Source organism: Panicum virgatum, chromosome 3N (assembly GCF_016808335.1).
Source record: "Panicum virgatum strain AP13 chromosome 3N, P.virgatum_v5, whole genome shotgun sequence".
Taxonomy (NCBI): domain Eukaryota; kingdom Viridiplantae; phylum Streptophyta; class Magnoliopsida; order Poales; family Poaceae; genus Panicum; species Panicum virgatum.
Window position 1 is genome coordinate 50187206 of NC_053147.1, and position 71785 is coordinate 50258990.

At 45.6% G+C, this 71785-nt stretch overlaps 3 protein-coding genes and 1 pseudogene across 4 annotated transcripts; all 4 read left to right on the forward strand.

The window, feature by feature from the left end:
* Positions 1–4402: 4402 nt before the first annotated feature.
* LOC120667858 (FACT complex subunit SPT16-like) lies at positions 4403–6019 on the forward strand. Its single transcript, XM_039947850.1, has 2 exons — positions 4403–5269; positions 5375–6019. Exons 1-2 carry the CDS (start codon positions 4403–4405, stop codon positions 6017–6019), a joined length of 1512 nt encoding a protein of 503 aa, XP_039803784.1.
* LOC120666113 (FACT complex subunit SPT16-like) lies at positions 5987–18224 on the forward strand. The gene is made up of 2 exons (XM_039945903.1): positions 5987–6367; positions 17073–18224. Exons 1-2 carry the CDS (start codon positions 6020–6022, stop codon positions 17970–17972), a joined length of 1248 nt encoding a protein of 415 aa, XP_039801837.1. The 5' UTR covers positions 5987–6019; the 3' UTR covers positions 17973–18224.
* Positions 18225–25985: 7761 nt separating this feature from the next.
* LOC120666114 lies at positions 25986–31480 on the forward strand. 2 transcript variants are annotated; one of them, XM_039945904.1, is made up of 7 exons: positions 25986–26184; positions 26258–26340; positions 26490–26774; positions 27920–28006; positions 28120–29574; positions 29995–30184; positions 30500–31480. In XM_039945904.1, exons 4-7 carry the CDS (start codon positions 27992–27994, stop codon positions 31105–31107), a joined length of 2268 nt encoding a protein of 755 aa, XP_039801838.1. In that variant the 5' UTR covers positions 25986–26184; positions 26258–26340; positions 26490–26774; positions 27920–27991; the 3' UTR covers positions 31108–31480. The 2 variants fall into 2 exon arrangements, with proteins under 2 accessions (XP_039801838.1, XP_039801839.1); XM_039945905.1 differs by having other exon boundaries at positions 26530–26774; positions 30500–31471.
* Positions 31481–45462: 13982 nt separating this feature from the next.
* Positions 45463–50533, forward strand: LOC120666115 (annotated as a pseudogene).
* Positions 50534–71785: the final 21252 nt, after the last annotated feature.

A 71785-nucleotide genomic window follows, 5' to 3' on the forward strand; every position in this document is an offset into this window, starting at 1 on the left:
CCTCCTCCTTGGCAATAGCCTCCTCTCGCAGCTCCAGGGCTTTCTCCCGTCCCGCCGCCGCGAGCTCCCGGTCGAACACCTTCCGGAGCCCTTTCCTGTAGGACTCAAGGTCGGCCTCAAGCTCGGACTGGGCGGTGGCAACATGGGAGGCCTCGACCTTCATGTGCTCCTCCAGGCGGATGTGCCAGTCACCAAGGCACTGACGCTCGCTCTCTATAGCTGTCCACTCCCGCCAGAATGCTGCCTCAATGGTAGAGGTCGCCTCTTCTATCGTCCGTCGGACCCGGACCATCACCCGGGGGAGGGGAACCGCATCCTCCTCTGGGGGACCCTGCAAGAGCCACCTACCAGAGACCACCTCCAGCTCTTCCTCTGCTGCAGGTTGGGAGTTGGGGGTGGGGGTATCTGGCATAGACGTTAGGCCCTCGGGTACCGAGGTGCTCGCTGTTGCTGCGTCCGCTGCCGCTGTGCTCGCCGTCGCCAAGCCCGGTGTCGGCGCGTCTGCCGCCGTAGCCGGGGCCTTGGGGGCCACCGCGTCGGGCGTTGCTGCGCCTGGCACTGGTGCATCCCCCGCCGCCGCGTTGGGCGCCATCGGGTTAGCGGAGGTTGCTGCACCCGAGGTTCCCACATCCGCCGTCACTTCCGCCGTTGCCGCCGAGACACCGGTCGCCTGGACCCCCGCTGACGAGCCAGTGGCGGCGGAAGAGCTGCTTGGGCGAAAGACCCTGGCGAACGAAGAGAAGAAGCTCTTCAGCAAAAGGCGAAGCACCGGGAATAAAAGGAGAGAACAGAAGAACACTTACCCCGAACCGCCGGGCTTCCAGCATCCACGGAGGCTGGGCGACCATTGCTGCCCTGGTGGCGGTGGTGGTGGAGGTTGTTGCTGTTGTTGCTGCTGCTGCCGCCGAGGAGAGGCACGATCCGTCGGCGGTGGTGGCAGCACAGCTACTCCAGGGGTCCCGCGCGAGCCGGGGGCCCGGGAGCTACCCTGGCCTGCGTCCTTAGCGGCCCTCTGATGCTTTGCGGCGGGCTCCTCGGTGGCCCTGTCACAATGGTGCAACCTGCGCCGGCTCGCCCCCTCCAGCGATGCGCCGGAGCTATTTCGGGCCTGGCTGGGACCTCTCGCGGTGGAGCTACCAGCCACGGCCTGCTTGCCTTTGGCAGAAGGGCCAGACCCCGCGGCACTCTGCACAGCCTGTTCCTCGGACGCACCGGGGATCCGGATCCCTCAGTCCGGTCGCCCCCAGTTTGGCACGGTGCTAGCCCACCGTCGTTGAGGGTCGGCAAAGTGGCCAGCACCGCAGTCCTCAGGCTTGAGTCCTCGCAGAGAGGAATGACACCCTGAGGAAGGATCAGGTGCTCCGGGACGAAGATCTCCCCCGTCACCGCCCGCACCACGACCTCTAGGCCTTCCTGGGTCAGATCGCGTTACTCCCCGCGGTGGGTCTTGCTGCAGTCTTGGGGCCCAGTGAAGCTCCAGGCAGGACGCGGCCGCCGCTTCAGAGGGGCGATCCGGCGCTTCAGGTAGTCCCCGAGCACGTGTAGCGAGGTGAGGCTGCCCTCCGCCAGTGTCTTGATCTTGTTTAGCACGGGGTCAAACGCCGGCGGCAGGGACGGCTTGGCCCTCCAGGACTGGCGGTCGGAGGCGGGTCCCTCGTTCGGCATGGCGAGGCGCTAGTTAGCTTCGGTTGTGGCGATCACCCACTCCTTGCGCCAATCCTCCCACTTTCCGCCAGTAAGCCTGGGGATGTAGGGCGTCCGCAGATCGCTCCTTGTCCGGAAGTAGTACGCCCCCACTTCATCTTTGCTCTTCCCGGACTTCACCAGGACGAAGAAGTGGTGGAAGAGAATGATGCAGGGCCTCACCCCCACGAACATCTCGCATAGGTGGACGAAGATCGACGTCAGGAGGATGGAGTGGGGCATGAGATGCTGGAGCTGGAGGCCGAAATCCTCCAGCAGCAGCAGGAAGAACGAAGAAATCGGCAGCCCCACGCCGGTGGAAATGTGCGAAATAAATAACACAAATTCCCCGGCGCGCAGATCGCCGATGGGAACCGAGCCTGCTCAAATTCCCTAGGCGGTCTCCTGTGGACTCCACCCAAATAGGCGGCGCACCACGTTCAGTTCCGCCTCGGTTTGGAAACGACAGGGACGAACGAGGGACGCCATCTTGCTGTGGAGGTGAGGAACAATCTGCGCAGAAGAGCAAGGGGCGAGCAGGCTCGAAGGCAAAGGGGCGCAAAGGTTTGGAAGGAAGAAGGCGAATGCGGAAAAGTAACCGCGGCATGCGGTTCGGTCTTTTATGAAGCCTGATTCATTCGGCGCGCCCCGGAACCGTCGTTGGAAGCCAAGCGACGCTCACGCCTGGTGTTAGCCGCCCAGTCCATGACAAGGGGGCCCAGGCCTGCCTGTCAGGAGAGGCGGGTAACAAGCGAAGGTGTGAAAAGGCGGGATTCGAACCATCACGCGCGCAGAGCGAGGCGGAAGCCGAACTGACGCGCCTGTGCGAGCGCTGACAGAGTCAGACCTTTCGGGAACCGCGCTGGCGGAAAATAATTCATTTTACCCCGGCGGCAGTAGTGCCGAGCGACGTACGCGTGACTAGGCGCACCACTGTGCGTGGGGGCCTTGAGTCAGTGAGCCGTTGCGACGTGATGGGCCAGTAGGGAACCCGATGGATGGTCAAAGCCGGACAAGACTCCTGCAGCGCGCACAGTCTAACGCTGGAGGCTTCAAGTTATGTAGAGCTAGATCATAGTAGTGGCCCCACCTGCGGGTTCGTAGCCTTTCCCGAGGTGGGCCCGGGTGCCACTGTCGGTACCCTGTAGCAGGGATACCCACTCCTACTGCAGCAAGGCAGGACTCGCGTAGTCATCCATAACAACGCCCTAAGGGGCGGAGCAGCCGGGCCCCAGGGGTCCGGTTCTTACCTCACCAGGCCAACGGCCCCGGACCCGTTCCCCGCTCTGGGAACGGGTCCGGTGATGCCACGTGTCCCTGAGGAGGGGAAGCTCCGCACCAACAGCCGAGGGCGCGGACCCCCATATGGGTCCGGGACCTCCCCGCGTCCGTCCGAACCTCCCACGCGCGTAGAACAAATATACCGCCGGGGCGGGGTCCGGGGGCGCCACGTGTCCCGCAGGCGCAGGCGCGGGCGCGAGTTTTCCGCTGGAAGACTCGCCCATCCACCGCATTCAATGCGGGTGGTTGAGGCGTGCTCTGCCGCCGCGGCACTTGGGGTAGCTTTTGTCAGGCCTCACTGTAGACCGCATATTACCGAGGTACACAGTGCAGCCGCATGCGCCGCATCCACACAGAGCCCGTCTGCCGCATTAAATGGATACGACGGCACGGCACCCTTTCATCATACTGCCTATGCCGCAAGCTACACGGCCCGTTCAGCTACGCGGCAGGCTACGGCAAGCTACGCCGCAAGCTACGCCCTGGCGCCGTTTCGACAAGACAGGACATGGTTATGCTGGACGGAAGATTCCCAGGGGCAAAGCAAGGAAATCCATGAATAAGGTCTCCGTTGCATGCAACGCCATAATGTCTGTACAGTATGTTATTTTATACTACATCACTGGGCCCATCTGTCGGGGACCCAACGGCTATGTACACTCCTCTCTTGAGATATAAAATGGAGGAGTACGTAAGGCCAAGCCAAGCCAGACACAACACAAGCTCGGATTCACTCCGAACAATCTCGTTCTCAACCTCTTGAGAGCACAAGCAATACAACACACAGTGGACGTAGGATATTACGCACCGGCGGCCCGAACCACTCTAAACCTGCTGTGTTCATCGTGTTCTTGCATCTAGATTGGACTAATCCTAGCTACCCCGCGAGTACTCACCCTCTGGGTTTAGGCGGGTGCACTACGCCACCCGGCTGTGGGTTTGCACACCACGACAATTATAGTATTAATTATCTGACAACAAGATAGAAATTTCTGCTAACAGCTTTCATTACTTTTAGTAGTCTACCTCGTATCACATTAGACTTGCTTGTTCATATTCTCTGAGGTTTCTAACCCTTTGCTCTTTTGTCACTCCATGCCTATATCAGCGCTTTGGCAATTATGGAAATTCTTGAAGCACTGGATCGGACGACCCCTGTTAGTGGATCTTCAACTGTAGTCAGTCCAGAAAACTTCATCAAATGTTTGAAGAAGTTTTACAGCCATTGGAAGGAGGATGTCCATGGTCTTTGGGGCTCTGCAAGGGCAATTGTTGTTGCTACTCCTCCCTATTCTGATGATATTCGGTATAGGAATCATTAGCCCTGAGCATGTGTTTTTTTGGCCGTGACTTTGCAGACACTATAATGGTGTTCTTGAGCAGCCAGATTCATTTTTTGAGTGGACAAGATGGTTGTGATTTGCTTCAGCATTTGAAGATGCCTGTTTGTAAGGCAGTTGGTATTGATATTGTGCTGCATAATATAGAAAAGGCTGGCAATGGCTCTCTCTCAATGGATCAGATCTTAAATTCAGTATGTGCACAACATGAATCCAATAGTTTTGTTATTGGGCACATAGCAAGAGAGAAGCCTGAAGGCAAGGTTCTTGAAGAATGGTATCAAAAGCTGCATGGATCTAGGTTAAAGCTTTATGATGTTTCTTGTGGCATATCTGAGCTTCTTTCTGTGAAAGATGCCTCTGAGATTATGTATGTGAAAAAGGCTGCATATTTAACTGCTTCAGTCATGAAGAAGTATGTAGTTCCAAAGTTGGAGAATATTGTCATGGACGAAAAGAAGGTTCCACATTCTAAGCTGATGGATCTGACAGAGAAAACAATACTTTCCCCGACAAAGATAAATGTGAAGCTCAAGGCTGGAAATGTGGACATTTGTTACCCTCCTATTTTCCAAAGTGGAGGCAAGTACGACCTTAGGCCTGGTGCTTTAAGCAATGATGATGATCTGCATTATGATTCTGGAAGCCTTATTGTGTGTGCGATGGGGGCTAAGTACAGTGGTTACTGCTCCAATGTCGCAAGAACCTTCCTGATTGATTGTTCTATGGAAAAATGCAATGCGCACAAGGTCCTCCTCAAGGCGCATGATGCTGCTATTGCTGCTTTGGCACCTGGTGGCAAGGCAAGAATGAGTTACCAAGCTGCAGTTGATGTGGTCAGAAGGGAAGCTCCTGATCTTCTCCCCTTTCTTACCAAGTCAGGTGGAACAGGAATTGGCATTGAGTTCCGTGAAACTTGGCTCTCCTTGAATGAGAAAAATGATCTGACACTGAGGGAAGGTATGGTTTTTAATGTTTCCCTTGGTTTCCAGAACTTCCTGGCTAAGAGTAGTGATGAGAAGATCAAGGAAATCTCTCTATGATTGGCGGACACTGTTTTGATTTGTAAGGAAAGGACAGAAGTATTGACAGCTTTTGTCTCCAAAGACGAGGATGATGCCTTCTACTCATTTGATGAGGAAAAGATAGGATCACCTTCTTCCAAACCAGCACCAAAAACAGAGCGAATGGCCCGGCTGAATGTGAAGCCAGTGCTAAACGAAGATATGATGCTCTCGCTGAAAGACAATTTGCGATCAAGTAGCCGGACGCCCAAGGAGGATCTTAGGCGACAACTTCAGTCAGAAATTTTACGCAAGAAAACTAATAAGACAGCAATGAGAAGTGATGGTACCAACCATAATCTGTTGGAGGGACATGGCCAGTTCAGAGCTATGGGTGAACTAGTTGCATACAAGAGTGCAAGTGACTTTCCCCGTGTTGATCGGCTGGAGATACAGGTGGACAAGCAGAATGAGGCTATCCTATTACCAATATATGGATTTATGGTCCCCTTCCATGTGTGTACTGTGAAAAAAGCAGAAATTCGTGGGGACAGTAAGAGAAGTGTTTATGTTTCCATTACATTTAATGTCCCAAACACTGTTTCCAGTCTCAAAGATTCAGGCTTGCAGGCAAATATAAGGTTTCTTTTCTTGAAAGCAGTCACCTTCTTTTCAAGGGACAGAAGGCATGCTGAAGAGGTGGTTCAATGAATGAAGATTCTTCAAAAAGGAGTCTTGGAAAGAGCCAAAAGAGCAAGTTTGGTCAGCCAAGAAAAGCTTCAAGTACATGATGGCCTGACAAGGGATAGGATTCAGTTGCTTGATTTGTGGATACGGCCAGCACTTTCTGGCCGTGGAAGGAAGGTCTCTGGAACACTGGTAGCCCATGTCAATGGTTTTCAGTATACCGTTTCTAAATCTGAAAAGGTTGATATTATGTTTGGCAATATAAAACATGCCTTCTTTCAGCCAGCTGAGCGAGACATGATCACACTTCTTCACTTCCATTTATACAATGAAATAATGGTGGGCAAGAAGAAGACTAGAGATGTTCAGTTCTACGTTGAAGGACCGAAGCCGGCGACCAGAGGGGGGTGAATGAGAGCCGATCAAAATTTCTTCGAAATTCGATTCGTCGGCCTATGTCCCAAAATCGCCCAAGCCCTCAAGCGTTCTGACCAAAGTTTGGAGTAGCTACAGAAAAGCTAACCCAACACAAAAGTCCTCGAACGAGCGAGTGAAACCACGAAGCAAATAGGAAGCAAATTGGAAAAACTACAGAACTGATCTGTCTGGACCGGTCTGACCGGTGCACTGGACCGGTCTGACCGGTCGAGTCTGTTCAAAATCCAGCAGACCGGTCTGACCGGTCTTGCCTACCGGTCTGACCGGTGGCACCGAGAAAACCCCGAAAAACATAGAATCAAACGGTGAATCTCGACCAAACGACCACGAAAATCGATGAAACTTGGGGGATTGCTTCGCCCCTACCCCGTGAACATATCCCCAAAAGATCTCGTCCCAAAGATCAACGAATCTTGAGAATTATGGGGGAGATCAAAAGGGATTGGGGTTTTTTCAAGAACTCAAGAAAATGAATTCTAACAGGCCAGTGAATCCAGAGGGTTTAGGACAGGTCTAGAAGCACGGAAATCACCGCAAAGAACTCGTGGACTCCTCGCAATCAAGTGCACCAAAAACGAAATCGAAATTTCATCAAACAAGGCACAAAACGAGGAGATGGATTGATTCAAACCGCCCAGAGGGCACGAGGAGGTTAGGGCCTCCTTTACCAATCAAATCCACAAGAGTTCTCACACAAACAACATTCAAATCTACCCTAAAGAGATGAACAGGGGGAGAGAGACACAGGGGCGGCGGCCTGGAGAAACAGAGAATTCACGGACGAGTTACAAAAGCCGCACTTAAACCTAACACAAGTGAAAGGGTATTTATACCCGCGGGACCGGTCAGACCGGTACGCAGGACCGGTCAGACCGGTTGGTTAGACCGGTCAGACTGGTGCCAGGGACCGGTCAGTCCGGTTGGCCTGCAGCACCCCCTGTACACGATCTCATCCGACGGCCGAGGTTCTTTCTTCGAAACGAAGTCTTCTCCGCGATGCCACCATCTTGATGAAGATCCAGTCTGCGGTTTTGGAGGGTCCGCGAAACCCGGGTATGTGGCCGGTTTTGAGAAAACCGTCAAAACCTCACGCGCGAGAAGATTCCCGCCTCCGCACCGTGGCCCTAGACGCCGTTCCCGCCTCGGCCTTCTGACGGCCCTAGACGCCGCCCGACGCCCGTCACCTCCTCGCCCGCAGCGAGGCCCTAGACGCTGTCGACGCCCGTCGCCTACGTCAGTCCCGAGACCGACGCCCGTCACCTCCACAACTCGGCGTCTTCAACCGCCGTCCGCCTCCTTGGTTTTGTGGCGCAAACCAAGAAACCTTGCGCTGCTTGCACCCTCAATCCAGGAGTGGACGCCACAGCTGCCGCCCGGTCTGAGCTCCGGTCCCAGCTGCCCTTCACCGCCGTCCACCGCACGGTCCATCGGTCACAGCACCTCCACGGCAGCTCCCCGTCAACACTCGACGCCCGTGTACCTGCAATCCAAAGACCAAGCGCACGATCACACCGCACGGTTGACAATTCACTCATCACAAGCAGGATAGAGTACTCTCGTTCCTCAATCTCCCCCTTGATGAGTGCATTGTCAACACACCACAAATGAACCAAGAGAAGTGAAACCAAAGAAGAACAAAGAAGCACGAAAGAGAAGAACTCAAGCAAGTGACGAAAAGCTCAGAAAGGCAAGAACAGTCCCTTACTCAAGCAAAGATCGATTCCCTAAGACAAGGGCAACGGCTCGATGCAATCGATCAAAAGCCAAAAACATGACTCCTCAAAGACAGAGGTAACACTCGACGCAGTCATGCAAGATGCGGAGGGAAAACGAAGAAAACCAGGAGCCAAAACCAAAGCAGAAACTCCACAAGCAAAGTTTTTCCCTCTCACATGTGCAACTCTCCCAAAATGATGCACTCTCAAAGCCCGGTGCACAACAAGTTTTTCAAAAAATCAAACAAGTCTCCCCTTGTTCGATCACTTCTCAAAATTCTCCCCCTTATTGGCACATGCACACATCAAGCCTAAATAGACCTAAAGCTCCCCCTGAATCTGAGACTCCCCCTGAACAGATGTTATGCAATGAATACAATGCAGAAGGTGTAGGTGAAAGCATTTAGGAATACAAAGATATGAGCAACATCTAGCCTCAAGCACGTGTGCATCCATAAACCAGACCTGCATCTAGCTCAACAGGGTATATCAAATCAGTCTAGAGCTAGACAAGTTCAGTTTAGGAGAAATAAAAGCATCACCCATGATCTAGCACTAACAAGTAGGGAATGGAAAGCAGTGCTACTCAAACTCATACAGGTGAGCCAAACCAGCCAAAACAAGTTGTCAACCGTCATTTTTCAATCAATTTTATATCAAGCAATTCTTAATGCCAGGGGTTGAAAGCTTGTCATGCTTCACTTAGCAACGAGGCCAAGCCTATGCCAAAAGACAATCAGAAGCTTAAAGCACTCGTTTCAGTCATACACAGCCTTGCCCGGGTTCTCACAAGTGCAAAGTGAGCCGTCCCGAAAGCTCGATCAGTGCGACAAGCAATCCCACCTGGATCTTTTCAATCCATTTCAAGAGCAGTTCAAGCAATTTTATCAGATTTAGATCATTTCTAGTATGAATTGCTGAACGAAAAGGCACACTAGCATGAATAAGATAGCAAAGCACATCAACACGCCCTAACATGCTAGTAGCCAAGACAGGGTGATCATGTTTTCAGATTTTCAAATCAAAATAGCTTAACTCAGATGATGTCATATACACAATGGAGCAAGCTATACATGATCAAGTTTATCAACTCACACTAGCAGGAACTAGAAGATCATAGCAATGTATACAAGAATGCTAGTGCAAGAGAGACAATGCAAAATGCAAACATGTACAATGCATATGCACAATGCAACTACCAAATCTAGAAAACAAAGAGAAGCAAATAAAATCTACAAAGCTAACCAAAGAAAAGTCAGCAATCAAAAGGGGTAACAAACCCCAAGCTCCCCTCGCAAGCGAGCAAAGGTGTCCTGCTCTAGCGGTTTGGTGAGGATATCTGCGATTTGCCTCTCTGAAGGGACATGGATCAGGTCTATGTGTCCTCTCTCATGGTTATCTCGCAGGAAATGGAATCGGATGTCTATGTGCTTGGTTCTGGAGTGTAGGACAGGGTTATTTGCAATGCTAATGGCTGACATGTTGTCTACAAAGATGGGAACCCTACCGAAACTCAAGTCATAATCCTGCAAGGTTTGTTTCATCCAACGTATCTGGAAGCAGCATCTAGCAGCGGCAACATACTCAGCTTCTGTGGAAGAAAGCGCTACGCTAGCCTGCTTGCGAGAGGACCAAGACACCAAAGATGTACCGAGAAATTAACAAGTGCCGGATGTCGACTTGCGATCCAACCGACACCCACCGAAATCGGCATCAGAGAAGCCCACCAAAACCAGAGAAGAATCCGCAGAATACCAGAGACCAAATTCAGGGGTGAATTTTAAATACCTGAAGATGCGTTTCACCACCTGCCTGTGGGAGGTGCGCGGCGAAGCCTGATACCGCGCGCAGAGGCAGACGCCGAACTGGATGTCCGGTCGCGTCGCCGTCAGGTACAGGAGAGAGCCGATCATGCTCCTGTACTCCTTCTGGTCCACCGCCTCGCCGTCCAAGTCCTCATCAAGCGCCGTCGATGTGATGATCGGAGTTGGCTGAGGAGACAAGTCGCTCATGTTGAACTTCCGCAGCAAGTCTCTAGTGTACTTGGCTTGATGGACAAAAGTGCCCTGAGGAGTTTGCTTAATCTGCAGCCCGAGGAAGAACTGCAACTCACCCATCATGCTCATCTCGAACTCCCTGGACATCTGCTCAGAAAACTTGGAGACAAGAGCGTGAGAAGAGCCACCAAAGATAATATCATCCACGTATATCTGAACCAAAAGGAAATCAGTACCAGATCGCATGAGGAATAAAGTTTTATCAACACATCCCATTTTAAAGCCCTGAGCCAGCAAAAAGGTTTTCAATCTATCATACCAAGCTCTAGGTGCCTGTTTCAAACCGTAAAGAGCTTTCTGAAGTTTATAAACACGGTTTGGAAACTTGGGATTTTCGAAACCAGGGGGTTGCTTCACATAAACCTCTTCTTCGATAAAACTATTCAAGAAGGCAGATTTAACATCCATTTGGAAAACCTTAAAACCTTTGGAAGCAGCAAATGCAAGAAAGATTCGAATAGCTTCCAAACGAGCAACAGGGGCAAAAGTTTCCTCAAAATCAATACCCTCTTTTTGGCAAAACCCCTGGGCAACAAGACGAGCCTTGTTTCGAACAACCAAACCATCCTCACCCTGCTTGTTTTTGAAAACCCACTTCGTTCCGATGGGATTACAAGCAGGTGGAGGCTCGACTAAAACCCAGACTTGGTTTCTTTCAAAATTTTCAAGTTCCTCATGCAAGGCATTGACCCAATTAGAATCAGAAAGAGCGTGTCCAATATCTTTGGGCTCAAAGAAGGCAACAAATGCTGAATGAGCAAAGCCAGCGATACTTGTTACCTTGGACCTGGTGACTCGCTCGTTGAGATCACCTAGCATTTGTTGAGGTGGATATTGACGCTGAATGTGTCGCGGTGCTTCCCGTGTCGAAGTCGCTTCCTCATCAACCAAAGCTGGTGCCTCCTCAGGTGCAGCTGGTGTAGCCTGAGTCACCTCCTCGAACAGCCCCCGGGAAGTAGACGTAGTCGGGTCGGGGCCGTCGTCATCGTCCGAGCTCGTAGCAGAGATAGCTGGGTCCACAGCACGCGTGGTAGCCTCAGCCTCGCCATATGCAGCTTCTTCCTCCTCATCTTCAAAGATGGAGGTGCCGAGCTCATCATCTCCTGCAACTTCAAAGATAGAAGAATTGCACGGTGCAGTCTCGTCGAAAGTGACTTCACAAGTCTCTCTGACGATGTTAGTATCAATAATCAGCACACGGTACGCTCTAGAGTGAGAAGCATAACCGAGAAAAACACCGTCAGATGAGCGAGACTCAAATTTATCAAGATTTCCATCTTTCAGCACAAAGCACCGGTAACCGAAAACTCTGAGATGGTCAACACGGGGCTGGCGTCCAAACCGCAACTCATAAGAAGTCCTGTGCATGAAAGCATGCAAGAAAATGCGGTTGGACACATAACAAGCGGTGTTAACCGCCTCAGCCCAGTATTTGCGAGGAGTCCTATGCTCATCGAGCATCGTCCTCGCCATCTCAACCAGCGTCCGATTCTTCCGCTCAACAACTCCATTCTGCTGTGGAGTGTAGGGAGAAGAATACTGGTGTTCAAGCCCTTGATCACTGCAAAAGGCATCAAAATGAGCATTTTTGAATTTTGTGCCATTATCACTGTGAATCGCTCGCATGGCCTGGGGTAGCTCGTTTTTCAACCTCAAGATCAAGTCTCGAACAAACTCAAAAGCCTCATCCTTGGTTCTCATGAAAAAGACCCAAGAATAGCGAGAAAAGTCGTCCACAATCACAAGAACGAACCACTTCCCACCAACAGACATCACCCGAGAAGGACCTACCGTGTCCATGTGTAGCAATTCTCCAGGGTGAGAGGTCATCACCTGATTAACAGGCGGATGAGAAGCGGCAATCATCTTCCCATGGCGACATGGATGGCAAACAAGGTCCTTTTCAAACTTCAATTTGGGCAATCCTCGGATCAGGCCAAGTGAACTCAGTCTCGACAACAAATCGAAGCTCAAATGTCCAAGTCTCCTATGCCACTTCCACAAATCAGAAGAAGGACCAGCCATCAAGCAATGAGAAGGGCCAAAAGGAGTTCCAGAGAAGTCAACCAAGAAAACTCGATCGCGAGGTGTAATCCGGCAAACCAAATCTCCTCTGGAATCCAAAACACGCGAACAGCCCTCCTTGAAGCGAACCTCAAACCCCTCATCAAGAAGTTCCGAGACAAAGAGCAAATTAAAACCAAGATTCGAAACCAAAACAACTTCTCTCAGGGTAAAGCGATCTGAAACTCGAACAGCGCCAAGTCCATGTACCTTTCCTCTTCCATTATCCCCGAACACAATGTACTCCTTTGAGCGCATCGAGGTGAGGCTGGAGAACCATTTGTCATTTCCGGTCATGTGGCGCGAACAACCGGAGTCCATGATCCACCTGTTCTCCAAGCCTCCGACCTGCACATCAGTAGTGAGACAAAGGGTGAGCAAATGTCTCAACACTGGGGTTAGCAAAGTGAGAAGCAAACCAGTGTCGAGCCATTTGCTCTACAGAAGGGTTAGCAAAACCAGACAAAGCATATCCCTCGTCCCGTCTACCGCGTGACTGACGAACACCACCGCGAGGAAAGCGTGGAGCCTCAAAACCTCCTCCAACGCCTCGGTCTCATGGTCCATAGCCGTACTGAAAATGACCAGGAGCACGGCCAGCAAAGCGACCACTTGCTGGAGCACGGTAACCACCACCGTCTCCCTGACCTCCACCTACACGGCGCGCCCTAGCATCTCGCCTATCACCACGCCGAGGAGGACCATGCACCCGAGCAGAGTACATGTCCGCGTTCCGTCTCTCCTGCTCTCTCCTCACAGCCCGCTTCCTCCTGAAGCAAAACTACTCCAAGTGACCTTCCCTATCACAAAACTCGCAGTGGTACCTCACCTCACGCTTGGGAGGTGGAGGCCTAGCCTGCGGACGGGGAGGAGCAGCCCTCTTCTTCTGGACAACCTGGGCTGCGGCAGCAAGGAGCGTGTTGAGGGAATTCCTCAGCTCATTGGGCTTTGGAACCCAAACCTGCTTCTGCGGAGGTGCTTTCGGTGGTTCTTTAAGCACACCATCCGCGGGGTCAGCAAGCGAAGGCTGCGTGCTCGTGCTAGCAGTGTTTCCAGCAGCCTTGCCAATCTTACCATACAACCTGTCAAAGTCTGACTTCGTGTATGTGTAACCGACCCCAAACCCATCACCACGCTTGAACTGCTTAATCATCATGCCCAACTGCGGCTCACTGCTAGAAACCCAACTCAGAATCGCCCTAAGATAGGTATTCTCATTCTCCAGGTTGGCTTTCTCTACCGCAAGATTATCCAAATTAGAGATCAAGCCAGGGCAAACGGAGCAGTCAATAGGTGGGCTAGACTCTACGACCTTAGTCTTTCCAAAAGACTTGATCAAAGCGTTCTTCTCCTCTAGCTCCGACCTAAGCGTGGGACAAAGCTTACAAGCGCCAAGCAAAGCATGCCTAGATCTAAGCTCCTCTAGTTCACAAACAACAGTAGCAAACTTGGACTGTAAAGAAGCTAGATCAGACTTGAAGATAGGACACTCATCGCATTCAAGCACATCACTAACAATAGGAGCATCCTTAACCAGTTCTAGTTCATGCTTGGCCTTAGCGAGCTCATGAGACACGTCACCAAGCGAAATCTTAGCAACATCTAAGTTCGCCACGTTCTCATCATGCTTGGCACGGAGAGCAACAAGATCGTTCATGTGAGATATGCAGCCAGCGCACTCATCCTCACTAGATTTCTCCCTAGCACAAGCCAGCTCAGCCCTAAGCTTTCTACGCTCTCTAGCTGCTTCCTTAAGCAGCCTCTTCTGGTTGTCGAGAGCGCCGTACAACTCCCTAACCTCTGTATCAAGCAGGTCGATCGTGGAGTTTACCTCTGAATCTCTCTCGGATCCAGGAGAATAGCCGGAGTGCGTCGGTGTAGCATGTCCACCCGAAGACGCACGAGCACCATCGGCTTCGCCCGCCATGGTGCAGAAGCTCTTGCACCGACCGGCCGCCAAGCAAAGGCCGATGAAGCCGGTGGCTTCCTTGTCCCGCTTCTTTTTCTTCTTGTCGTCGTCGTCGGAGGTCGGTGAAGAAGAGCGGTCGGTGTCGGAGCTCTTGTCGAGGTCGCTGAGCTGCGCCAGGAAGGCCTTCTCCCGCTTCTTGGCCTTGTACTGGAAGCGCTTCTTGAGCGACTCCTTGTTGAAGCGTCCTCCCCGGTCACGACTGCGGTGCTTGTGGCGCCGACGCTCCTTGTTGGAGCCTCCCTCGTCGCGGTCGCGGTGGCGGTAGTAGTCGAAGGAGTTGTTCTGGCCACCGCCGGACTTCTTGGGGCAATCGGCGATGAAGTGGTTCAGATCGCCGCAGTTGTAGCACCCGGGGTTCTTCTTCCTCTGCCTGTTGTGGTAGATGCGCTGAAACTTGCTGATGAGGAGGCACAAGTCGTCGTCGCCCAGCATCTCGAGCTGCTCATCCGAAACAGAAGGCAAAGAGGCAAGAGAAAAGTCAAGAGCAGAGTTAGCGTTAGAGCTCGATTCACCTAGGCCAGTCACAAGAGCGACGCCCTTGGAAGGAGGGGCACCATTGAGCTTGGCTCGTGTCTGCTTATCCACCTCCGTGGCCTTGAGCTTACTGAAAAGCTCGTTCACCGTCAGAGTCTCATAGCCAGCAGACTCAATGATGGTGTTCACCTTGAGATCCCACACAGAGCGATCAAGTGCGTAAAGCAACTTGAGGGCCTTCTCGTGCTCTGTGTACTCAAGTGCACCAGCAGATCTGTTCGCATTGACCTTGTTCACAATCGACTGAAAACGACTGAACATCAGGTCAATGCTCTCACCCGGCTCCTGTGTGAAGTTCTCATACTCACGCCGGTGAGTCTCGAACAGTCTAGCCTTCACCTGAGGTGTACCATCGTGATAGTTCTCAAGGCACGTCCAAATTTTGTGGGCTTCCTGAAAACCCTGGACGCGTGAGAACTCCGCACGAGAAACGCCAGCGAACAAGACATTGACGGCCTTGGCGTTAGCCTCGTGCTGGGTCACCTGGAGAGGTGTGGTCCGAACAGCAAGCACCTCGTAAAGCTGGTTTGTCGTAATCTCCCAGACATCGGCTCCCATGCTCTGCAGAAAGGCTCTCATGCAAACCTTCCAGTAGGCATAGTCCTCACCGGAAAAACACCGGGATCTTACCAAGACTCGCCATGGTCGCCGAGTGGTTTTCGAAAACCGGTTAAGGTACTGAAAACCTCAACCAAGCTCTGATACCAATTGAAGGACCGAAGCCGGCGACCAGAGGGGGGGTGAATGGGAGCCGATCAAAATTTCTTCGAAATTTGATTCGTCGGCCTATGTCCCATTATCGCCCAAGCCCTCAAGCGTTCTGACCAAAGTTTAGAGTAACTATAGAAAAGCTAACCCAACACAAAAGTCCTCGAACGAGCGAGTGAAACCACGAAGCAAATCGGAAGCAAATTGGAAAAACAGCAGAACTGATCTGTCTGGACCGGTCTGACCGGTGCACTGGACCGGTCTGACCGGTCGAGTCTGTTCAAAATCCAGCAGACCGGTCTGACTGGTCTTGCCTACCGGTCTGACCGGTGGCACCTAGAAAACTCTGAAAAACTTAGAATCAAACGGTGAATCTCGACCAAACGACCACGAAAATCGATGAAACTTGAGGGATTGCTTCGCCCCTACCCCATGAACATATCCCCAAAAGATCTCGTCCCAAAGATCAACGAATCTTGAGAATTATGGGGGAGATCAAAAGGGATTGGGGTTTTCTCAAGAACTCAAGAAAACGAATTCGAACAGGCCAGTGAATCCAGAGGGTTTAGGACAGGTCTAGAAGCACGAAAATCACCGCAAAGAACTCGTGGACTCCTCGCAATCAAGTGCACCAAAAATGAAATCGAAATTTCATCAAACAAGGCACAAAACGAGGAGATGGATTGATTCAAACCGCCCAGAGGGCACGAGGAGGTTAGGGCCTCCTTTACCAATCAAATCCACAAGAGTTCTCACACAAACAACATTCAAACCTACCCTAAAGAGATGAACAGGGGGAGAGAGACACAGGGGCGGCGGCCTGGAGAAACAGAGAATTCACGGACGAGTTACAAAAGCCGCACTTAAACCTAACACAAGTGAATGGGTATTTATACCCGCGGGACCGGTCAGACCGGTGCCAGGGACCGGTCAGGCCGGTTGGCCTGCAGCACCCCCTGTACACGATCTCATCCGACGGCCGAGGTTCTTTCTTTGAAACGAAGTTTTCTCCGCGATGCCACCGTCTTGATGAAGATCCAGTCTGCGGTTTTGGAGGGTTCGCGAAACCCGGGTATGTGGCCGGTTTTGAGAAAACCGCCAAAACCTCACGCGCGGGAAGATTCCCGCCTCCGCGCCGTGGCCCTAGACGCCGTTCCCGCCTCGGCCTTCTGACGGCCCTAGACGCCGCCCGACGCCCGTCACCTCCCCGCCCGCAGCGAGGCCCTAGACGCCGTCGACGCCCGTCGCCTCCGTCAATCCCGAGACCGACGCCCGTCACCTCCACGACTCGGCGTCTTCAACCGCCGTCCGCCTCCTTGGTTTTGTGGCGCAAACCAAGAAACCTGCCTTCCGTCGCCGCTTGCGCCCTCGATCCAGGAGTGGACGCCACAGCTACCGCCCGGTCCGAGCTCCGGTCTCGGCTGCCCTTCACCGCCGTCCACCGCACGGTCCATCGGCCACAGCACCTCCACGGCAGCTCCCCGTCGACACTCGACGCCCGTGTACCTGCAATCCAAAGACCAAGCGCACGATCACACCGCACGGTTGACAATTTACTCATCACAAGCAGGATAGAGTACTCTCGTTCCTCATACATTGAAGTGATGGATGCTGTCGATTCAATTGGTCTAAAGCGCCGATCAGTATGGGATCCTGATGAAATTGAAGAAGAGCAACGTGAACGGGCACGGAGGAGGGAGATAAATAGACAGTTTGAGCCTTTTGTGAGAAGGGTTGATTCCATTTGGACCAAGCCCAGGTTTAACCAGCATGCCTTACAGTTTGAAACACCACTGCAAAAGCTTGGTTTCAATGGAGTACATGGCAGAACGACTTGTTTTATTGCCCCTTCTCCAAGTTGTCTGGTTCAGCTTATTGATGCACCGTTCCTCGTGACATCCTTGAGGGAGGTTGACATTGTATGCCTGGAAAGGGTGGCGCTTGGGCAGAAATCCTTTGACATGGTATTTGTGTTTCATGATTACACGAGGGATGTCGTTCGCATAGAAGTCATTCCAATGACTGATCTAGATAAGATCAAAGACTGGCTCAACGATTGCAGCCTGAAGTACTATGAGTCCAAGCTGAACCTTAACTGGCGCAAGGTCCTTAAGACGATGATGAATGATCAAGAGTCAGAAACGAACGATAGGTGGGAATTCTTGAATCCGGATGCCAGCGACTCTGGTTCAGAGAGTTCGGAGACAGAAGACGACCAGTATGAACCTTCTGATTTGGAGACCGGGTCTGAATCAAATGATGAGGGGAGCGATGATGAATCAGTGGTTATCTCTGGTGATGATGATGGTGGCTTAGATGAAGATGACGGTGGTGAGTCATGGGATGAGATGGAGCGCAAGGCAAAGGATGCTGACGCAGAGATGGGCAGTGAGTCGGACAGCGAGGACGAGAGGCAGCGGAGGAGGGAGAAAGCAAAGGCCAAGTCTCGCCATCCTAGTGGTGCCCCGCAGAAGAGGCAGCGACTGAACTGATGGGTAGTTGTAGGATCATGTTATCAGCAATCCAGTTCTTCTGAGATTGTATTTGAACAATTCTCAGTGTATCAGTAGAACTTTGCAGCGTGTTTTAAATTGATTACTCACGTGGAGTTACTGTTAGTTTTATTCTAAACTTTTTTCCTGATTTTACACCAATTTCTAATTTTGATGCTTGGAAATAATTTTTACCATTTCTGCCTTTTGTTGTCTTAATAATAAAGAGCTCGCCTCACATTATTTTGCTTAGAACATACGGCTAACCAGTAGTCACTACAATGTAGTTGCAAGCCATTTTGTAAGACACTTTGTGAAATAACAAGCTACAGTTTTTCCCTTGTATGATGTATGCACTCTTCTTTTTGATGGTGAACTGCTGCTATAGGTACCAATGGCAACTGCTGTAGGCGAACTAGTTTAGTGAAGCATGCAAACTAATGCATTTCCGGAGTGATGAAGTAAAATAAATAAAATAAACGGTCGTAACATTATTTTTAACCAGCAGACTATTTATGAAAAATCCTTATTATGATTCATTGAAAAAAAAACAGTAGTATGGAATGCTTGTAGAAGCACAAAAACATATTGAGAATCTTTGTAAACATTGGCACCTGAAAAATATAGCCCACTTCCTCATCACATGTTTGCAAAAAATGGTTAGCAAGAAACGGCCAACCGGCATAGTAAATGATCACGCTTGTCACATTTATGGAAAAAAAAGTACCCTTAGGACAATGTTTGTAAAATCACAAAAGCATTTCCAAAATCATTGTAAAAGTTGGAACCTTAAAAGTATAGGCCATATTCCTGTCACATTGTTTGGAGAAAGAAAATGATTAGTATGAAAATAGTCAGCTCTCCGATCGCCCTCATGAGTTCGACGGCCAATGTTATTGAAAACGTAATCATCTGAAAGTATTTTTTCAGAACCATACTACTTTTCATGTCATAAACTCTATCAGTTTTGGGTATATTAGTGGGTAAAGTTCTCTAAAATTTAACTGCCTGCGCGTGTAAAGTGACAACTAAACGAGGATCAGGAAAGTACAGATTTAAACTGGGGCCTCGCGCCTACATTTTGTCTGCCACAATGCCACTCACTCGGTCAGAGTGGCAAAAAGTTAATTACCTCAGATTTCGCGGCCCATTCGATACTTGGGCATCCATCCCATGGGCCGTAGTCACAACCCAAGGGTGCCAAAAACAAATCCTCCTCTCTCCCCCAATCCTTGGCGCCAATTAGCTTCCTCTTGAAGGCTCTCGTCCCGCTACAGTTGACAGAGGGGAAAAAAAGGCAATCTCGTCGCCATCGGCGGAGACGGCGGTCTCCTCCGCCTCCGATGGCCCGCGGGGCATCGCGAGGTGGCGGAGACGGCTGTTCTCTCGCCGGCGGGTAGGGTAGGTAGTAGTTTAGGTCCTAGGGTATCTAGGGTTAGGGTTCCTAGCGTCTCCGGCGGGCGGCGGCGGTGGCGCCCCGTGGGAATAAGTCCTCTCGAGCTCTTCCTCGCCCCTTTGGCGTTTCTCTTCGGCATCATCAGCGAGCTCGTGGAGGTGGTGCTCCCGCTGTGGAGCTTTTGTACAGGAGGTCTTCGCCGGCGGCTCGTCGGCCCGTGGGGAAGGTGAGCTTGTTGGCCTTTTGTTTGGTGGGCAGAGTGGCAGCTCGGGGTCTCGTGCAAGCTTGGAGAGTGGAGCGGACTCGATCTTCCCACGGCGGCTTCGGTCATTGCCGGCGAGTTCTACTCCAAGGTTGTCGGGGCTTGGGACGTGCCCCGGACCGATGGATCTTCGGCGTTGCCTTCATCTCGTCTACGGCGAGTGTCTTCTGTGATTCCTCTCAAAACCAGGCGGCGATGGAGCTCCTTTCGACCTGGGGGTGATGGCTACGGCGTCGGGTGGTCGCCGGCGGCGGTGGTTGTCGGCTCCTTCCGGCTTCAGTGCGTGGAGGTCCTAGGGACTTGTTTGTAATTTTCTTGTTTGTCAGGGTCCTCCGTGTAAATTTGGTGGTACTGCTGTCCTCTGTATCCTACGTCACTCTATCTGTATTTGTAAGGCCTTTTGTACTGTTTCCTTAACTTAATACAGGTACGGTTTGATAAAAAAAATCCTTGGCGCCAATTTCATCTACAGCCACTGTACACTTTTCGCTAAGCTCCGAGATAGCATCACCACAAAAAGTTACGAACCAAGGCCATTTCAAACTCCACTGTGACAGCTCAAAAACTTGGACGCAAGCACACACGGGCGGCGCGAACTCGAGGAGGCCAGGAGCCTTTTGCGTTTGTCTTGCCTGCACGCTGCCCACGCACTGTGCTTGTTTTTGTTTTTTTATGGGCCACCTTTCTACTCAAGACATCCTCTTTGGCATTCTACAAATTCTAGCGCGCATGTTTTTCGAAAAAAAAATCTCGCATGTATGGTGCACTAAATGAAGTTTATTTGTAAATTTTTTTCAGAGATTAGTGTAATTTTTCGCGACGAATCTAATGACGATAATTAATCAATGATTTACTACAGTGATGCTACAGTAACCATTCTCTAATCGTGCGTTCAAAAGCCTCATTAGATTCTTCAGGGCCACTAGTGCAGAGCTTCTGAAGTTGATTTTGTAAACTGATTTTATTTGACACTGTAATTAGTGGTCAAATATTACTATTCCTCGCGTTGCCTAGCATGCCTCAGGTTGCTCTGCTGTGGTCAGCGAAAGATTCTGACGAGATCCGACTTTACCGCGCAAGCATCAGAACTTTGTGCAGAGGAGAACAAAAACAGACTGGTGTCTACTGCAGGGTATGCAAGGGCAAGAGACGACGGGGCTATTTTGCCCGGGAGTCAATTAGTATGCCTAGAATTAATTATTAGCGGTTAGAATAACATCGCATGATATCAAAATTAGGAATTTGATAATTATGTCGTGAAGTGTCATGGTGATGATATTTTTTTCACATTTTATGAAACTCTCTCATCTCTTCTCATAAATGACTTTACCATATCAACAAATTTACTAATGTGGCATAATATTTAATACTAATTACACTCCTATGACATTTCTATTAAAATTGGCAAGCATGCAGGATTGACTGTCGTGATGTGGCTTTGATTGTCCGATTTCAATTGCCTGTATGTGGACCTTTGAGGGTCATTGCTCAGTGGATTTTTCTGGATTTCTTTTCATGGAATGTTAGGGTCCGGGCCTATATTTTCAGTTAAATGACTTCTGACTTTGTAGTAGATCCCTCAATTATAAAATACTCCATCCATTTCAAATTATAATTCGTCTGAGTTTCTGATCCCAAATTTAACCACTCGTCTTATTCAAACATTTATGCAAAATATCACTTCTTCAAGAATGACTTAAGTTTGACTATGTTTGTACAAATGAATCAGATGAGTGGTCAAATTTAGAGTTAGAAAGAACAATTTGGAAAAGGAGTATTTAGCTTCCCACAATCCCACTAGATGGAATTCATTATTACATAGGGGTGGCTTGAGATATTGACTAAACATGCATCCTATACATTGCTCCTCTATTTTGTAAATACCAGACTAGATGACATTGCGATATAAAGCAAGCCGGTTTACCCGGTGTTTTAGCTCTGAATATGGTTGCATACTTTTCCACTGTTAGCATCATCTGGATATATACTAGTATATACATACAGTATGCCTTGCAAGCTGGGCTGATGTTGATAAGTTGCCATTGCTCCCTTCCAAGTTTCCTATTGCAATAACACAAAGAAGTCTATTTTTGACCATCCAATTATCACCTGAGCTCGATTTTGATCATCCAACTCCAAAAACCAGATATTCATGACCATCAAACTATCAAAACTATTCATATTTGGCCATCCGGCTATTTGAAGGGTAATTTCGGATGATATACAGTAATAGGCCATATGACAACTCATTTTCTCTTTTCTCTCTTACCATTCTCTATTTTTCTCTCTTTCTCTCCTTCCTCTTCTCTCTTCCCCAGGAGGCGCTAGCACGGACGGGCGGAGGCATGTGGTGGCAGCTCATCGGCTAAGAGACTGTGACACGACTTATGAGAATCGGGCCCTCCATGTCCCAATCTATTCTCCCCTTCCAATTCTCCTACTCGTCCCCTCTTTTCTTCTACCTCTCGCCACGAGCACGAGCAGAGCCGAGCCACCATCAGACCTTCTCGCCATCCCACACCACCAAACTCAAACCCCCCTCTCCCAACCCTCCTCCACCCTTCCTGCTGCCTCCCCAACCTGCTCTTGATGAACTCCGACCCATTCCCATTCGGGAATCGAAGCTCTCCATTTGCCATTGGCGCCAGTGAGCCCGAGATCCGCCCGGAGGAAAATTCCCACCTCTGGCTCCTATTTTTCATGTCCAACAACTCAAATTGAATGTAAGAGAACTCCTAAAGCTCATGCCCTCCATATAGGGATATAAATGGATCGAATACGGACGGATATTATTGATATCGTATTTGTTTTCATATTTTTGTTCAAATACGGATAGTGTTAGTTTTTGTGGATAAGATTGTAATAGATATTGATATATGAAAAATGTAACTTTTAGTATCCGGATACAGATCGGTTATGGATATTGAATATTCAGAATCGGATACAAATGGATAAAAACCCTTCCAAACCGGATCTAATTCGATCGGAAAATATCTATACCATTTACATCCCTACCTCCACGTTCCACCATGGTCCGCTAATTTCCGCGCTCATCCATGGAGGTCGCCGCCAGCCAGAACCCTCCCCTCACTGCCGGGCATGCTCGACCGTTGCCTCTCATACACATCACCCATCTTTGAACTTGCCTCATTGCGCAGATGCTGTAGGTGCAACTCCCCACTGCCATACAACTCCGCTGGCGGGAACACGGTGGTCAATCGGCCGTTGCGATTTTGACTGGCCATATTACATAGAAGAGAGGAAAAGGAAATGACATATGGCCCCTACTGCCACGTGTTGTACAGATCAGCCAAACTACGCTTCAAAATAGCCAGATGCCTATATATAAACGGTTTTGATATTTTGATGGTTACCCGATTTAGAGTTAGATGATCCTAATTGAACTTAGGTGATAGTCAAATGGTCAAAAATGGACTTTTACCTAACACAAAAGAAAAAAAAAGTTTTGTCTTCATTCCGGGAACAAGTAGGATATAGGAGTTGCTCCGAAGGTGCAAAGTAAACGGCTTGACTTTGACGGTTCATGGCGAGAGGAGAATCTGTTAATCAAGGATGAAATAAGGCAAGGTGAGACTAGACAAAATATTATATAAGAGCATGGTTAAGGGGGTGTTTAGTTGGTGAAAAAGTTTGGGTTTGGCTACTGTAGCATATTTCATTGTTATTTGACAATTAATGTCCAATCATAGATTAATTAGAGTCATTAGATTCATCTCGTAGAAATCAGTTAGACTATGTAATTAGTTATTTTTTCAACTGTATTTAATGCTCTATGTATGTCCAAAAGTTTGATGTGACGGATACTGCACAAATTTTTTTGAAAACTAAATGCCTCCTAATAGCTCCGCCTATCATCGGCTGGGACACACGTCATCATGATAGTGTGGACCTCACTCCCTCAGCCAATAGCAGCAAGACAGGATGACTTCGCCGGTTTAAGCGGGCGGTTCGTGAGTTGCCCGTCGCCTTCTCACTTGCTTCACGTAGATTCTCAGCCATCTCTTAGTCAAATATTATCAGGGCCGGTCCTGAGTTTTTTGAGGCCTGGGGCGCAACTAAAATCAGGGGCCCTTGTACATACATGCCGTTGACAATACTAAATGTAAATATATATATATAAAGTTACTGATCAATATTTAATTGTGTATGTAAAAGCAATATCCATATGAAATAATTCATACATATGAAATTACCTTAAAAATTTCTTGCAACATTTCTTGATGCGAAGTCATTGATGATTGTATCAAGAGTAAAGTCCATCACCGGTCCCTAAACTTATGTCGTTGTGTCATCCCAGTCCCTAAACTCACAAATCGACCGTGACAGGTCCTCAAACTTATCCATCTGTGTCATCTCGATCCATAAACTTGTTTCACTGTGTCATCCCGGTCTCTAAACTAGAAAATCAAACGTTTACATCCTCAAATTTGTTCAATTATGTCATTCCGGCCCCTAAACTTAATTTTGAGTCTCATATGGGTCAAAACAAGGCGATCTAAAATCTATATATCAAAAAATAATTCATAACTTTTTCATATAAACTTGAATGAAGATAAACTTTATATCAAAATAGTAGCCCTCGACGTAATCTACAATTTTATAGTTGAAATATTTTTGAATTAAAACTGTTTAGGGTCTCAAGATATTGTTGTAAGTTTATAGATTTTGAAATTTAAAAGTTAAAATTAAATTTTGGGACTCTAAACAATTTTAATTCAAAAACTTTTCAACTGCAAAGTTGTAGATCACGACGAGAGATACAATTTTGATATAAAGTTTATCTTCATTCGAGTTCGTATGAAAAAGTTATAAATTACTTTTTGATATATAGAGATTTTAGATCGTCCGGTTTGGATTTAGATGGGACTCAAAACCAAAATTTGGGACCGGAATGACACGACTGGCCAAGTTTGAGAATCTAAACAGATGGTTTATAAGTTTAGAGACCGAAATGACACAACCAAACATGTTTGAGGACCTAAACGATCGATTTACGAGTTTAGAAACCGGAATGATACAGTCGAACAAGTGAGTCACGCTGTCGCGGAGGTCGCAGGCGCGAGCGCGTCGTGTCCGCTTGCCGGTCCGCCGTTCACGACTCCGCGTCGCCGGCTCGCCGCCACGAACAAGAGGGTTTAGGGTTGAGTCGCTAGTCGCGTGTGCGCGTGCAGTGGCTGGTGGAAGACGCTAGTTTGGGCTCCTGTACGACAAGTCGCGTATTGCTTCTCGGCTCTTGCGGACGGCCGGATGCTAAGGGCGCGTTTAGTTCCCAAAAAATTTTCACCTCGAAATTTGTGCCTCTCTCTTTGGACACGTGTATGAAGTACTAAATGTAGTTAAACAATAAAACTAACTGCACAGTTTGGATGTACACGGCGAGATGAATCTTTTGAGCCTAATTAGTGCATGATTAGCCATAAAGTACCTCTAATTATTAGTCAAAATTTTTGTGTTACTCGTGCTACTTCAAACCAAATGGGCCGTTATCAACTAGCCTAGCCGCCGCCCAAGCCCAAGCGAAGCATGTGTTTTTTCTTTCTCATCACACGTAGCTCGGGCCCTGTTTGGTTTGGAAGTAGCACAAAAATTTTGATTAATAATTAGAGGTACTAAATAAAGGTAATTTATAAAATTAACTCCATAACCCTGCGCTACTTCGCGAGACGAACCTAATGAGGCATTTGACCGCACGTTTAGAGGATGGTTACTGTAGCATCACTGTAGCCAATCATCGATTAATTACTATCATTAGATTCGTCGTGAAAAATTATACCCATTCGTGAAAAATTTTTGCAAATAAACTTCGTTTAGTATTTTATGCATGTAAGATTTTTTTCTCGAGAATCATGTGAGATAGGTATGATAGGGAATCGAATGGAGGGAGCCGTGCCCGCACACAGCACGGAAGACCCGGCAGCGCCCCGAGACGGTACGCGCACGCGGACCGCCCCACCGCGCGCACACGTGGCGTCCTGGGAGTGGCGTTTGGACGGCGGGCCCCAAATGTCAGTGAGTAAATACAGCGATCTGTGTACGCGGCGCGGGTGGGCGTACGAGGAGGCCTGGAGCCCGCAATTAATTAGTTCATTTAACGCCGCCGATTAACTCCGCCAACGTGCAACGGGGCCGCTCCTCCGGGCCCCAGTGCGCAGTGACGGGGCGCGGCGGCCGCGTGGTGGGCAGCAGGGTGGGCCCGGCGAGGTGGCCTCCTGGGCCCGGGGTCCCCGGGCCGTTGCTGTGTTCAGCGCTCGTCTTGTTCCTCTTCCTCCCTCTCCCACCTCCTTCTTCCCTCCCGAATCCATCCATACCAACTCCAATAATAAAAGGTGAAAAAATTTGGAGAGGGGGAGCCGCCCCGCTGCCGCCGGGGATCTCGGCCGCATTGCGCGTCTATTGTCAGTACGGGCTCGGACCGGCGGAGGTCGTCGCTGTTTTCTCTGGGAGCGGCGGCGGCGGTTTGCTGATTTGGTAGCGGCTTCGCTTCGCCGGTTTGCTGCCCCTCTAGCGGGTGGGAGGGGCTTGCCGGCCGTGAGGTGGGAGCCCCTCTTGCAAATGTTAGTTTGAAGCCTGCTTAGAGACCGTAGCTCAAACTTAATCTGGCTCCAGGTGGTGGCATTCTTCGTGCACGGCGGCGTCCATCGGGAGCGGATTCGGTGGAAAGGGACATCGGAATCCCTGCGCCCGAAAAAGTACAATCACCGCTTTATGTCTCCCTTTATGCAGGGTTCATGCCTTTTTTCTTTTCTTCACTTTCTGATGCCCCTTTCCTGAGAATGTGGCATTAAAAACGCTGAAATGTGGAGTGCTTCCTGGAGTTGATGTTTGTTGCTGGCGTCAGTTTATTGATCTGCGCCGGCGCCCCCACCCTCCTCGCGTAGGAGCTGCGCCGGCGCCCTGCAAGGCCCCCCGACGGAAGCAGCGCCTGACGCCCTGCAGCCTCCCTCCCGGATCTCGCCGCCCCCCCTGCAGGACCCCCGACGGAAGCAGGGACCGGCGCCCCTGCATCCCCTGATTGATCTGCGACGGCGCCCCTGCAAGCCTTCCCACCAGTGCAGCGACCGGCGCCCTGCCCTCCACCCCGACCGGCGCTCGACAGAGCAGCGACCAAGCCTGAATTGAATGAGTATATTATTGGCTACTTTTGCATGTTTTGCTATATAGATGCTGCTCATGATTTTTTCTTTGAGATACTTGTAGTTGCTATAACAAAATTTTGGAATAATAGCCCCTGTATTTATAGATGGAAAAGTTAGGAAAGATTGTGGCGAAATGTGTGCTGGTACATCTTTTGTTATATTTGTGATATTAATCTATTTGATCTAATAGTAATATAATTATGTAGTAAAGATACTTAAAAAAATATAAGAATTATTGAATTCTCCTCGTATTCACCAGAAAAATGCGATATCATCAGCCTTAGGGGCATTTTAGATATTTTACCACTCAGCTCAGAGAATCGACTCAAAATAACCAGGATTGCCAAACGCCCGGCTTATCCAGACAGCCGATTCTCCAGACAGCTGGCTTATCTCAGAATCTTGATTCTCAGAAAAGCGAGGTCTAGAAAAGCGGAAACAAACAGGGCCTAATTTCTTCCCCTGCGGTATCGTTTTGTTAAATTGCGCTGGACCAGAAACTGGGCGTACCTGCCATCTAAAGATCTACCAGCCTCTATTGCTCAGAACGCTTGGTTTTCTAGCCATCCATCCATTCCATTCCGTTCAGTAAAGCCTTGTGCTGGGGTTACTCACCTAGCGACCCTGGATGTGAGGGAGGAGGTTTTGTTGTGGAGTTCTTAGGCATGGCTTCGCCGTCATGCTCAGCAGCTCAGCTCATTGATCTAGATATGGAGTCAAACGGTTAGGGAGGATGAAGAGGTTTATTGTTCTGTTTTGGATGATCCAAATTTTCGTGGTGAGTTGGGGTGGGATATTTGTTTACAGTGAAGCATTTGGTGGATAAATTCTTTGTTCTCTGTGAAAATATCGTAGCCTGATAGGAAAACTTGAATTAGGTGACCTCTGTGTTTATCTTTTGGGGTCTGACCAACGTAACAAGCTATGCAATTGCTGGATGGAACTCAGCAGGACTAGTGTCAGTTTTTATGCCAGTTTAATCACAACATGCATAATTGAGTTATGTTGTACTAATATGACTGATAATGACGCTTTTGTGTTAAGTCTTCCTCCATCATGTGTATGTATTCTTTATATCTTTTCATCAGCATATGTTTTCCAACACAACAGATTTTTCCATTTATATACGCAGGTGCCAAGCTCTTCCTGCAGCTGATGTAGCAATCTTTAGTCAAAGTTGATCCTCAGTATATGATACTTCAAGATGGAACAAATTCCAGTTAGTTCCTTGCTTCTTTTAATTACAATCGCAGTGATTTCAATACCTGTATTTTCTAAACTTAGCACTGATGAATCTGTGGGTGCCAATTTTTTTTAATCAAATTTGTGTAGCTTGGCACCAGATACATGGAGTGCAGGCCACGAAAAACTAGCAGCTGTCAAACAAAAGTACTTGTTGGAAAGGATGTATTTAATGAACTAGAGCAAAGGCGTTCATCACCTAGTGTGATTGCAAAACTTATGGGAATTGAGGTGCTACCACCTTCTAGCGTGGTGCATAGTTGGCCTCAAGAATTTAAGGATGTCTTTGAAGTGTCAGAGGAGCCACCAGAGGCTGTTACAAGAGAGAGGTCCCATCATTTCCCGAAAGGCTTGCCAAGCTTGAAACAAAGGGCGCTAAGATTAAAAAAGCTTATGCCATCAAAAACTCTCTGTAGAGATGATACACATGATTGTCATGTGGAGTGTACAGATGGCTTGATTCACTTGAACTCAGTGGAAATAAATAATCCTTTATTTGAGAAGCGCCCTCATGACATGAACTATTATGCAAATTATCAGTATGAGAGAGATACATCAAGTGTTTGCAGGACGTACCCTGTGGGTTTAGCCAATTCTTCGCTCAGCAATCTCAGACTTCTGTCAAGAGCAAAAAGCGAAGATTTCAACAGCATTGTTGTTTTGGAGCCATGCCTGGAAAAAGGCCATCATCCAGAAAAAGTTTTTTCCATTCCATACCTTTCTCCTGTTAATATGAACTGCAGGAGAGGCATGAAACATATGCAATCTGAGTATCCTGTCATGGAGAATGGAAGAGTTCAGCAACATCTGTTAGGTACTGAAGATATTAATGCACCTAGAATTAGAAAAGAAAGATTCTTGGCTAGTGACTCCACTGATCCACTGCAAATTGGACAGGAAGCATCATTTCATCAGTTTAGCAATACTGACGTGAGCTGTTCTGGATCATCTCAGAGGTATTCTTGTGATAATGATAGCTTTAGGCAAACTAACAGTAATAGGTCGTCATCAGACAGCACGCTGTCAAAAATACGCAGGCATGCAGAATCAGCTGTTGGTTCAAAAACTCTTGCTGAAATGTTTGCTTTATCTGACTCTGAAAGACTGAAGCTAAATTCGAACTCACATTCTCTGCTTCGACGCAATAAGATTGACCACGACAATGGTCATAGCAAGGATGGATGCTTTATAGTTTTACCAAAGCATGCACCTCTGCTGTCTGTCCGAAGCTCAATGGACAGGAATTCTTGCTTGGAAGGCTCCTCTCAGGGTAAAAATAATCCAAATATATCCAATAGTTACAACAATGGCAAATGTCAGTTTCATTCTTTCCAGGATAAACCAAGACTGTGCAAGGAAATTGGCAATGGCCGTGAAGTTAACTTGAGGAATGCTTCCTGTTTCCAAAATCTGATGGCAGATAACTTTTCTAGTCCTGATTGCTCAAATGAGAAAGTATTATTCACAACAGATGAAGGTTTAGTGCAACAACGAGCTGAATCTGAAGCTTCAGGGTTCAACTTGCAGTTTTCTAGGAAGCAACGGGTATGTGTCCTTGCGTCCATGAATTTAAAGAACCAAAAAGAAAGGAGTTTACCTGATGATAGTTTACTTGTATGCTCCCTAAATTATGGTTACCATTAGGAATTAAAATCATCTAGTATATATTTACATGCAAATCTTACACTTTTCAGTCTGTAGATGTGTTTAGTGTTCTGATAGGTTTTTAGAGGTAGTAAGTTTTCATGCTTTGCTCTTTTATTAGTTCTGAAGCTGATGTGTACAATACAAAAGTAGTAAGATGCCTTTTTTTTGCTTTTTTTTTAAATGTTGGAAAGTAGTTGGCGATGTTTTTTTGTGAAGGCATGTGCAGTTCTGATCTATTGAGGGCATAGATTATTGTACTCATGTTAAATTTGAAGTATGCGCTGTATACTCATCCAAATGTTTGTTCGTGTGTTTTAGGTGACAAGATTGCCTTTCCATTGTCATGATTTTGAATCAATATCTGTTTCGGATGATACTGATGGTCCCAAGTCTTGCAAAGGCTTAAAAGAGGTTGAGCAACCGAGCCCCGTGTCCATCCTTGAGCCTCCAACTGATGAAGATAGTTGTTTTTCAGGATGTTTCAACTATGATTTGCAAGAGATGGCTAGTAAGTGAGACAAACTTGACCTTTCCCAGTAAAACAAAGGAAAAAGCTGCACTGAACTTATTTATGCTTTTAAGGTCAAATAATTTCAGAATCGAAGGTTGTAATTGTTTGCACCATAGCTGATCACTGTAAGCAACTAGAATATTTTGATAGTGCTTGTTTGGGTCCAATCTGTAAACTGACACTAAAATGAAACATTCTTAAAATGAATTGCCATGTAGAAGTATGTTGACAAAGGTCCTCAAACCAATTCTTTAGAAATTTTCAACTTCATGGTTTTCTTAACAGAAGCATCTCTCATTTCCTTTGGTGTAGAGAAACAAGGAGATGACCATCAAAATTATGATGAACCTGATGTTTCCATGTCTAGTGATGATGAAGACCATTCTGCTTACCAATCTTTGGAAGCATTTCAGGTTGAGGAAGACAGGGACTTCTCGTATCTCCTTGACATACTCATATGCTCTGGTATCATAATTGCTGACTGGCAGCTCATCTGCAAGTCACGGTATTCGCCTGGTTGCCCTGTTGGCCCTCATGTCTTTGATAGGCTTGAGAGGAAGTACAACAAAATCGCCACATGGGCAAAACCTGAGAGGAGGCTTCTGTTTGACCTTGTGAATTCAATCCTTTCTGAGATTCTTGCACCATGTGTTGATGTGCACCCATGGGTGCAGCATAGTAGACACGGCGTGCCTCTTTGGGGCCCTGAAGGGCCTGTTGAGAAGGTTTGGCAGACAATTGTTAGGCAGCGGGAAGATTGTGTTACAGGGCATCCTGATGATATGGTTCTTGATACAAACTGGCTAGAAGTAGGCAACGACATCAATATGGTGGGGAAGCAGATAGCCAGGATGTTGTATGGGGACCTCTTGGAAGAAATCATAGTGGACTTACTACTGAAAGGGTTGGTAGTTTCATGAGGACCCAACTAAGAACTTTGCAATGGGGCAACATAGGGTTTGCCCAAACTTCAAGCAGATTATGCTGAAGTCTGTAACGGCTTTATCAAGTGCACATATGCTGCATTTTTCTTCTGGTTTGAGATAGGAGCCATGTATCATATGTCATTACACTGGAGAGCATAATCTACATGCCAAAAGACACTACTGTAGTTATTTCTGGATTCTGTAGTGACAAAAGCTGTACTATCCAACACTTTGATGTGTGTAGTAAACTAGCAATTTGAGCTAGATCATACCTATCCTTTCTGAGGATAATAGTAAATATTTAGGATTCAATTTTTGCTAATGAGCAGCACATTCAATTTATGCACACATGAAAGATCATTGTTTCTTCGTTCGGTTGCATCATTTTGTACTAATCTGATCCGATCTTGTAATACTTTCGTGTGAATCGATGTTTTATTCTTACAAATGTAAATTTAGCAAAAAAACACTAAGTAATTGACTTTATTAAAAAAACAACAAATGATTGCTTAGTTGTGTAAAAAAAGCTTAACTAAAACAGTGAAATGCAATAATTGAACATCAACTGAAGTACTAAAAGGAAATATAAATTAAGCCATTATGAAATGTAATTGAACTAAAAGAAAATATAAATTATTAAACCAACAAGAAATCTAAATTGAAATCTCATTCACAACTGTAGATAAATTAACTCTAAAGTAATCAAACTCTAATTTAATTTTATTAACAATATAAATTCAATTAAATTATAATGGAAAAAATAAACAAAAATCCTTTGCACTAACACCAGAACTAAAATTGAGCACTAACACTACAACTAAAATTGGAACCCTAATTCATTTGTAGTAACAATATAACTTTAATTACCACGCAAACACCAAAAGTTTGTGCAGATGAGAACAAAATTAGTGTCAATCAATAAGCCAGGAATTAATTAGTACTTAAGAATGTGGGGTTGACGACTGTGTGGCGGCTTGGCTTTGACGATTGTCCTTTTGCAGTTGCCTGTGTGGCGCATTGCATTTGAAATAGGGGCCGGACCTTTATTTATTTGTCAGTTTGTTGGCGGCTAAAATACCGGTCTACCGATTGGGCTGACTGGTCAGACCGGTCTAGATCTGTTTAGTCCGTGTCGGGCAAGATTTGTAATTTAAAGCACTTTTGTAACCCAACTTGAAAGGGGTACATTCTCTCTGGCCTATAAATATAAAGGCCACGACCGATTGAGGGTTTCTACCATAATCGAATCATTCAATCTACAATTTACTCAAATCCTAGCTTTTCCAACCTCTTGATGTTCTTTGCTTGTCTCTACGGCGTTCAAGGGCGTCCTGGGTGGCCTACCAATTCTAGAAAAACTCTAGATCTCCAAGCTCCGACGAGGTCCCTCCCGAGCTTGGGGTATTAGGTCTTGCGGTGTCTCTTCTTCCAACTGGTGATCTGATCGTTGCGAGCCGCGCGTTCTAGCGCTTGTGTGTTGATCAGAACTGCGTCAACATACTTTTTGGCGACTCCGCTGAGGAAGGATAAACATCCATCGGCTGCTATGGCCGGTGATAAAGTGAATCCTACCAAGGTTGATGCTACAAACGTCGTCGAGAAGGAGGAAGCAATTTGAGGCCTAGCTCAAGAAGGAGCAAGAAGAGGACACAAAGAGATTTCTTGCATGTTATGGGAAGACTCGGCAAGGCATCATCGAGAAGGAGCAATTCGTCATGCCAACGTTTACACCGCCGAACCCATCTACTACTACATCTTCCTTAAGCAAGTATAGATGCTCTCGGGAATAGATTCGATCAGTCGCAAAAGCTTACTCAGGAATTACTTCTTGATATGAATCAATGACTCCATGATAAGGGTAAGAAAGTAGATTATAATTATTCCACGAAAACCCTTAATGCTAGTTCTTCGGCCACGCAAACAACTACACCAGGATATGGTATGCCGCCGAATTACTACGTAGGGCAGTCGGCACCAGGCTCAGTTCGGCCCACAACGGCCGAACCGGTCAGATCGGCTCCTGTGGCCGGTCAGACCGCTGCCTCGGTGGCTGTACCAGTCAGACCGATCAGACCAGTGCACTGGTGATGGGCTCAGCGACCCAACCACAGCTCGTGCCGCTTCCCTCTTCGGCTGCCACTAGCTGAATAGATGAGTTGGTGAATTTCGAGCCATCGTATAATACATTGTCATACGGCAAACCTCCTTTTCCTCCAGCTTTACCTCAGGATGTTTGGGATTATTTGATTAAGACTAATCCTCATTGTGCTACACAAACAATGTCCACTACTGATCCTATTACGCATCGTTGAAATGCTAGCGGCCAAACATCTACTGGTAATTATGAGGCCGATCTTGCTAGGATGAAAGAAGATCTGGCCAAAATGTTCAAATGTAAATTTGATTTAGATATGGGTAGGACTCGGCTATATGAAAGGTCATATTCTGATAGTTTTGATTTGGTTCCTTACCCTGCTTGTTGGTGTGTTCCCGATTTTGTGAAATTTAGCGGTGATGATAACAGATCCACTTGGGAACACATTAGCAAATATGTAGCTCAACTTGGGGAAGCTGGTTCTAGTAACTCTTTGTGCGTTCGCTTGTTTTTGTTGTCTTTAACTGGAACAACTTTTTCTTAGTTTTCTTCATTACCCCCGAATTCGGTCCACTCTTGGAACGAATTAGAGCAAAAGTTTCATGATAACTTTTATAATAGGGATAATGAAGCTAAGTTGATAGATTTGACATTGGTCCAACAGGGTAGAGTTGAATCTATCCATGATTATTTTAAAAGATTTAAAGATATTAAAAACCAATCCTTTAATTTGTTGCTTTCTGAAAAAGATTTGGTCGATTTAGCTCTTGCTAGTTTGGGTTCACATTTTAGAGAAAAATTGATGGGATGGATCATTATTCTCTAAATCAACTTCAGGTAAGGGCTTTGGGTCAAGAGTGTAGGTTTAGAAGAGAAAAAAACACCAATAAGCCTCATCGTTCTAATACTTATGTTGTTGAACGTGATTCTGATTCATCGGATGATAAGGAGAAGGAGGTGTACACTACTGAGTTTGTTTGGCCAACAATGGTCAAACCATGTTCTTGCTCCATCTCTCAAGCCGACTCAAAAGAATCGGCAGGAAGAGATGAAGTTTACTTTTGATGTGTCCAAGTGCGATCGTATATTTGATGAATTATTGAGACTTGGGCATCTTAAGATTAATCATGTTATACCACCGCCTGAGGAGGTAAAGCGGCGTGCATATTGCAAATTCATAATTCTTCATCTCACGCTACTAATGATTGTAATGTGTTTCGTCGACAGGTACAATCAGCCATAAATGAATGACGATTGATCTTCCCTGAGATGAAGATTGACAAAACTCCTTTCCCTATTCATACAATTGATCTGAACAACTCCAAGGTGGTTATTTGGCCGGAACAAGCCGAAGGAGTAAAAGAGAATAATGTGGTCATTGATGACAAAAGGCCGATAAATGTCAACGACAAGATTCTGGTTAGGGAAGTGGTTCAAGAGAAGACTCCTGATGGTGAGAAGACCCTGAGGATCAATGTCACAGCTCATACGCCCAAGGGGCAAGAGGGTTCTTCTTTAGGCGATCGGTCTATTGGTCAGGCAAGACCGGTCAGATCGGTTGTCACCACCGGTCGAACCGGTCAGACCAGATCCGCTTCCCGGTCAGACCGGCTTGGTGGCCAGCCCCGGACATTTAAGCCAAAGCATCTGGAAGTGGGTACATGGAAGACTAATCAGCCAAAGGTGCAAGGGCGACTTGCAATTCAAAAACCTACCTTTGGCCAGCTGCTGAACAAGTACTCAAAGGCCGTTCGAAACGATCGGATGATAAAAAAGAGACCAAGATCACCTCCATGACAAGGTGTGCCATCATCTCCTAAAGGGGAGTCCAGCAAGCGCAGGGGTGATGTGTCGACTTTGTTCCCTCCACAGTAGGTCTGTGCTACTATGCCATGGGCGCCGCCAGCATCAGATTCTCAGTTTCCTTCATGGGAGCATGGAGGGTTTTGGATGCAATGTTACCCGATGTCGTGCCCGCCACAGTTCCAGGGCGAGGGGAGCTCTAGAGGACCTTTGTTTGATAGGTTACGACGGCCGGTGCATGACCAATATGGGCATCACCAATTTGGTCAGGGGGCAAACCCCACACTGATCAGACCGGTCATACCGGTCTCAGCAGAGATCGGTCTAGTTTCGTCCTCCGCGCCAAGAATATCGCGTCAAGGAGAAGGACGAATATGAGCCAATGCAGATAGATTCTGGGAAGGCTCCAGCTGACAATGTTGTGCAAGTTGGTGATGTTGAAATAAAAATCCAAGATGCACAAAAGGGGCCAATGATCTTTGGGAAATCGGTCAGTACATCCTAAAAGCCTATGATGGCCAATGACCATGAAGCTAGCAACAATAACTGTAAGGAAAAGGATAAGGACAAGTATACTCAGCCTAGGTGGTGCCCGCCGGGGTTGACACATACTTGAAAGAGGAGGTTGCAGCGCCTGCACCGCCAAGAGCAGAGGAGCAAGAAGCTGAGAGGTTGAGGGATGAACACTTCGAGAAGGGCAGGCCCATGATCCCTCAGGGCAAGGTGTGGCAGGTCAAAACAGTTGACCAGCCAGCAGGTCCGGTCGGACCGCCTCAGCCGACCAGTCTGACCGGTATGACAGACCGGTCTGCCCGCTCAGAGCAGCCGGTCAGACCGGTCGAGTCTGCAGCAGAGCAGAAAACCGAAGAAGCTGCACCCACTTCGGCTACCAGTGCAACAGAGGTATGAGAGGCTCCTCCAGCACAGGATGATGAGGAGTTGGTGGATTATGAAGCTTCTCCTGAGCGCAACAATATGAAGATCAACATTGTACACTTCTCTGAGGAATACTTGGTGATCTCGGAGGAGGAAACTGCTCATCTAGACTTTGGGCCGCGCGAGGCTATATTTCAGAAGCCCAAAGAGTCTGATAATCACTTGAAGGCTCTCTTCATGAGGGGGCATATCAATGGAAGCCAGTTTCTCGTATGCCTGTGGATAGTGGGGCAATTGTAAATCTGATGCTCAATTCCTTGTATAAGAAGCTTGGTGGGACGGATGAAGAGCTGATCAAGACGAACATGACGGTCAGCGGCATTGGTGGAGGCGATCCCATTGGTGCTAAAGGGGTTGCTTCTATAGAGATGACCATAGGGCATAAGACGATTCCGATGGTCTTCTTCGTCTCTGAGGTGCAAGGTAATTTCAACTTGATACTCGGACGTGATTGGATTCATGCCAATCAATGTGCTCCATCTTCCTTGCACCAATTTCTCATTCAGTGGATCGGCGATGAAATTGAGGTGGTGCAAGGTGACACCTCTTTTTTCATTGCAATCGCCGATTCAGAGTTTGGTGATGCACGTGATAACATTAAGTATTTATCGAGCCTGGATCTGACAGATTACGACTTGATCAGCTGCACCAAAGATGGTTTTGTCTCTGCTATTCTAAAACCAATGGAGAGTCAACTACATTTACTGTTGTGATGCATCAGGTCAGCCATAAAGAGCCAACCGATCAGACTGGAGCATGTGACAGGTCAGACCGGTGTTCCTAACTTGTCAGACCGGTCCAACGCAGATTGGTTGCAGCAGCGCATTGGGCACTATCGGGCGAGGATGAACAATATGTGCGAGGCCATTGCAGACTTCGATGATGTATATAAATTAGGCCAATATTTTATGTCGGTTGATCCTTTGGAAAAGGTAGATATTGGCGATGGTACTGTTCCTAGGCCGACTTTTTTGTAAATGCAAATTTATCAGCTGATTATAAAGCCGATTTAATAAAGTTATTGAAAGAGTATGTTGATTGCTTTGCATGGGAATACTCTGAGATGCCTGGTTTGAGTTGTGATTTGGTTGAGCATCGACTGCCGATTAAGGCCTGTTTTAGACCTTATAAACAACCTGCTAGGCGATTTAATCCTATAATATATGATCGAATAAAAGAAGAAATTAATTGTTTATTGAATGCTAGATTTATTCGGTCTTGTTGTTATGTGGAGTGGATCTCTAATATTGCCCGTTAAAAAGAAAGATTTGGGCAATATTAGAGTTTGCATTTATTTTAGAGATCTTAATAAAGCTACTCCCAAAGATGAATATCCTATGCCTATAACCGATATATTGATCAATGAAGCTTCTAGCATTGTGTTATCAGTTTTTCTGATGGTAACGTAGGTGACAATCAAATATTTATGGCCAAAGAAGATACATCTAAAATGTCCTTTAGATGCCCCAGCTTTGTTGGTTTGTTTGAGTGGGTTGTTATGACTTTTGGTTTGAAGAATGGTGGCGCTACTTATCAAAGGGTTATAAACTTAATCTTCCATGATTTGCTTGGTATTATATTGGAAGTTTATATTGATGATATTGTGATTAAATCGGCCAGTTTGGATCATCATTTGGCTGATTTAAGGCTTGCTCTTGAAAGGATGCGTCGGTATGGTTTAAAGATGAATCCACTCAAATGTGCTTTTGGTGTATCGGCTGAAAAATTATTGGGTTTCATTATACATGAGAAAGGCATAGAGATTGATTCTAAGGGAATTGAAGCCATGAAGAAAGTTGAGGCTCCTACCTGCAAGAAAGACTTGCAGAAGTTTTTGGGTAAGGTGAATTTCTTAAGAAGATTTATATCTAATTTGTCTGTAAAGATAGATATTTTTACTCTTATTTTTCAGTTAAAATATGAAACCGAATTTATTTGGGGGCAGAACAGCGAGAAAATTTTGAGAAGATCAAGAGGTATTTATCTTCACCACAGGTTCTTAAAATGCCTAGGAGGGGGGGGGTGCCTTTTAGGCTTTATGTGGTTGTGGAAGATAAAGTTATTGGTGCTGTTTTGACTCAAGAAACCCAAGGCAAAGAGTATATTGTTACATATGTGAGCCGAAGACTTATTAATGCCGAAACGAGGTACACTTTTATTGAGAAGTTTTGCTTATATTTGAACTATGATTGTACCATGTTGAGGCATTATTTATTATCTAGTACTTGCATGGTTACTTGTCAAGCCGATATATTAAGCATATGCTACAAAAGCTGATTTTGAGTGGTAGAATCGGAAAGTGGGCTTATGCGCTGGTTGAGTATGATTTGGCTTATGAATCTTTGAGAGCTATGAGAGGCCATATTATAGCGGATTTCATTATTGAACATCGGATTAATGATGAGCTTGATTTGGAAGTCGGCTATGTTACTTGTGCACCATGGAAGCTATATTTCGATGGATCATTTTGTGATAATGGTCAAGGAATTGATCCTGTTCTTATTTCTCTAAATGGTGCTATTTTTGAGTTTTCAAACCGATTGGAAGAGAAATGCATGAATACTCAAGTTGAATATGAAGCACTTCTATTTGGCTTGAAATTTTTGCAATCCATGGGTGTAAGGCATGTGGAAGCCTATGGAGATTCACGTCTGGTGGTGCAGCAAGTATCTATGATATGGCAATGTTACATCGGGTCTTTAAATGTATTCCTTGATAGATGCATTGATATTATCTATTGCTTTGATGAATTTGTGATTCAACATATTCCAAGGGATGATAATAGAAAGGCTAATACTCTGGCTCAACAAGCATCTAGCTATAATGTTACGAAGATATATTTCAACATGAGAAAGTCGATGCCGGCAAGAGCCGAGTCACTGGTTCTGGACCAATTGGTCCAACCGGTCGCAGCAACCGGTCTGACCGGTCTGGAGACCGATCTGACCGGTCTGGAGACCGATCTGACCGGCGAGACAGCTGAAACTAGTAATTCAATCAATAGTTTTGATCCAAAGGTTACAGCCGAAACCGGAGATTGGAGGGTGCCTATCATAACATGTCTAAAGGATCCTGGTCGTGGTGCAAAGAGAAATATTCGGTGTTTGGCATTTAAGTATGTTTTGATCAACGGTGAGCTTTATCGTCGAACTGTCAAAGATTTGCTTCTCAAGTGTTTAGATTCTGATCAGTCGCGTATTACTGTGGGAGAAGTTCATGAACACATCTGTGGTACACATCAATCGGCTCCTAAAATGAAGTGGTTACTTAGGAGAGCCAATTTTTATTGGCCAAGTATGATGGCGGATTGCTTTATATATTACAAAGGGTGTGAAGAATATCAGCGGTTTGGTGATATACAGTTGGTGCATGCTGTGTTATTACATCATATTATCAAGCCATGGCCATTCAGAGGATGTGGGTTGGATTTTATTGGACAAATTAATCCTCCTTCTTCAAAGGGGCATCACTTCGTATTGGTTGCTACAGATTATTTCACTAAGTGGACTGAAGCGGTTTCTTTGAAGAATATGACACATAGAGATGTGATTGAGTTTATTACAGAACTTATTATTCATAGATTTGGTATTCCTCAGACTTTGACAACAGATCAAGGTTCTTCATTTATTTCTAAAGAGGTACGTGAATTTGCCGAATCTTATAAGATTAAAATACTCAATTCATCTCCATATTCTGCTCAAGCCGAGTCAAGTAATAAAATCTTGATAAAGATCAACAAGAAGAAAATAGAAGAGAATCTTAGGAGGTGGCATGAGGTTTTATCTGAAGCTTTATGGACTCATCGTATATCTAGACATGGTGCTACTAAGATTAATCCTTTTGAGCTTGTATATAGTCAAGAGTCCGTTTTACATGTTGAGGTGAATCTGAACGCTTATAGATTGGCTAAACAAAATGATCTTTCCGTTGTTGGTTACCATGATTTAATAAGTCATAACATTGATGAGGTGAGCGACAAGCGGTTGCAAGCTTTGAAGGAAATTGAGAAGGTTAAGCTTTGGGTAGCTAGAGCTTACAACAAGAAGGTAAGAAGCAAATCTTTTCAGGTTGGTGAGTTGGTTTGGTAGACAATTCTACCTCTTGGGATGAAGAGTAACAAGTTCGGCAAGTCGTCGCCAAGTTGGTAAGGTCTGTATAAGATTGTCAAAGTTATCTAAGGGAATTCATATATGGTGGAGACGCTGCAAGCAGAACGTCTTCCAAGGACTCTTAATGGAAGATACTTGAAGAAATACTACCCCAGCGTGTTGCAAGATACTTGAAGATGAAGATGGACGATATATGAGTATCGCCCTTATCACTATTTTTTGAGCATTGTACTTTATGTGTAAATGATGTTTCTAGCTAGTTTCTGATTGTTGCCTTTTGGCTTGCAAAGCTCACCAAAAAGGTTGGAGGGCATATGTTGGCAGTCAAAATTGGCAAACACCGAGGGCGACTGGTCTGAGTAGTTGGGCTGACCGGTCAGACCGGTCTAGGCCTGTTTAGTTTGAGCCAGGCAAGATCTATAATTTAGAGTCCTTTTGTAACCCAATTTGGAAGGGGTACGTCCTCCCTGACCTATAAATATAAAGGCCACAACCGATTGAGGGTTTCCACCACAATCAAATCATTCAATGTACAATTTACTCAAAGCTTTTCCAACCTCTTGCTGTTCTTTTCTCGTCTCTACGGCGTTCAATGATGTCCTGGGTGGCCTGCCGATTCCCAGAAAACCTTAGATCTCCAAGCTCCGATGGGGTCCTTCCCGAGCTTGGGGTTTTAGGTCTTGCGGTGTCCTTGCTTCTAACTGGTCTAACCGGTTGGTAGGACCGGTCTGACCGGTCTCCGTGGCATTTTGCTGGTGATCTGATCGTTGTGATCCACACGTTCTAGCGCTTGTGTGTTGACTAGAACTGCGCCAACACTGTTAAATGAATTCTAACTTTGTAGTAGATCCTTAACTATAAAATGTTACAGTAGCTGCCAACCGGATGGAATTCATTATTACATATAGGGTGGAGTGTGATCTTGACTAACATGTTATCCTATACATATTGCTCCTCTAAGATCTTGATTAAACATGCATGCATCTATCCTATACATTGGTCCTCTATTTGTTTCTTTTATACTTGATATTGTTATATAAAGCAAGCCGGTTTACCCGGTGCTTTAGCTTTGAATATGCTTGCGTACTTGTCCCATGATAACATCATCCGAATATATACCAGTATATTATACATACAGTATGCCAGCTGGGCTGATGTCGATAAGTTGTCATTGTTTCCTTGGCCAGGCCGGCTTCCCCATTGCAATAATAATAATAAACAAAAGAAAAAAAAGACACTACTGTAGTTTTCTCTGGATTCTGTAGTGACAAAAGCTGTACTACTATCCAAAACTTTGATGTGGGTAGTAAACTAGTAATTTGAGCTAGAAGATCGTACCTATCCTTTTTTGAGAATAATAGTAGATATTTAGGATTTCAATTTTGGCTAATGAGCAGCACATTCAATTTATGCACACATGAAAGATCATTGTTTCTTTTGGTTCGGTTGAATCATTTGTGCTAATAATACTTTCGCGGATCGTTGTTCTACTCTTACATTAGGTTCAGTGACGGTTGCCGATAAACAATGTAAAAGTCTAGAAGTACAATGGTCATTATAGTAGCTCAAATATATCTTTAGTAGAGAAGCGATATTGACATGTTTTGGAAACCTTTGCAAAATTTTGTTTCTTACACTTTGGGTTCCTCTCCGATCCCTCACACCAGTCTGTGACTTCTCCGTGTTTATGTTGGTTGCAATTATTCCTAAGCCAACGGGCTTTTTTGTAAAGTAACCTGGGATATGATTACTTTTCAAAATGACCAATAGGACGAAGTATCGAAAATTAAAATGAACTTTTGCATGTACTGGCGCAATGCTAATGCTACCGTACTTAGGGGTTTTAAAATTTAGCCTAAATAATTTAAAGGTCGGGCTCTACTCTTATACAAATTTAAGTTAAATATATAAGAGTAAAGTTGGATTTTGAAGAGATCACCTTAATATGACCAATGAACCGTAACCATCCCCATCCCATTTGCGGTTCTGAAAAGGGTGGCTTAGCTTAATAAGTTTGGCTTAGACTTGTTCGAAAAAAAAATTATAATTTAGCATCATCCCCACACGACAGCTGTTGATTGCTGCATTGCTGCGCTGACAGGAAGGTTAGAAAGTTCTTGGTCTAAGCTAATGATCACTCGTAGTGCGAGAAAGAACAACCAATATAATGGGCGCAGAAATCTTATTAGACTAGCCAAATAATTTAGTTCCGTTTGGGATGCTTTCCACTGGCGGTCGCAAGAGACGGCCGGTAAAATAAACATAGCAAACGTCATGTACTAATTTTTTTTAGTCAAATCCATCGGGCTACGACTTTGGATCCCTTACAGCAACTATTATGCCCTCCAGAACGTGGTAGTGAAGTCCGGAAAAGTCTGGATCCGTGGAAGACCCTGGTTGGACTCTCCAGCTAATTATTGCTAGCTAGCTAAATTTAGCTATTATGGATCCAAACAAGTCAGGACTAGCTAACAATATTCTAACTAATTGAAATAATATTATCGCATTAGCAGCGGATTTTCTTCAAGCTCTAATCAACAAAGCCTCAACACAAGGATTGCTTCGACTGCCAATACCTTGTTCTTCAGACAGCTCATTTCCAGTGATACAATATGCAGATGACACACTCATCATTATGGAATGTTGTGTCACACAATTAGAGATTTTGAAAGAAATTCTAAACATCTTCACTTTAGCTACTGGTTTGAAGGTAAATTTCAATAAATCTTTGATGGTTCCTATAAATCTGGAGGAAGAAAAATCGGACTTGCTCGCTGCAAGCTTTAATTGTGCAAAGGGCTCTCTTCCTTTCACTTATCTTGGTTTGCCTCTTGGAATTACTAAACCAACGGTTGAGGATTTCTTACCTTTGGTTTCTAAGTGTGAGAGAAGGTTGCAGGCTATCTCTATGTTTCTTTCACAAGAAGGGAGGTTACAAATGACAAATGCAGTTTTTACTGCAATGCTAGTGTTTCAAATGGGGACTTTCCTTTCTACCCAAGACAGTTATTAAGCAGATTGATAAATGTAGAAAGCATTGTTTATGGAGAGGAGCCAACATAAACGCTAAAGCACCACCTAAAGCAGCCTGGACTTTTGTTTGTTTACCAAAAAATGAAGGAGGATTAGGAGTGATTAATCTCATAACACAAAATGAGGCTTTGCTGCTCAAAAACTTGCATAAGTTTTTTTAATAAGGCTGATACGCCTTGGGTTCAACTTGTTTGGGAGAAACATTATCAAAATGGGAGATTACCTAGCCATATAAGGAAGGGATCTTTCTGGTGGCGGGACAACTTGAAACTTCTAGATAGTTTTAAAGGTTTGGCATCAGTATCATTGCAAGACGGTACAACCTGTTACCTTTGGACTGATCTTGGGGAGGACAGGTTCATAGTCAAACACTTCTAGAACTCTTCTCCTTTAAAAAAAATATAAGAGTGACTTTCAGACAAGCCTTTCATACAGAGCCCTTACAACATTTGTTTCAGTTACCCCTCTCAAAAGAAGCTTACAACCAGTTCTTACTCTTGGAGGATAGAGTTTTTAGTGTGCAGTTAACAACAGAAACAGATTGGTGGGCCTACATTTGGGGATCAGCTCAGTTCTCCTCACAGAAAGCTTATCGACATCTTTGGGGTCATGTAGACATTCATCCATCCTTCAAGTGGTTATGGAAGTCTTGTTGTCAAAACAAACATAAGGTTTTCTTTTGGCTCTTGATGGTAGATAGACTAAGTACGAGGAATATTCTTAAACATAAGAACATGGCATTGCCAACTTTTGATTGTGCAATCTGCAACACTGGCAGTGAGGAAACTCTTCAGCATCTATTCTTTCAATGCCCTTTGGCACTGAACTGCTGGAATCTTCTTCAAGTGCAACCAGTAAATTCAGATTCAGTTTTTGGTATCATAGAAAGCTTCAAGTACCAACTCAACACACCAATCTTTATGAGTCTAATCATCATGCACTGTTGGACAACTTGGACGACAAGGAATGATCTGATTTTTCAAGGAATCCAGCCATCAATGGGTCAATGTCGAAGTTCATTCAGAAAAGAGGTGACTTTGCTTTTGCATCGAGTCAGCATCAAGCATAAACTTTTTTTGGAAGAATGGATAAAACTCCTTTGGATGATTCTTGTATTTTTTTGGATTTTCTTCCTCTCTTTCTTTGTTTCTTGAAACACCTCTGTAAAGATTGTTTTTCTTCTCTCTATTTTAATATATAATCAGTAGGGGTCTTGCACCCCTCTTGTTACTTCAAAAAAAAAATTGTCTCATTAGCTGGTTAAACTTAGCTAATCCCAACTTTAGAAACTCATAAGACTGTACTACCCTCAATCCAAATGTAAAATTTTAAACTAATGTTAATAATTAGCAATTAGTTGGTAGATCCAAAAATACCCAGTTAATAGCTAGTTAGCTAATCTTTAGCTAGCTAAAAGATACTATTATCAATTGGCTAGTTTATTAGTTGGGAAGGATCCAAACATGACCGAGCTGTGTCCCGGTCACCTTTTTCTTTTTTACTGCATATATGACGTGCACTCCAAGCACAGGTCGTCTAGATAACACGTGATCTGACTCTTTGATCTCATTTTGTCGTCACCTACTTCTCGGATAGATCGAATTCTATATCCAAACAGGAGGAATCTATGGAGGATCCAAATATTTATAATCCTTGTCGAGTCTAGTCCAACTTAAATTGAAAAAAAAGAATCCAATCCTCCGTCAAAAGTCCAAGGACCATATACACACACACAGCACACCTGCGACGCAACTGCCTGGCTCTTCGGCCATCACAGAAAGAAATCTGGAGTAGAACAATTGTTCCAACTTCAAAATTTTAAAATAGTTCTAAAAATAATGTTCCAACAAGATTATTAAAATACAAATACAAATATTCTAGTGGGAAATAGAAATTGTGTTGAGAATAAACAAAATAATTGTTCTAGAATGAATATACTGGAACACAACAAAATTGTTTCAGAAATAGAATGCATCTAAATATAGTCAGTCAAGTGTGCTCTAGTTGTGAAGATCTCGTTATAAGGAATATAATGGTGATACTGGAATTCAATTTGGATAATTGGTGTACAAATTATAGCCTTTTTTATTTGAATCGATGTTTGCACGAAAGTCTTTGGGTGTCTCTGCATGTGCTTGAAGCTGCAGGAGTGGACTGTACGCTGAATTCTTGCATGTGCGCCACCCTCTTGGAATGGTGGGCAACTGCCAACTGGCCTTCTGTGAGTGGATGTTACATTGGGTCTTCTTGCGCCACAGATGCGTGCGCGAGCCGTCTCCTAAAGGAGCGATTGGGCCGTTCTATGACTCTATGAGTATCGTCACCGATGTTTTAGGTATATAAAACCGACTCATCCGATCAGTAGTTTTGCCGGATCGGAGCAGCAGGTAAACTCGTAGCCAGCGAAAGCTGTGGCTATGGCGTCGCTGAGGCCATCATCACCCCATCAGCCCCTCCTCCTCGGGCACCAATCCTCCATCCATCGGCACAATCCAGGTCTGCTGTTCCTGCCAACACGAACGCGACGCGCCGTACATGCGGCGCGTGCACGTGGCAGCAGCAGCAGCAGCAGCAGCACCATTACGAGAGGCGAGAAGCCGGTGGAGGAGAGGATCAGGGAGCAGCTTCTGAACGCCGGGCCGCCACCGCCGCCGCCGTCGTCCGACACGGCGTGGGTCGCCATGGTGCCGGCGCCGGGGTCGCCACAGGCTTCGCGCTTCCCGCAGTGCGTGGACTGGATCCTGCGTAACCAGCGCTTCACCCCAGCCGACGTTGACGCCATCCTTCGACTACATGACATGGAACTAAAAAGGTTCGTGGCATGGTTGCATGGGTTTTTGCCACTGTTCGCTGCCTGCACATCCGTTTATGTCGTTTACAAGATATGTAAATACTTCTCGATGGGTAGCCGTGCAGTACGATTAGCCGTGTAACTAAAATCATGCAAAACCGTTTCGACCATTTAAAGAGCCATGTGTACCGACTTTTTGCTAAACGATGGGTGACTGATGGGTGACTGATCATTCACCGTTTAACGATTAGGTTAACACTAGTTTTTGCGGCGGCCCGGTGGTGGTGGAAGTTCGGTCGGCGGAGGGCGAAGCGGCGTGAGTAGGATCCCCGGTAGGCGGTGGCGGGTGAAGGTGGTGACCGAAAGGCACTGTGGTGAAATTTGGTTAGCGGCGGCGGCGGTGAACGTGGTGGCGGAGACGCCGGGGATGACGTCAGAGCTGGGGACGGCAGTGGAAGGCTGGGAGAAATAGACGCCCCCAAGTGCATGGTTTTTATGGCAACCATCTTCTGTAGGATCCTAGGACTGTTGCGGCCCTTTGAGGTCTGGGTCGACGTCATGGGTAGCATTAATTAAATGCCGCTGATTAAGCTATCAGAGCTGGCTTATAGTGGCTTAAGGTCCAGTGAACTTAATTAAGCAAAAAAAACTCGATAAGCAGAACTAGTCCTTTTCAGGAGCCGGCAAGATAGACAACTTGGTAATGTCACCACACATGGAAAGTTTGAAACGAAAGATATAATTCTCGAACCAAATTTTGACTGCCTGATTGCATTGTTAAGGTTAAGATATTCGAGACAAAATCATACTTGACTAAGTTCGGAAGATATTTTCTGGAAAACATTTTCTAATAACGCTCAAACATTTTTTAAAATGACCCGAAAAAATTCTTTCAACTTAAATAAAAAATGTTCCATAAAAATATAAAATATGACAACTGAATAATTAATTGCTGACTACTAGACAAATACAAATGCCTCACGAAGCAATAAACCATGAACCGATAAAAAATACACCAGAAAAAATATTGACAAAAAACTAAACGAAAGGAAAAATGTTTTAGATTTACAAGAAAAATAGTTTAGTTTTACAACAAGAAAATTGTTCTAGCTATGCATGGAAATTGTTCTAGCCTCACTAGAAAATGATCCAAACAGATGAAACTTGTTTACGGGCTGGGATGACAGTTGGGTAGGGTACAGGTGTGAAATCCCCTCCCACGGGTAAGGTAGGACCAAGTTGGGTACGTGAGATCTCGTGGGTCAGAGACTTCACTGTAAAATAACTTTGCATTGTTTGGACAATCAAGTATAGATTTATATTAAACAATATATATTATGAATAAAAATAAAATTATGAATAGTGAAATAAAAGAAGAGAATTACATAACAAAGAGACACAACTTTTAAAACTTAAATCAACGTAAATGAGTATGTGAGAAAAAAGAAAGAAAGTGAAAATAATAAGAAATTTATAGGAAATTCAATAAAAGGAAAATAGAAAAAATATAATAAAAGAAGATAAAATATTCATAGGCCGTGACTCCTAACCATGACTGGCCAGCTGCTGGTTGTCCTACCTATAGGGGTTGTAATGGATCATGACCTTAATATCCTTCATAATTCAACTTAGCCCTCAATTCTTTTAATTTGGAGCCTGATCCTTAAAAATATATAAAACATGAACTTAACCCTTTTGGAGAATGATTCTTAAAATTTCTAGACAAAACCCTTTAGACTCTTTACCACCACTAACCGCACCACATGGTAGACAACACGTTGAAAACTATATTAAAAAAAACAGAAACAACAAGTTGACAACACAGGATATAATTCCCACTGCTATTTTATCTGTGTAATGGAACCACTTGCATTAACATTTTGATCACCAACTCGACAGCATGCCTTCTGGAAGTAAGGCTTTCATGGCCTACGTAGCAGAAGGTTTGGGGAACTTGTTAGATTGGGATCTGGTAACGGCGTACCAAAGGAGCAACGGATCGTTCTTCGCCTCACCTGCAACAACGGCAGCAGCTGCCATCCAACAACAACAGGAGAGCACTCGACTACTTGGATTCCCTCGTCAGCAAGTGCGGCAGCTCAGGTGAAATGCAAAACGTCGCCAAGAAATAACGCCACAAAGATACAGACGCTTCTAACATGCGCCAATGGTCATTTGCAGTGCCGACCGTGTATCCGCGTGACATGTACACCCAGCTTCGCATGGTGGACACCTTGGAAAAGATGGGGATCTCTTCGAGCTTTTCCGGTGAAATTTACACCAGGCTTGACATGATATACAGGTAGAGAAATTAGTTATGATGAAACCTGCTGAGTTTTTGCTCTTGCTACTTAATATATCTTGGCTGCAATCATTTTGCAGCTCCTGGCTGGCAAACGATGAGGAGATAATGCTGGACATGACGACGTGCGCAATGGCGTTCCGCCTTCTACGTTTACACGGATATGACATCCCGTCCGGTATGCGTCGTCGGACATAAGATGTCATGTCTTTTGCTTGGTATTTGTTAACAATCTTATTAGGATTGCCTGAAATTCTTGAGCAGAAGGGTTGGCCCAGTTCAGTGAAGAATCCAGTTTTCATGAATCCGTCCAAGGGCATCTGAATGATACAGAGGCATTGCTGGAATTGTACAAAGCTTCACAGGTTCATATTATGGAGGAGGAGCCGATCCTTGAAAATATATGTTCTTGGTCAGCTGAACTTCTGAAGCAACAACTATGTTCCAACAAGATATCAAGATCTGTAGACCCAGCAGAGGTATACTTGCTACATAATCTGTCGTGTAAGGATACTTAATTTGCAGGGCATTTAAAAAAGTATTGTTTCGATCGTTTCATTTCATATAGTAAATAGTAAAATACTCCAACTCCACAGGTGGAGCATGTACTGAAGTTCCCCCACTACGCCACCCTAGACCGGCTGGAGCACCGGAGGAACATCGAGCAATTCAGGCCAGGGTGCTCCATGATGCTGAAATCCGCATACCGGTGAGGTTCTTGTCTCGCTGGATCGGAGAAGCTTTCCATTTCGGCTTCAGTACGTTGATTGCGTATTCATACCCTATGGGATCAGTGTGTCTCACGCAGCTGAAGAAAAAATTCTAGCGCTGGCAACTGATGGGTTCCATTCCTCCCAGGCTGTGTACCAGCAAGAGCTTCAGCACCTCGAGAGGTCCGTATACCTTGAGTTTTTCCCTTCTTACGGAATATTGAGTTTTTCCCTTCTTACGGTATAAGAGTAGTTCCCTTGTACCATTATTGACAATAAATCTTGGTTTTTTTTTACACTAACGTTTATTGAATAGCTGGGTGAGAGAGATGAGACTGGACGAGCTCGAGTTCGCAAGAGTAATGCCGATGCACACCCTTTTCTCGTCTGCTTCCACCATGTTCCCCTCTGAGCTATCCGAGGCTCGCATCGCGTGGAGCAAGAACACCATGCTAACGACCGCCGTGGACGACCTGTTCGACGTCGTGGGAGCCAGGGAGGAGTTGGAGAACTTCATCACGTTGATCGAAATGTGCTCACTCACACCTCAAAAAACCTACCTATAGAATTTAATTAATTGATCTGATCTCACAAATCCAACATTTCCTTTATAATAAGGTTTGCACAAAATCCTTGGTTTGCACCAGATACGTTCCCATATATATATATACATATATATACACACATATATCTATGTATGTATGTATACATAATTATTATATTTATTTATACCCTGTGGTATATAGGTGGGACGCACACGAAGAAGTTGGCTTCTACTCGGAGCGCGTGGAGACTCTTTTCCGCGCCGTCTACAACACGAGCAACGAGATCGCAGCCAAGGCCGCGGCGGTGCAGAAGCGCAACGTCATCGGCCACATCGCCGAGCTCGTAAGTAGTCTCTCCACTGCTGTCTCCTGTGAGCAGCTTAACGGCCACGCTGATGTGACGGTGATGCCTCTCGCATGCAGTGGGCGGAATTGGTGAGGGCCATGATGGTCGAGACTGAGTGGAGGATGAGCGGGCGCGTGCCGTCCATGGAGGAGTACATGAGGGTCGCGCTGCCGTCGATCGCGTTGGGCCCGATCCTCTGCATATCACTCTACCTCGTCGGGCCGGAGCTCCCGGACGACGTGGTCAGGGGTCACGAGTACAGCGAGCTGCTCCGGCACACCAACATCTGCAGCCGCCTCAAGAACGACCTCGCGACGTACGAGAGGGAGAACGCGCAGGGGAAGGTTAACAGCGTCCCGCTGCTGGCTCGTCGCCGCGGCGGTTCCATCGAGGCGGCGGAGAGGGAGGTGAAGGGCACCGTCGAAGCATCCAGGAGGAAGCTGCTGAGGCTGGTGGCCAGGAAGGAGGGCGCGGTACCCCGGCCGTGCAGGGCGCTGTTCTGGAACATTTGCAAGGCCGTCCACCGGTTCTTCTACAAGGGGGAGGATAGCTACACCTCGCCCACGGAGCTGGTGCACGCCGGGAACGCGGTGGTGCTGGACCCGCTGCGGCTACCTGCAGGGATGATCGACCTGACGGCCGCGTCCACCAGTAAAGCCGCCGGGCGCGCATGCTTGTCGTGAGATATCACGGCTGGTGATAAAACATTAGCTTCCTTATTATATGCCACACCCTAAATGAGTTTTATGAGTTGTGTTTTGATGTGGAGTACGTTTGGATAGGATAAAATAAGTTGTATTAGGTAACCGGGAGGGGCAAAGTGGTTTCTATGTAATTGTAATTGTGGGTTGGTGGGTTAAAATGAATACTTTGTGCAAAATAGTATGACTATATAAATGTCCATCTCGGGTTAAGAGCCAGACCCTAAAATTAAAAAGAAGATGGCTAAGTATGACTAGCAGCTACTTTGTGAAAAGCACTGTGGCTAGAAATGCACGTGAGCCTCACATCAAGAGTCGGACCCTGTAAATAAAATCTTGCATTCACGCTAGAAAATTTTATCGAAATTGAATGAAATTTGTCGGAGATGGCTTAGTATAACCAACAACTACTCTATGCGAAGCAGTGTAGTTAGAACTACACGTGAGCCCCACCATTGGTATTTTACCGGTAAGATCACCTAGGGTTTAGGTAGGGAGTCATTGAGATCTGGAACACGATGGTGCAACCAATACTAGGATTTAGATAGATTCGGGCCGCGATATGCGTGATACCCTACGAAATATTTGGTGGTTTGTATTGCCTGAGGTGAATATATACTTTGGAATGGTCCTTGTCTGGCCTTATATAGCTTAGAGGGACAGGATTACATGAAACCCTATATCGATGTGAGCCTAGGAGTCCCTCTCAAGTACTAATCAAGTAGTTTGCTTCTATATCGACTAGGTTTAGATCTATCTGAGTACGTTACATGACATATTAATATGGGTTATGCCCCATTCCATATCTTGTACATATCCATGCCACGTCAAATATCCCATGGTCTCGAGTCTGACAAGCCCCCGAGCTCTTCGTAGCTGAGTAGTGCAATCTTCCAAGTACTTCTGAGGCCGCCGTCGAGTCCCTTGAACTTCGCCTGAAACTTGCTTGTTGGTGTTTACCGCCAAGCCTGCTCAGGGATACCCTTAGCAGTAGGGTTTGTAGGTAGGGATCGACTGCTCTAGAACTCGATGGTACAAGGAACACAAAAATTTAGACAGGTTCGGGCCGCGAGTTTGCGTAATACCCTACGTCTTGTGTGGTTTGTATTGCCTCAGGTGTTGATGATTGTTTGGAGGGGGTCCCTGCCCGCCCTTATATATCCGGGGGGACAGGGTTACATGGAAAATCCTAGGCGAGTACAGTTGGAGTCCTACTACAACACAATCGGGTAGTTTCCTTTATACTGCAGCTAGTTCTATACCTATTCGGATAATTATAAAAGAGGTAAGGTACATCTATGAGCTATCCCTTACTCTAGAACATTCTATGTCTATAAGCAGTTCCGCTGTCTCGGGTCTGACAAGCCCCCGAGCTCTTCGTAGCCGAGTCCTGCAGGCATCGAGTACTTGGCTAGGCGTCTTCGAGTACTTCAAGTAGTCAGAACGTCCTTCTGATTGCTTCTGGTCCTTCCTTCAGATACGTCGAGTAGTCCTTCAAGTACTTCCGTTTGCTTCGAGACTGTGAGGTGCTCAAGCCCTGAAGTCTTGATCATATATGGTGCGCGAAGTACTCGCGCTCCATATGAAGTAGCCCCCGAGCCTTAGGTTGAATTGAAGAATCAGGCTGAGGGTCACTTCAGACTATTTTTCAAAAAAAATTGAAAAATAAATCTCTGATGCCTATTTCCAGCAGCCCCCGAGCCTTAAATCAAAATCCCTTTTGCTGCGAGTAGCCCCCGAGCGTAGATTTGGAATTAAGAATTTATGTCGTGGCATCAGATTTTATCCTTCAGATTATTTGGAGGATTCATCAGATCCGGAATCCGAAAAGACCTCTTTTTTGGGTAAAATCCCGGAAAAATAATACAATTGGATCCGCCACATTGATTGCACCCGAAATAATTTCAGAAATAAAACCCGGGATGTACGACTCTTTATTCAGTGCTCACATGAGACGTTACTATTTGGAGAACCTGCATTATTGCAACTTTGACTGCGTCCGTGAATGCTGCCATGAATGCGTCCGTGAAACATGCACTGTTGATTCACGGGTGCTCCTTCAGCAAGTCTCCTTGTGGCTATAAAAGGCAGGGGAGAGGCTTTTGCCAAAAGCACCAAAGTATAGTGACCATGGCTTTTCCTTGGTGTTCTTGCTCTCGTCCTCCTGAATTTTACATAGTTCCTTCCAACAAAAGATGCTAGAAGAGAACTTGCGAGTGACAAGAGAAGTCTCTGCTGCCTCCTCCTGCATCCCCAGAGCTCTCATCGGATCCATGCTAGACATCATGTCCTTGCATCGTCCAATGAGGCAGATTTGGGGTCACTGGGTTAGGTCTTGTTGTGTCACATCCTTGGGGTTGCCTGTTTATGGGTGCCCAAGAACTGATTCTCTAGCGGGGAAGCTTGATCTTGCCACAAAGTGTTCAGGGAGAAAGAGAAATTTCTCTGCAAGATGCTACAAGAGGACTTGCGAGGTGATTACTGTAATTTGCCTCCATGCTCTTGTAGCTTATCTCCCTGAATACAAATATCTTTATTCCCGAAATGGGAATAACAAGTTTGTACTTTGTCACGGCCTCGGGCCGATCTAGCTGCAGCATGCTTCTCAGGAAGTCAAGAAGTGTGCGTGCAGACCCGAGTCGTTTGTAAAGTTATGTAAAAAGTACTCGAGTTGTAATGTCGAGTAGTTGTACTGTGTTGAGTACTTATCCTTGTTTTGGAATGTAATCCCAGTTAAGGAAAAGGGTGTCGAGTAATCGACTAGGGATGTGAGTGTTTTCTTTTCCAGAATGTAATCTTAGAAAAAAGGAATGTCTCTTTAAAATCCCATTTTTTCCGCGATTTGCAACAGACTTTTGGCCTGTTGGGTGTTTTTACCATGTTGCCACCGCCATTATAAAATGAAGCAGTAACTTAGGTTTTACCCTACCGGTCGCCACTTGTTTTTACTGCTTCAGATATGTCTTTTCGCTCTCGAGCTCCCAGATCCAAAGTTCTTGTTTCCCTTTGCTCCCCATTATCGCCCTAGGGTTTTCGCCAGTGTATGCGCGTGAAGCGATCCGTAGATTTCCGGTTGGCCCCCAAGAAAACGACCAAGGGAAAGGGTGTGGCTGTAGAGCCAACCCGTGATGAAGGTTGGAACACAAGTAAGTGTTCTCAATCTGACTTAGATTCTCTGGTGTTGCAAGGTCTGTTAATTCCCAGATCTATTATCCAATGGCGTCCTACGTTGAGGAAAGATCATCCGTATGAAAATACGGGGGAAATCGTTGCTTTCACCTCATACTTGGAACGAGGATTGGGGTTTCCTTGCTCTTCTTTCTTTTCTGGACTCCTGCGCTATTACAGAATCCAATTGCATCATCTGACCCCAAATTCCTTTGTTCACATTTCCATCTTCGTGCATTTATGCGAAACTTTTATAGGCATTGAGCCCCATTTCGAACTCTTTTGCTTTCTTTTTCATTTGAAACCGCAGCCCAACAGATTCGTCTTAGATGTAGTAGGGGGCGCGGGTCTCCAACTTAGGCAAAGAAAGGATAGAGTGTATATCCCTTATGACCTTAGTAATAAAGTAACCGAATGGAAACCCAAGTGGTTCTATGTCGAGAACCAGTCGAGAAGTTTTCCATCCATTACTCCCGGCCCTCCAATCCAATGGCTCGAGTGGAATAAAAAACCAGTCGACGAGAGTCAGATCTCTGAACTACTCGATCGGATTGCCATTTTGAGACAAAACTTGTTAACTGGAGATGCGGTCATATTTGACTGGATGAAGAGAAGGATCCAGCCATTGCAGGCTCGGGAATCGCTTGGGTTCCAGTATCAGGGAACAACTGACCCATCAAGATACTCGAAGGAAGAGATCTCGAATGATGTAGTTTTTAATCGAGTACAACGACTTCTGAAGAATGTAAATAGAATCCCTGTTGTTCCTGGTACTTTTTCTGCTGCGAATCCGCTGAAGCAGGTACTTGATAAGAGTAGTCGATTCGTAGAAATCGAGTACTTTACCATAGTGTAAATCTGATAGGATTTGCTTTCTGTAGGAGGATGTGGATCGCTTTAAGAATAGTCCTTCGCTTCCAGGCATTTGTTCGCCCTTTTGTTATTCTAATTTTCTCGATTTGTTAATCAAATCTTAGTATGCTCATATGAGATTTCATATAAACAGTACTGATATCCAGACTTGGTTGTGCAGATGAGGTGGCGTCTGGGGAAAGGAGTGATGGGGAGCACAGCCCCACTCCAAGTACTGATGCCCAGACCGAGCGCCCAAGGAGTACTCGGTCAGCGGCGAGGAAGCATAGCAGCTCCTCCCATACTGCTAGCGACAGGTAAGTAGCTAGTTATTTTGCAATCGAGTACTTTCTAGTTGTCGATTTGCAAGTTTTGATTTGTGTTTTTGCTTTTCTCAGTCCGGCGGCTAAGGTGCCACGGACCTCAGCATCTGGGGATGATGCTGCGGTGGAACAGACAGTCCCCTCCACCACAGTGGACCCGTCGAGTGGGATCAGGGCTACTCATTCATCGAGTAGTTCTGATGTAAATAAGACCGTCGATGCGGGTAAGCTGGCCGTGATCGCGAAGCCTGCCCGCAAATTTGGCATCAAGGGATTTGCCCTAATAAGAGCTCCTGCGTAAGTTCTTTAGAACTTGTATGTGTAGGATCTGTTTTGAATCTAGTAGTTTGTAACTACTTTGTCTTTGCAGAGATGCGGTCCTGGGAGAGGACGTGGGAGCTAAGAGCCACGCGGCTTCTCAGCCGGGGCTGGAGAAGCCCCCGAGTACTCCTGAGATGAGTACTCATGATGCAGAGGTGATGGCCAATAGTATGCTTCTAGATTCTCCATTGTTCGATCCTGAGAGGGCTAATGTGGAGATCCCGGAGGATGGTGGAAGCATCAAGCTTACAGGAGAAGGAGAAGGCGAGAAGCTTCCTGAGGGAGGCGATGATAAACAGCCTGCGGAGACCCCTGCAGGTAAGCTTGTAGTGCCTTGTAGAAAGGTATCCTTTTGTTTGCCCTTAATGTAATTAAGTAGCATGTTCTTCCTTTAGATTCCCAAAACACGGGGAATACTGAAGGAAGGATTGAAGAAGTGCCCAAGAAGGTTGTTGTTGTGGCGAGTACTTCCCAAGTCACATCGGGAAGTGACTTGTCGCGAGAGAAGGTGGAGCATGCTTTTAAGCTGCTGGAGGTAAGTAGTCGAATGCTTTGAGTACTTTTATAGTAGATCGAGTAGTATACTGATCTTTTTGTTTTGCAGGAGGCACTAGGACGAAAGGGTGTCCAGACGCCAGATGAGACAGAGCTAAATGCTCTCAAGGAGAGGGTTAAAACGCTCTCATCTGAGAAGACTGCTCTTAAAGGGAAGCTGAAAAAGCTTTCCCAATCTAAGAAAGGTTAGTCTTTAGCATTTGATATGCACTCGACTAGTAGATCTGCTTAGTGTTTACAAGATTTTCTTTCTATTGAGTACACAGCTTGTGCCAAATCTTTAGAGATTCAGGAAGGCTTGGTACTAGATTTAAAGATTCTTATGTACCGAAACGCAGATGAAATAGAGAAGCTCAAAAAGATCAAGGAGGACTCTGACGGTGAGGCAGCATCGATGCTGCAACAACTCAAGACTTTATCAGAGTCTCGAGACTCGATGCAGCGAGAACTCGTGGAGCTGAGAGATGTCAGAGATGCCGCTCTGGAGGTAGCCGAAGCCATGGATATCCCAGTTAGGGATGGAAATGAACCGCTCACACTGGCAGGGAGGCTTCGCAAAGTTCCCGGAGCTTTTGAGAGGTTTGTTTCGACCATCACTCGCCAATACGTGGGTCACGTACTTGGGTTGATGAAATCTTATTGGCCAAGTACTCGTCTGGATGCTCTTGGACGAGGAGCCAAGGCTGATTGTACTGAGGATAAGTTCCTTTAGTATTTGGCGGAAACTTCCGGGGTGGCTGATCAGATTGTAGAAACCTTGGGCAAGGCAGAGTCTCCTTAAGCTTTTCTTGTAATTGAGTTGGCGTGTGAGCCGGAACTACTTTGAACAAATGTTGGATATTTGTGTAATGTTAAGTACTTGATGGTAGGATTGTGGAATCCCTTGTTGTGTTGAGTAATTGTACTCGTGGGTCCTGAGTGTAGGCAACATCGGGCCCCCTCAGTCATAATAGTAGATACGATGCATTGTATCCGTGGGTGCCTGAGGAGGCAACATATTCTCAAATCAAATCGAGTTTGTGTGGTTCTGAATCATAATCATAGTGCTGACCGGTTAGGATTGAATCCTGCGGGATTAACCAAGTGCGAATAGCACTAGAAGGTATAAGAAGCCATAGCTTAGAATAGATTTCCTTTTTTGGAGGAATTTTTTTTTCACTAGCACGTGGCTAATATGGACTTTGTTGTCTAATCGGGGGGAGAACTCTTATTGAGTATTTTAGGAGGTATAATAAGTTTCTTGATAGATAAGAAGACAGGCAGCTCTCAACAACTACTCAGAATACTAAGGGAAAACAAGAGTTCTTTTTGTATCTCAAGCAAGCGAGTAGTACCCGTCAAGTACTCGAGGCAAAAAGATTCTGTAACGGAGATTCCCATAGTAAACCAAGCAAGCGGGAAACTTGTGTCAACTTATTTTAGAGTATCAAGGGCTTATCTGTACTCTTTGAGAGGTTTTCGTAGTTGTCCATTTAGGATAGACCTTGTTTGGTTACCCAGATAGTATGCAGCTGTTTACGAAAATGGCCCGAACTACTCGATCGTATCGAGTAGTATGTCCTATTAATTGACTGGATTGATTTCTAGAATAGGACTGTTAGGATTGAACTCCGTCGAGTTCACCAAGACGTGAATATTCTAGAAACATCCCAAACTTACTCGAGCAGAGCGAGTAAGGTGTCCTACCTGAGGACTGGAGTAACTCTAAGGCAAGTCTGTTAGGTACTAATCCTGTCGGGTTGTCCAAGATGAAGGTGCTGAAGGAGTATCCAAGACCTACTTGAGCCAGCGAGTAGGGTGTCCTTTAACCAAGGACTGGAGTAATCTATAAGACAGAACTGTTAGGTATGAACCCCGTTGGGTTGCCCAAGACATAAATGTCGAAGGGATATCCAAAACTTACTCGAGCGAGGCGAGTAAGATGTCCTTTAAACAGGGACTGGAGTAATCCTTAAGACAGAACTGTTAGGTACGAACCCCGTCGGGTTGCCCAAGACGTAAATGTCAGAAAGATATCCAAAACTTACTCGAGCAGGGCGAGTAAGGTGTCCTTTTAACCAAGGACTAGTGTAACTCTTAGGGCAAGTCTGTTAGGTACTAACCCCATCGGGTTGCCCAAGATGAAGGTGCCGAAAGAGTATCCAAGACCTACTCGATCAGGGCGAGTAGGCTGTCCTACCGGAGGACTAGAGTGTCTTTTAGGACAGAACTATTAGGTACGAACCCCGTCGGGTTGCCCAAGATGTAAATGTAAAAAATCACTCGAGTGATAACCATAAAAACTACTCGATAGCTGCTCTAATGCTGAGCAAGACTTTCGAGGTGGGGTATTGGTCGTGTGAGCGAGAGCCAAGTAGTCGATATAGGAGAAATCAACTTTATTTGGATTTGTCTAAATTACAATAACTGTAAAGTGACAGACTCTGACTCTTAAGACCTACCCCTTGCTCGTTGGACGTGAGCAACGGTTTACACAACTGAATAAAACTTATTCGAAGATAGTACTAGTCGATATGGGGGTCGACTAGATTTGGGGTAGAGCTAGTCGATGCAGAGGTCGACTGGATTTATTGGTGGGGTCTCCTTCAGGAGAGGTGCCCAAGGGCCTTGCGGAGTGAGTCACACTGGAAGATCGTGTGAGAGCTTTTTGGGTGGATAAAGCACTTGCGAAGCAGTGCTTTGGTGATCCTATTTCCGTTCTGAGATGATTCAGCTTGATGCTGGGTGTGTGGTTTACCCTGAGGACGGGTAGTGAAGGTTGCCGGCTTGTGCTTCTTGAAGGATGCAGAAGCCGTTGGGGGGATGCGGTAGTTGGAAGAAGGGCTATATGCCTCGACTTCCCCCCGTTCCTTTCTCCTTGAGATGATGATGTTGCGCACATCGCACCCAACATTGATCACACTGCGGAGGTCACAGTTGGAGTAGTCATAGTTGTCGCCTTGCTGTTCCTGTAGGCTGTTAGCAAGGCACTGACACCTGAACGCCCTCTTCTGGTTGAGCAAGCGATGACGTTCGTATAGATCTTCAGCTGGATGCTACTTATCTAGTTGGATGGTGACGGTCACTGCTGGGGGAGGGGGAGGAGCAGGTAGATCCTCCTTGGTAGTGACTTGGGCTTCTGTGATTGTAGGAGAAGTCGTTTCCATATTGTCGGAAATGTACTCGTTGAAATCATCAGAATTGTAGTCGTCGAGGTTGAGACGCTTCGTGGGATCGCCCTCAGGTTCTTCGGCGATACGAACCATGAGGATTTCATGGCAGAGGTCTTGAATTTCTTGGTCTTGTTTGCTTGAGGACGGGTCTAAAGGAGTGTTCTGTTGGTAAGGCAGATCCGCTAGCTGTGAGGCAGAAGCGTTGGGATTTTGTGCCTTCCTGAGGTGCACCGTCCGTCCTTGCGGCGTTGCATATATAATCAGGTTAGGGAGGGAGTCCTGATCGGACTTGAGGTTCTTAGCCAAGTTGGACTCGACTTGTTTACTATACTGGATTAGGTCGTCCAGTTGTTCCTCCGGATCGGAGGAGTACTCGGATTCGGAGTCGGTTAGCCCACCGATTTTGAGTATGTATGTTTTGGGTGAGCGAGAAGTGGTATGCCCATCTCTACACGGAGGGCGTTCTCGTTCATCCAGTGTAGCCATGATTGAGTAGGAGTTAGCCCCTCAGGCTCCTTAATCCAGAGTTTGTCATAGATTGAGTCGTTGGATTGTTCTGGAGCCTTGGCTTTTCCTTTTTAAGCTTGGCCAGTTCCCAAAGAGCGTCGGCATGCTCGGTTGGTTTGGCCATAGCATCCATGAACAGCTCGACGTTGTCTGACCACTCTTCAAGATCGTCAAATGGTTCAAAGTTCTCGAGACCGTTCATGAAGCGATCAAAGTCCTGATTGAACTGGGACTCGATTGGTTTCGGAGTTCGAGTGTGAGCAGGTTTCGGTGAAGGGCTCTGAGGTATCATGGAGATAGACGGTCCCATCCGAAAAAGCCGGGGGTTTGTCTCACCAGCTCCCCCGCAGATTCCTCCTCCCAATTTCTGCTCTTTGTTTTGCAGATTGCTTTCAGCCACCTTAATGCAGTTGGCAAGCTTCGGATTTACCCGATCGACCCCTGAGAGCATATCGCCCGACCTCTTCTGCGGTGGGTTTAGTGCTTTAGGGTTTTGCTGTGGCGTGGATGAGCTGAGAGCGGTTTATGCAGGTTTGATGCAGCCCTCAATTGATCGTGAAACTTGATCTACTCCGGCGAGTAGTTCTGAGTTTTTGATCTTAGGGCGTTTGATTGTCTTGAGATGAGCCAGGTATTTTCCAAGAGTTTTGGAAAAGTGAGGCTTTTCAGAATCAGAATTTATGTCGAACTCGACCAAACCGGGAGTTCGATTTTGAGTTGACATGTTTCCCGGGTTATCCGAGTCGAGTTCGGGTGGAACTCTTTCCTCGTCGAGATCCGCGGATTCACGGATGTCGGCGAGTTGGGAGCGGGTTTTCAATTTAGGCGAGTTAGGCGTGACAAGGTAGTTGGAAAAGCCTCCCGTTCCGTCGGTCGTGCAAGCCCAGGAACCGAAAATGAAGGTCGTGCCTTCTGGCACGCCGTTGGCGTTGCTTGGTCCGGCCGAATTCGTTGGTGAACTCGTCGAATCCCCTACCTGGCGCGCCAGCTGTCGGTGTTTACCGCCAAGCCTGCTCAGGGATACCCTTAGCAGTAGGGTTTGTAGGTAGGGATCGACTGCTCTAGAACTCGATGGTACAAAGAACACAAAGATTTAACAGGTTCAGGCCGCGAGTTTGTGTAATACCCTACGTCCTGTGTGGTTTGTATTGCCTCAGGTGTTGATGATTGTTTGGAGAGGGTCCCTACCAGCCCTTATATATCGGGGGGGGATAGGGTTACATGGAAAATCCTAGCCGAGTATAGTTGGAGTCCTACTACAACACAATCGGGTAGTTTCCTTTGTACTGCAGCTAGTTTTATGCCTATTCGGGTAGTTACAAAAGAGGTAAGGTACATCCATGAGCTATCCCTTACTCTAGAACATTCTATGTCTATAAGCAGTCCCGCTATCCCGGGTCTGACATTGCTTTCCAAGTACTTCTTTGGTTGCACCGAGGCTGCAGCCTGCATTTCTGCTCAATTAGCAACATTGCATATTTTCCAAAGACATATTGGGTTTTGACTTTATTTTGGATAATTATACGTGCAAGAAGTATAAAGTCCCTTAATTTTCTGATCAAATTGACTCTTGAAAATTGACTTCTGCGAGCCTCAACAGCCTTCAAATCTTTCGTGCTCGCGTTGCCCGGGTAGCCTACTTGAGCTTGCCATCACCTTCATTCTTGACTTGACTAATGCCATCTTCATCACCATTTCGCTCTTCATGTACTCTTGCTCTAATAGTGCATCATGTGGATCGCTGTTGGGTGTGCCACCTTGGGCTGTGCGACGAAGGCACGATGCTGATGACCTGCTCCCGAAGGCCAGGCATGCGAGTAGGCCACGGACGAAGCCCCGGGTGCCAAGGTTTCTCCCGGAAGACTAGGACCCAGAGACGGGCCTATGAAGGGAGAACACGGGCTAAGACAGACGAAGACCCGGCGCCGAAGGCCCCATTGTACAAAGTCGCTCGGAGAAAAATCCTTGCCCCGGGAGCATGTGCCGAAAGCCAACGCGAATGAAGAGAGTGTCGAGTTGGCGAAGAGCATGTGGGCCAGCAGTGGGGCCACCGGCGAGTGCTAGTTGTACCCCACTATTATTGTAATTTTACCAGTATATCCACAAAATATTCCTGGAATCTAGCAATTGAGGGATATTACGGGGAAATCAGGCATGCGGGTAGATGATCCGCCGCCTATAAATACACTTGTAACAGTCATTGATGGGACATTGAATACAACTGAGCCGTTACACTTTCACTATGCTTTGTGTTCTCGATCTGTGAGCCGTTTGCGAAGGGGAGTCACTCTTCTGTTCTTGGGCTGTTGTGATACCTCTTCGCTTCGAAGGGTATCTTCCACCAACAGTTTTAGCAGCAACCCACACGGTTCGTCCCGGCACACCACATGGCAGCGAAGAAGAAGGGCGCTGGTAGCACTTCAGCGGAGGCTCCCACGTCTCCGGAGAACGCCATTGTGCCGAGCGCTACCGTCGCCAACAACGAAGACGCTTCGATCGACCACGTCGCCGAAGCGGAGTTCGAGGTCGGGCTCCATGATTTGGGCGTACCTCTCGAAGACATTGAAGCCATCCGAAGGATCGAGGCGCGCCTCGTGGAGAGGTCGCACAACGCGCGGCAGGCGGTGGCCCAGGCTGGCCCGTGGACCATGTAGGTGACCACAAGGGCGAAGGAGAAAGAATGGGCACTCACGGCCGCCGAGCTGGAGGAGCACCTCAACAAGCTAAGGGAAGAAGAGCCTCGGTGCAATGTGATGCACCAACACATCCAAGCGCGCATGGCAATGTTGCAGCAAGATCAGGCCGAGCCATCAGGCCTCGGCCATGACCCATCGTCGTCGACGACGACGTGTACACCGACGAAGAAGAAGGCGAGTACCGTCAGGAACAACAACACTGCCGACAAAATCGTGGATGCCTAGGAACTCCTCTCTCCGAGGAGTTGGAAGAACACTAGTGGTCGAGGTGGTTCAATCCGGCAATCTTGCCACAATCGGAGAGTCTGACACAAAGGAATTCCTCCTCAAATACGAAGCCGCACCGAAAGCAACCGGTGGAGGTTCCGCATGCAAAGCCAAAGCCCTTGTGCTAGCCCTCAGGGAACTCACACAGTACTGGTATTCGAACCTCCCGAATGACCACGTCTACGCATGGGAATAGCTACGGTCGGAGTTGTCTGCCGCGTTTCGGGCAGTGAAGCCCGACGAAGTCACATCATGAGACTTTTCACAACATGAAGTAGGGAAGCTCCATCTTACAAGAGTACCTTCAGCGCATCATCAGACTTCGCGTGAGGGCTCCGGAAGTGGCTGAACAGGATATCATTGATGCTGCAATCTTTGGGATGAACCTGGGCCTGTGCGGAGAATACCTCGAGCGCTGCAAGCCGAAGACCGTCAACAAACTCTTCGAGATCATGCAGGAATACCACATATTAGACAAAGGCAAAAGGCGGAGAATCGAGGAGATGAATGAGCAGAGGGCCTGAAGCAGAGACCGGTCGAAGCCATACCAGGCGGACCAAACCAAGAACCCGAAGGCAGTTAACACTGTATCCGGTGACGAAGCTCGCGACTCCCGGCCTCCAGTGAACAGAGGAGCGAGGATCAACCGAAGCAACAATGCCAATCGCGCGCGCGGAGACAACACCGGGCGAAGATAGAAAACCCCGTACTGCTACATCCATGGCAAGAACAAATGCCATTGGATGAACGAATGCCCCATCGTCAAGGAAAAGAAAGCAGAGTTTGGTCGGCACAGTGCACTGCTACAAATCGTTTTGTAGTAGTGTATTGGGCCCACTTTATACACAGTCCATCTGGCCAAAATCAGGAGACAACACCATGGACAGAAAAGGTCTTTCTAGTAAACTAGTTATTATCACTACAAGAAATGTGGTGATCTATGACGATTTTTCCATGACATTTTTAAATAGCGTCACAATCGCACAAAATTCATGACGATTTTCTAATTTTTCATCATGGATTTGAAGTTATGGATCCTAGGCCCAAAACTTAGTGACGTTTTATTGATTTCGTCATAATCCAGCCCACAAAACAGTGACGTTTCAACATATATGTCACAAATATCGTCATAGTCCCTTTTAGCTTAGATTTATGAATTATGGAATAAAATTTTTATATACTAGAAAATATAAAATAAATAGGGAGATAGCAAGAATTGAACTTGCAACCATCAAAACAAGATGCGTGTGCAATTGCCATTGAGCCACACATTTGACAAATATCTTTTGATACTAAGCATTTTTGTACAAACTTCTCTTGATTCGATACAGCCCAGTCACCAGGCCACCTCATCACCCACCGCACCAGCCCAGTTAGCAGCCCCGCCACCCACCGCAAACATTAATAAAAAACAAAGCTGCGCATGGGGAGGTGGGGGATCAAACCCAACATCGTGAGCAAGGGAAGTAGAGGCCTTACCACTACGCTACTTGCTGTTTTGTGACAATATTAAGAGGTTTTGTTTTTCTATTTATGTTGTTGCATAATACACGCCAAAACCTGTATAACAGCCAAATCCCGTTGCCTATCCCGCCGCCTCCGCTACACGCCAAAACATGGATAAAAGCCGCATCCCGTCGCCCATCTTGTAAAGCAAAATCTTGTTTTAATTCGCAAAAACCAGTAGTAGTGGAAAAGTAATTGTGAGCATATATATGGAGATCGAACCTGCATCACCAACCCACACGTGCATGCTTAACCACTGAACTACTTTCATCATTAGTACAACCATGTGGCGTTAATTTTATTTGTATGAAACTACATGCACGACATAGTTAAAATGAGAATAGAAATTAGATGGGCCTTGGGTTCGACCAACCACATTCTTCAGAGAGTTGCGCGACCCACTGGACTGCGGCCTTTGATTTGTTTGATTAGTGTTAAAGGCATTACCAGGTAGACCGAGATGAAGATTATAAATTGTATTAAACTTTTATGACAAGGTTATACATTTGTAAAATTATTCAATAAGAAGTTACAAAATTTTCAAATAAGATTATGAGGTATTCACACTACAACAGTTAATCGGGCCCTTTACCGAAGCGTTTAAGTGAGTTTTGGTGTTTGATAACAAAACACATGTACGTTTAATTCTGTAATATAGCGTGTGTGCAGGTGCTAAAGTTGAACAGAAAAATCATACGGTGAAGCATGTTCCCTCGAAAAGGAAATGAAAATGACCTTTCTGCGAGTGTTTTAGCGGAAATCCGGAGTGTCCGAGTCACTGTCCAGAATGTTCGGGCACTAAATCCGGTGTATCTAGACTATTCGGATTGTTGTTTGGATGTCCGATCAACTGTTCGGAGTATTTGGACATATACCCAGAGTATTTGAATTGTCGTTCGGATGTCCGAACGGCTGTTCGGAGTATCATGGTATATACCCGGAGTCTCCGGGTACTCTTTCGCCAACAGATCAGATTAGCCAAACAAGATGCTGAAACTTGTTCATATATTGCACATAAACATAGCTCCAATTACAACCAAAGATAACATTAAGGTGCGCTATAAGCTAACAAATCCACATTACATGAAGATTCATTTCTCCCACGGCAAAGTCATATGAGAATACCAAGCATGCAGAAATTCATTTAAATGGTTCGAAAATTCTTGAAAGTTCTAAAAGTCAATGTACATGTTTTGATTATTTAAAATATATCAGTATATATAAGATAATTATTTTTATATGTTATTTTAAAATGGTGAATAAAATGTAAAAAGAAAAAGAGAAAGCTAACCATAGAAGGTCATTTCAGCCCATATAGCCCAATCATTTTTAACTATCCATCTCCAATCTGATGGCTCTATTCGCACTCCTACCGTATAAAAGTAGCTGAAACCCTAGAATCCGCGCCCTCAGACTCCACCACCTCTCCTCAACGCCGCGCCGCTCCTCCCTCTCCTCGCACGCGGCGCCGCTCCCATCCCCTCTCAGCACTGTGCAGCTCCTCCTCCAGTGCTGCGCTGGCCCAGCCTCTCTCTCTACCTCCTCACTTCTCCACTCTATCCCAAATCCTCCTCTCCCCCCCTTGTTGGCCATGTTTAGTTACTTCATTTGGCTATTCAATCAGTTTAGTACTATTCCTATTTCTTGCTATTAGTAGTAAAGCAGCTGCTGGGTGTCATTCGGTTGGTGGTCTGCTCAGATTATTTATGCTTGTTTCATGTTGCCTGACAACTAGCTCACTTTTGATCTACTCATCTTTGTACCGTGACTCTAATCTTTTTGAGTTTTGTTGTGCAGGTGCAATGGTGTGTTCTGTTAGCTTTTGGTAGAACTTCAACTTTTGTAAGAACCAAATAAACTTTGCTAAAATAGTGAAATGCAAAATTGAACCGGAACTAATTAAAATACTAAACGGAAATATAAATTAACCCAATATGAGGAGTAATTGAACTAAAAGGAAATATAAATTATTAAACCAGCAAGAAATCTAAATTGAAATTTCATTCACAACTATAAATAAAATAACTCTAAATTAATGAAACCATAATTTAGTTATACTAAAAATATAACTTCAATTAAATTTCAATGGAAATAAATAAACAAAAATCTTATGCACTAACACTAGAACTAATATAACTTCAATTACGGCGCAAGCACCAGTAACTTTAATGCGCAGAGTTGAACAAAACCAGACTGCAGGACATGCAAGGCGGGCAAGAGTCGACGACAGGCTATTTTGCACGGGAGTCAATTAATAAGCACGGGCTATTTTGCTTGTATATATATGTCGCCTGCATAGCTCGCTCGCATGGTTTTGCTTGTATAGGGTGGCGTGGGATCTTGACTGAACATGTATCCTATACATTGCTCCTCTAAGATCTTGACTAAAGTACTAAACGACGACCACTTAGTTTGGGCTGCCGTCGGTCGCAAGGGACGACTGGTTAATATACAAACCCACTTGTGCTGATAAGTAAACATAACAAATGACATGTACTAATGTTTTTTTTTATTCAAATCAACCGGTGACGACTTTAGATCCCTTACAGCTGAATATTATGCCCTCCATGATGTGGTAGTGAAGTCCGGAAAAGTCTGGATCCGTGTAAGACCCTGGTTGGATTGTCCAGCTAATTATTAGCTAGCTAGCTAAATTTAGCTGTTATGGATCCAAACAAGTTAGCTAATGGACTACCTAATGATATTCTAGCTAATTGAAATAATATTATCTCATTAGCTGGTTGAACTCAGTTAATGCCAGCTTAAAAAGTCAAAACTGTATTACCATCAATCCAAATGTTAAATTTCCCAACACATGGGTATCATCGCTCTTAACATTAATAATTAGCAATTAGTTGGTGGATCCAAAAATATCCAGTTAATAGATAGTTAGCTAAAAGATATTATTATCAATTAGCTAGCTAGCTAATTATTGGTTGCGGAGGATCCAAACATGAGCAGCTGTGTCCCAGTCATTTTTTTTTCTGCATGGGACTATACGACACGCGCATTTCAAGCACATGTCGTTTGAAAAGACTAGTAGATAACACGAGATCCGACTATTTCACCTCATTTTGAAGCAAGCAAAGTCGTCGCCTACTCCTGGGATGGGATAGATCGAATTCTATATCCAAATAAGAGAAATCCAAGGGAGATCCAAATATTTATAATCCACGTCGAGTCTAGTTCACCTTAAGTCGAAAAAATATCCAATCCAATTCAAGGTCCATATATGTATTAAAATTTAGGGCCGCTGGGACGCATGTTGACCTAAATTTAGGGCCAACACAAGGACGCACTTGAACATGCGGTGCGAAGAGGAGCTCGCTGCAGCACCTCCTGCGTGGACCGGTCAGACCGATTTCACCGGGGCAGGCCGGCGAAGGACCAACGAACACTAGCCCGGGAAGACCTGTCGGGGCAGACGCACGCAGGGTTGTTCTAGAATCCGCAGGCCACCTAAAACGCCCTCAATCGACATAGATACGAATGAGGAACAACAAGTAATAGATTGAAAAATCTAGGACAATAAAAAGTAAAAGATAAAAGTTGTATATTTGATCGATTGGATAAAAAAACATCAATCTGCCGTGGCCCTTTATATTTATAAGGCGGGGAGGATTTCCCTAAAGAATTCTTTTTACAGATACCCAAGAAAATCCCTAATTGTACTTAGACTCCTGCTACACCGGTCAGACTGGTTGACCTCATCACACCGGCTACAAGGTTCAGACCGGTCAAACCTACCGGTCAGACTGGTCTATCCTTATCAGATCGGCTACATGTACTAGACCGATCAGACTACCTAGGGATACTAGTTAGACCGGTTATTGCCAATTTTGGTCATCAACATATGCCCCCCTGTTTTTGTTGATGCTTGCATGACAAAAAAATAAGCCTCTGGACCAAAATTTTCTAAGAACGATGATAAACGTACATCGGACATATTTCGTTCTAAGGGCGATAAACATTATCGGCCATATCTTGCTTCTTCTTCAAGCTGATGATGAAACAACTAGCTTGGGCCTACATACCTGCTTGTTGTCACCGACCTTGCTGGTACAACCTCCGCTTGTTGTTCCATGGACTCCTTCTTGCACATCTATTGCAGCCTTCTTTTTTGGGTGTGAGACAAGACTGAGTGACCCTCCTCGGCTGTAAATACTGATTGTCTCGCTTCATACTCTTCTCACCATTGTTGGTATTTCGTAATGTCTACTTCAGATACCGGGTCGTTCAGCTTGGTTCCTGTAACGACATAAGAAATGCCCGGCATCGGTGCCAACAATGCCTTGACATTTCACATAGCAATTACTGGAAACCAAACTATCATGAACCATGAATCAAGCGAATGGAATCATCGGTGCAGCATTTTACCTAGAGAGTATTTCGTGGTGTCATTTATATTTTCGCAGAGAAGGCAGCAACTAAACTATGTAGGTAGGCAGGATGAACTAATCTCACCAGAATATTTAGATGCATAAACAGGGGTAAGATAAATATGAATGAAGGTAGTGTGAAACACAAGTAAACTCATAAAAGTAAAAGAGGCAAGGAGTTAGGCAGAAGTTAGTTAGTCAGGTCTCTCTAATGTTCTTAAAACATTTATACAATTTACTAGTACTTTATACTTTGCGCAAAATATGGTTAGCCTCTATATAGTTATTCCTAATACAAGGGAGAATTGTACAAATGGCTGACATATATGACTATCAAGCCATCACAGCATTTTATAGCCCTCCTAACCCCCTAACCGAACGTGGAGGATTACGATGCCACTAAACAGGACTGTCACCACCTGCAGGCTACCTCTACAAATCGTGGGAAAGGCGACATCCAGCAACACTTATTTAACCCAAACACCATGTCTACACTAATAAGTGATACTCTAGTATCCCACGCGGAGCCCCCACCCTTTGGATGGACAGATATTATACTAGAGCAAACATACGAATACTGGAGCATGTAAAAGTTAACTAGAGCTAAGTCTCTAACTATGCAAACATATAGTAACAAAGCAAACTAGTCATGAATTCTATGTCTGACACCGCAGGGCATAAACCATGCAAATATAAATAACTGTAAGAAAAGTCTATCAAATACGACCGAATATTACAAAAGTGAACTAGTAGCGAACCCATACCTAATCTTTGAAGCACGTCTGGCGATCCAACAACTATTTCACCTAAACTCCACTAGTCTAGAACTACTCATGAGAGAAATGGAGCTAGAGCTTCAACTTGTGCTTGCCCTCATTCTTACCCCCTCCCCCTCTAATATTTATATAGGGTGCAAATGGGGAGTCTTGCGCCGAGTTGCAGTAGTCTTAACACCTTGAACTGACTTAAGGAAGCAGGAAGGAAGCTTCTTCCAGAGGTTGGAGGTCGGTGGCGCCTGGGCCCACTCGGTCGACCAACTATCAGGTGGCCCCAACCACCTCCAGGTTGCTCTTGTGGCCTCCCACGTGTCTTGTTTTCAATGTTCCACGTGCCTGGACCTCTGGTAACTTGGTTTGGTAATGTAAATGGGCCCATTGATCCATATGAGCCTGAATTCTGCACTCTGATTAGTCGACGATTTTTCCCGTGGATCATAAGGCCCTCACAACCTGTATTTAGCTACTTTTCCAACATTGTGTAATTTCTAAGAGCGTAGTGGGTTTTGGCTTTATTTAGGATAAATATGCATACGAAATATTTAAACTCCAAAGATTTTCTGATCAGATTGACACTTGAAATTGGTCGTTAACAAGCGTCAACAAGATCCCCAAAGCTGTCCTTTGCTCGACACGAGCAAATCAGGACAAATCAGGTTGTTGATTAGAAAATCACACCAAGTCATACTTACTTGTCACGTCAGGATTTATAACAAAGTAGCCTATCTATGAATTTGAATAAGTTGGCTCACATACCTCTTCTTTATCCCATACTCATCCATGCGGCTTTTAGCCTTCTCCTCGTCTTGAGCTGTTGAGAGTTAGAACAGTGCATAGAGCCACATTTCCTCATTCACAGATCAGCAATCCATGTGAAGGTTTTTCTTAAAAATGTTTTCAAAAAGCAAGACAAAGTTCCTCAAATGATTCTCTCAAATCACTCAATGTATATATCCTCACCAAGGCAAGGATGCCCTTCTCCTTTCCTACTAAAGGGCTTTTGTGGAGCTCAAGGGTAGGATAAAAGATTGGGCATACTTGTACTTCATATATTGCAAAGTCAAAGAGTGAATCCATGATGAAATCAAATCATACAAATGTGATCAAGATGTGCATGTGTATGGAATGAAATGGAATGAGTGGTGATATGACTAACTCCTTGCCGTGAATCATCTCTCTCATTTATTATTATTATTTCTCATGGATATGGGTTATACATTTTTTTTGACATGCCTTGTTAGCATGTGGCATACCTTATTTGGGCATGCATCTTTTCTATTTTTAACATTCTTTTTGAGAATGTGGCATACCTTCTTTCGGTATGCATCTTTTCCTTTTTCTTAATAGCCCATAGCATTAATAACATGGAGAGAATGATCATGAAACAATCAAGGAGTTTTTATTTTGTGGATGGATGATGGATAATGCTAATTCCAAGTGTAGGAATTTTGCACATGAATATGGGCATATACATGATCCTGAACACATGGTATGAAAAGATTCTTGCTAGGATCACCCAATTTGACAAAACTCAATGAAATAACAAGTAGCATATGGGTAAGGTTTTGCAACACTACTCATATGGCTCTGGTAGGTATTTTGCACCATTGAGGAAGTTGCCTTTCTTATTTTATTTCTTTGCAAAAATTAAACTCCAGACTTCAAACTTTTCTTATTAAAAGATTATATTGCTGTACTTACCATATCTAAACTAACAACAACATAGACTTGGATTTAATATATGCTACCCATAGGATTTTCAGGTTTTGAGCAATAAGTTTATCAAGCCAACAAACTCAAATTTAAGAAAGCTCCAAAGTTATAAACTAGACAGACAAAATAAGCAGAAAAGAGCAAATTTTCATCGCTTCAACTCTAAAGAGATTAAGCATTTCATAAGCATATGACAAAAGGGAAGTTTGATAAAGGAAATACATTTTTATTTTATTTTAACTATGAAAAGTAGTAAAGGATAAATTGACATGGGGGAGGGAACCTCCCCCAAGCATGCCTAGTTAGGTTGAGGTCGATTCGTCCATACCTAGAGAAGTGGTGGTGGACGATGATGTCTTCTTCTTGCGCCACACCTTCTTGGCCTTCCTTGGTGTTGTAGGTGGCACGGGAGATGGATCCTTGGTCTTTGTGATCTTAGGCTTCCCCTTCCTCTTTGGCCTCTTTGACTTCCCTTGTTCTTCTTTCATGAATGTCTTCATAAAAGAGATGAGGTTGTCTTTCTTGGAAGGTGTCACTTCGACTTCCTTGATCTTCTGAGGATTTTGCCTAAATTTGACTCGAATCATCAAACATTGTTTCTTTTTGGGCTGGAAGTCAAATTTCTCCTCTTTGCCATTGACACGAAGTCAGATTTCTCCGGCACCAACATCAATGTGGGCATTTGCTGTGTTGAGGAATGGGCGTCCCAAAATGAGAGTCGTCTCCTTTTGGTCATACATATGCAATACCACGAAGTCAACAGGAATAAAGCAATCCCGTGTCCTCACTGGATAATCCTCAGCAATGCTTTCAGGGTGCCGTACTGTGGGGTCTACTGTTGGTATTTCTTAACGATCACAGATAAGATCCGCAAGCGCACAGAAAATACCATTGTAGCACTTCACCTGGAGAGTATTTAGGGTATCATAATTTCACAGGGAACGGAGGTGTAATGATCTTATGGCTAGCTTAACCTAGGAGAACAAGAAGTAGGAGAGCTTCGGGTAGTGTGGTTTATCTAAGGCTAAGGAACAAGGCAAGGTAAACTTAGGTTTGTCACTTGTTTACTTCGGGCACTGGTCTGAC

Bases quoted from the DNA above. Each gene is read 5' to 3' on its own strand.
- LOC120667858 (XM_039947850.1), top strand. From the start codon at position 4,403: ATGCCTGTTTGTAAGGCAGTTGGTATTGATATTGTGCTGCATAATATA. The intron at 5,270-5,374 runs GTTTTTAATGTT...TTGATTTGTAAG, and splicing joins TGACACTGAGGGAAGGTATG to GAAAGGACAGAAGTATTGAC.
- LOC120666113 (XM_039945903.1), top strand. From the start codon at position 6,020: ATGAAGATTCTTCAAAAAGGAGTCTTGGAAAGAGCCAAAAGAGCAAGT. The intron at 6,368-17,072 runs TACGTTGAAGGA...TCTCGTTCCTCA, and splicing joins AGACTAGAGATGTTCAGTTC to TACATTGAAGTGATGGATGC.
- LOC120666114 (XM_039945904.1), top strand. The intron at 29,575-29,994 runs GTATGTGTCCTT...CGTGTGTTTTAG, and splicing joins AGTTTTCTAGGAAGCAACGG to GTGACAAGATTGCCTTTCCA. The intron at 30,185-30,499 runs GTAAGTGAGACA...CCTTTGGTGTAG, and splicing joins TGATTTGCAAGAGATGGCTA to AGAAACAAGGAGATGACCAT.